Here is a 66,740-nt window from a genome sequence, read left to right on the forward strand (position 1 = left end):
TGAAGGTTTCGGACGTTTCGCCTCCTATCCAAGAGGCTTCGTCAGCGAACTAAAGTCTGACTGGTCGTATCGGCCCTATTTATATATCCCTAATGTCCAGACATGGTGGCGCCGGACACAGCTATGATAGGTCCCTACTCTCAGGTTGAGGGGGGCAGAGGACCCCTCCCTGTGGCCCCACTGATTGTTCCTACATTCCTGACTAACGACTGGCCTATTTGCCCCACTAGTATTCAATAGAAAACGTTGCTTAAAAACAACAGATTGACATCGTATACTATCTTGTTGTATAAACCTCGCGTCAGCCATTTTGAATGATTTTCGATTTACGACCGTTTGACTTATGACCGTTTTGCCAGAACGAAACCCGGTCGTAACTCGGATGTTACTTGTATTTAGTTTTATCGGCGAGCCAGATGCAAACATCAAAAGAGCCATATATGGCTCAAGGGCCATAGGTTGCTCACCCCTGACATAGATGCATGGCGCTGTGCTTTTTGTGTGCTTTGATAAAGACAATACATTTTTTTCCCTGCAACAACTGTTGAGCATCACACCCAAACCGCGAAGCATTTCGTCTTTCAAACAAATGTGTTTTGTTCTTGACGCGACTTCAGACGTCTAATTATGATCGGTTTGAACACACAAGACCCCCCCCCCCCCAGACCCTCCACCATGTCAAAGGCAGACTCTACAAATCACCCGGTCATTAGTGGGGAAAATATGCTCTTGCCATTCGGTTTGAAGGGGCTTGGCAATCCAACATAAAAGCCGCGGCAAATGAAAGCAATCAACTATTTATTGTTCCTGGGTACAATTGGTTTCATCGCGCCGCAAGGACAGGACGGGAATGGCAGTTACACAAAACCAATTGGCCGTAAACGCTTTTTATGTGAAAGTCGGGATATAATTAGAAACGTGTGGCTTTTCATGCCAGGGCGCGTGCGCCGACTTTTTTTGGGTGTGTAAAAAAAACGGGATGAGTCTGTGCGAGTGTAACCCAGGCTCCAGCCCCCCTCCACTTCTTTTCTTTACCTCATGAAGACACGAATCCACAAATGTTTTTTTTTCTTTCAGAAATCAAATTCTCACGAAGAATGTCACAGTGGGCTGTTGCAAACTTGTACAGGTAACATCCGAGTGACGACCGGCGCGAGTTACGACCACCTGTACTTACGACCATGACCGCCAGACCCTTATTTATTTTTTAATTCTACGCCTGACAACGCATACAACAATTCTGGCCAGCCAGCATGTCACACACTCGCACAGCAATCTAGTGCGTGGCTACACTCACTACAGTAGTTATACAGTGCAGATACCGTCTCGGCAACATCACCTGTAGTACTGTGCACTGCTTTTTTCCTTCGGCGTCCGAGAGCAATTTTTTCTTTCAACAGCGCGCATGCGTGGGAAGCCGTGCGTATTTGGGTAAACCGTTTTGTATACATTAAAGGTACAGTTATACAGTAATAAAAATTGATAATATGAAATATAAAATGATCAAAATGACATTAAAGGTTATCAAATTTATAAATGAGCTGTAAACAGTTTGGTATCTAATAGTATTCAATAGAAAATGTTGCTTAAAAACAACAGATTGACATCGTATACTATCCTGTCGTGTAAACGTCACGTCGGCCATTTTAAATGGATTTCGACTTAAGATCATTTGACTTATGACCGTTTGACTTACAACCGAATGGTGTCTTTTCAAACGTTTTCCATATACAGTAAAGTCTCGTTATATCGATATTCAAGGGAGTCAGAAAAATATCGATATAACCGGGACTATCGATATATCCGATCCTGCGCCGAACTGCATTAAACAAAAGCCGCCAAAAGAGGGCAGCCAAGCGCCATATAAAAAACGGAGCTGGCCATTAGCTCCCTTTTTTTTGGGTGAGAGATGTTCCTCCAATGTTGCCTCAAAATGGCACATATAATTCTTTAATGATTGTAAACATGTATGCTTTAATCTTCAGAACTACAGTGTATTTGAAACATATTCATAACTGGATGTGTAACAAGAAAGCATATTATCCGAATCTGAAGCCATTGTTTGGATTCACAAGCAATGCAAGACGTCTTGGCGTGAAGTCATTTTTATTTGCATTTGAATAAAAAGTGACATCGGCTGTCCTTTAATACACAGTATGGAATGTTAATAATTTTCAAAATCATCGCGCTTCAGCAGACAAAACAAGAAACATTGTTGCAAAAAACGATTGCATTCATATACAGTACAGTGGGCGTGTACATAACACAACAGGGAAACTGCAACGCTTACATCTTACTGTATTATGTATACAATTTAAAAAAGTCATCAATCTTCTTCTGCTTCCCATTTTTACCTTTTAACACAAACACTTCAATCTCGTCTGCTACACACGAGCTAGCGTCTGAAAATGAAAATGGCTCTGCTACACGGGTGCTGGGCACGTAACCAAGTCACCTGACCAAGTCGACCAATGGCGCGACTGATGGCGTGACACGTAACCAAGACACGTGACCGAGTTGACCAATGGCGCGACCGATGGCGGCTCATGTGACCAAGTCGACCAATGGCGCGACCGATGGCGGCTCACGTAACAAGACACGTGACCAAGTTGACCAATGGCGCGACGGATTTATCGAGATAAACAACAAAAATGGCCGGCGGGGGATGAAAAGGATCACCGTAATAACCGGATTATCGTAATAACCGGGTATCGTACTGAACGGTACTAATTATACATAAAAAGACTAGAAATGTGCAAGGGAAATGAAAATAGTATCGTAATAAGCGGTACTATCGATATAACCGATATCGATATAACGAGACTTTACTGTATATAAGGCGCCCCTTCAATGCATGAAAGTTTTCCAAATATATAAATACCGTATATTCAGGTGTACAAGGCGCACCCCCAACGAATGGTGTATTTTCAAACTTTTCCCATATATAAGGCGCACCTTACATGAATGAAAAAATATAATACATAAGTACCGTATTTTCAGGTGTATAAGATGTACCAGAGTCTAAAGTGCACCTCCAATGAATGGTGTATTTTCAAACTTTTTTCTATATACAGTAAAGTCTCGTTATATCGATATTCTCCGGAGTCGAAAAAAATATTGATATAACCGGACTATCGATGTATCCGATCCTGCGCCGAACTGCATTAAAAGTGGGCAATAAATGGGGGATCTTTGATATGGCATGTCATTTTCTCCTTGAGTTCATGGATTGCGTATCTAGCATGCTTTTGTACTGTCGTGAAGTGATGCATTAAATAAAAACGTCTTTACACTTTTTTAATGCATATTTTCCTTTCTAAATGCAATGCAAAATCCTCATGTTTTTCTATACACACACACACGAGAGAAACCACGAACGCCAGCATGTACATACGTATGAAAAACAGTGATTATTGCAAGCGATAAAAAGATATCTAAATACAACACAATACATGTATGGAAAACAAAAACTGCAACGTTTACATTACTTACGTTGATAAAGTATTCTGCGGCACGTCGAACTCTTTCGCGATGAAGGCTCCTTGTTGGATTGTCCTCCACAGCCATATTGCCTTGTACTTTGTTCCGATATAACAATTCTTACGTTTCCCCATGGTTGAAATTGGTGTTGAACAACTGTATATAAGAAGACTACAGTATGTTTCAGATGCTATTGCAGCAGTAAGGAAAGATGTGAGCCCTGCTACACGAAAGCTGGTCACTTGAACGACGGTGTTACAGATACAGATTTCACTAATGGTGGTACTATATTGAAATCCGTAAGAAAATATCGGTTCAGCTCTCACTGCTTTTGTATCGATATAAGGTGACCAAATTGGCTGAAAAGGGCATCGTGGGCAAATGAAAAGGGCATCGGAGTAACCGGATTATCGTAATAACCGGGAATCGTACTAAGCGGAACAAATTATATCATAAAAGACTAGAAATTTGCCGGGAAATGAAAATAGTATCGTAATAAGCAGTACTATCAATATAACCGATATCGATATAACGAGACTTTACTGTATAAAGCGCACCATACTTTCAAAATGAAGGCTTTTGAGTGTGCCTTATACACCAGAAAATACGGTACAGTGAGACCTCATCTTACGAACTTTATTGGTTCCCAGACAGAGTGGGTAAGCCAAAAAGTGTGTATCACAAAAAAAAATCCCATAGGAAACCATTAAAATGGCAATAATCTGTTCCCGGGTTTCCATAAAATATACTTTTCAACTAAGTAAGCCTTAAAACTCAGTGACGTGCAGTCAGTGGAGGCAGGTGAGGCAGTGCCTCACCTGTCATCATGGAAAGCTGTCATGGAAATATCAAATGAAAAAATAAATTAAACAGTTAAATGTATTTAGTGATTTGTACTTTAAAGTTCTTGTCCATTTAACTTCACCGTTTTAGGATTTTTTTCAAAATCGCTGAATTTTCACATTTACCGTTCAAATACTAAGTAGAGACGAGTGTTGACGTCATTGCCTCACCAGCCATGAACCTCACCGCACGTCACTGTTAAAACTACACACAACATACCTTATTCTATGTATAATAAATGTGCTATTGTATTGCAATGAAAGAAATACACTGCACTGTATAATAAAGTCACTTTATTTACATAAGTGATGGTCATTGATGGCTTGATGGAATGGCGTTGGAGGTCGAAGGTCAAAGGGAATTGCTGTTTGGAAAGAGAGGCACATTACATGAGGATTGTAATTCAAGAAATTAGCTGTGCTGTAAAATAAAGTTTTATTTACCTTTTTGATGGTCATTGATGGCTTATGGAAGGAGAGTCACCTTCCATAAGGACTGTTGGTAACTTAATCTCTGGTGTGGCTTCTCTTTGCTTCTTTGGAGACTCCTCATCACTTTCGCTGATTAAAAACCTCTTCATTCCACTTTGCCAACATTGCCTTGATGAGCTCACTTGATGCTGCAGCCATCTCCTCCTCCTCGCCCTCCGATGTTCTCGAACCATCCGTTGCTGGCTTTAAAATCCTCAATAAGCGCCGAACTTCCAGGTTGCCGCATGGCGATATCGGCGTGAATTAGCCATGCTTTCTTGCATAAAATAGCTTTACTCACGCTGTCGCCGGATAGCTGCTTTTCGTTAATCCAAATTAACAGAAGTTTTTCAACTTTGATTGCCCGAGACCTTCGCTTTGAGAGCACGGAAACACCTTTTGCAACAGACCCACGTTTGATGGCTTCTCTGTTCCGGAGAATGGTAGCAATGGTTGACTTAGCATAGCCGTGCTCTGCCTCTAAATCACACAAACGCACACATCGTTCGTTTTTTTTCTATTATCTCCTTCTTCTCAGCGACGGTAATTTTATTTTGTGTCTTCTTGGGCTGAACACAAGCCTGTGGTGGGGTGATTTTCGCTCCCAAAATAGTAAAAAAAATAGTAAAATTATCAGCAGAAAGCTCCAAGGAGGCGATCGACGTATGCATTCAATGAGAGGGGTTGTGGAAAGGTGGCCCGGCTGGAGCGCTGTTCGGTCATGTGCTTCCGCCGAAGATCACTCCGCCAGATCCGAAGGTTGTGTGCTTTGGTGTTCTTCCGCCGAAAATTACTCCACCAGCCATGGTGGGTGTGTATGATGAAAAGTAGTGCGTATTTCAAGGTTTAATTTTCATAAATTTGACGTTCGTAAGACAAAAAGTTCGTAAGATAAGGTGTTCGCAAGCTGAGGTCTCACTGTATTTAAAAAAATAAAATCTTAAGGTTTCTTGTAAAAGATAGAGGCTTTGGCGCATTCGCCCAAGCAATTTTTCTGAAATCACTCGCAGCGAGTCAAGATAATTATTGTGATGCGCATATGAATTTATGGCCCACAAAATAGAAAAAAAAAAAATTGGAGACGGATGCTTGGTCTCCTCCAAACTCCTTTTTCGCGTTGCCAAGCGTCCAATGTTTGAAATAACATTTTATGGCGTGCAGGCGCAAGCTACAAGTCAACTGCTTTTGTCAGATGAAATGTTCATCCATGCTTCGTTCAGGACCAAAAAAAATGATTTAGTTAAACTGCAAACCATTTTTATGATCTTTCCTTTATTGGAAATTACAAACAGGAAAGCAGATTGTTTTTTGTGAGGCCACGAAATTTCTTCCAGACGGCAAAATGTGTTTGTCATTTTGGGTGCTGGTGAACATTTTGCTTCTAAATCAATTCAGCAAGTCTTGCATATCTTCATGTGAACGTCTTTCACACACACGTCACTTTTCGCATCTTGTCCTGCTTTTTCCACTCCAAAAAATGCATTATGCCGTCTTCATAAAGCGTCCATACGTCATCTCTTATGTTAACGCAATCGCAGTGGCCGGCCATGGATTTTCATCGCTAGGCCTTCAGTAGTGCTATGTCTGAATCAATCCAGACCGAAACAAGTGTGGTGTGATTTACGACAAATCCACTAGAGGGTACCGTTAGCCAGGAAATAACAGACCGACCTTTCTTAATGATGTCCATTTTTTCTGGAAAAGTCCGTCTTGAAAATGGCTTTAACGGTAAATCTGCAACCAAATCCATTTCTACTTCTTCAGCCATTTTGTGTTGACAAAACTGCTATTAAATCAACACAATACACAGTGATACCTTTGCTTACGAACTTAATTGGTTACCAGAAAGTGTGTGTAAAGCGAAAAGTGTGTATTCCAAACATTCATTTCCCATAGGAAACCATTAAAATGAGAATAATCCGTTCCCAGGTCCCCATAAAACATAATTTTCAACTAAATAAGCCTTAAAACTACACACAATATACATTATTTTATGTATAATAAATGTGCTATGGTATTATAATTAAATAAATGAACTGTACTGGATAAAAAAAGTCGTTTTATTTAGCTTTGTGATGGTGGTTGATGGCTTGATGGAATGGAGTGGCCTGTTTCATCCGCATTAAACATTTGATGAAGAACATAGGCTTCTTCTTCCACCATCTTGAGGAATGATTCCTTGTAAGCTTCGGTAGCTTTATCGTTAGAACTGGCTGCCTTACCATGACGAATGACACCCTGTACACTCTGACACTCTGAATCCCTGTACGACGCTTAAAGTTCTCGAACCATCTGTGGCTAGCCTTGAAGTCATAAATGGATGACGAACTTCCAGCTTGCCTCTTGACGATATCCATCTAAACTAGTGCTCAGAAAATCATACTGGACCCTCCTCACCCTGCCCACCACCTTTTCCAGCTACTCCTCTCAGGCAGGCGCTACCGATACATGTGCACCAAATCCAGCAGGCATTTAATTAAACAGCTTCTTCCCCCAAGCCATTAACTCTTAACAACAACAATTACAATTACAACAACTTAACAAGAACCCAAATAGAACTGTATAGTGCCTCTTTGCAATTTTTTGTTGATGATACTAGTGCAGCGTGTTCTACCGGAAACAAATTCCTTGTGTGTTCTACATACTTGGCAATAAAGATGATTCTGATTCTGAAGTTGCCATGCTTTCTCTGCGATAATTTTACTAGTTTGTCATCAATTGTGTTCTGTTTAGCTGGGTTGATAGCTTTTTGCATTAAAGGACAACCGACGTCACTTTTTTGTTTTTTTAACTGACACCAGAAAAACGTTTTATATCATCTAAAATACCCAAAACACGCAGTATGATATTTTTATTGAAATGCAAAACACCAATAAAAATGACTTAAAGTGTCCAGAATCTGCAAAAAATTGAGCTGCAAATTGGGCATTTTCAGAAAGTCCCGCCCCCAGTTTGTGACGTCACGCCAAGACGTCTTGCCTTGCTCGTGAATCAAAACAATGGCTTCAGATTCGGAGAATATGCTTTCTTGTTACACATCCGGTTATGAATATGATTCAAATAGTTCTGAAGAGGAAAGCATACATGTTTGAAATTGATTAAAGAATTAATTTTTGCCATTTTGAGGCAACATTGGGGGAAAATCTCTCACCCAAAAAAAGAGGCACAAAATGACCTCCTGTGGCCACTTCCGTTTCCACAGGCTGATAAATTCCTTATATGGAGCTTGGACGCCCTCTTCTGGCCTCCTGGCAGCTTTTGGGTGCAACACGAGGTCCCCAGACCAAACAGGTACAGCAAAATACATTGACGTGATGGAAGGACCGCTACAATGCGTCTTTTTTACGGTGAAGGGCGGTCCTTTACTGACGTCACGTACGGACTCGTCACCAACTCAAAAACAAGACTTCCTGAATATTCAGCGCGAGTCTTAAAACGTAAAATATAGCTAGATGCGGTGGAATCTTTGTAGAATACGCTCAGTAGAAGTCATTTGAAGCCATTTTACAAATTATGGACACAATTTGTCCGGAGACGTCGGTTGTCCTTTAAGTGTCTCAAAGAGCTCTGGGTTATAAATATTGGAAGTTGTGATATTGCAACAGAAACAGATGAGGTCAGACACACTGTAAACTTCATTAATAGCTGGTTCCCTTACTTGTATGTTCTCGTCAAATTGTACAGATGTCTGTGTAAGCTCTCAGTCGTACAGGAGTGGTCCATCGATGAGAAGGTTTCTTCAGCCGTTTTCAGGTTTTCTTCAGCCGTCATCTGTACTTTCGCCTCCTTTCCAAGAGGCTTCGTCAGCGAACTAAAGTCTGACTGGTCGTATCGGTCCTATTTATATATCCCTAGCTATGATAGGTCCCTGGACATTAGGGATATATAAATAGGGCCGATACGACCAGTCAGACTTTAGTTCGCTGACGAAGCCTCTTGGAAAGGAGGCGAAATGTCCGACACCTTCAAAAAGTACAGATGACGGCTGAAGAAACCTTCTCATCAATTGTACAGATGGTTTGTGCTGGTTATTTGTGGAGACTGATTGATGGGATATTTTAACCTTGCAGTCTACACTCTGCCTTTGAACTATCAATAAAGTTGAAACAAGTCCAAATTTCACTGTGTTTTCCATCCATTTTCTCCCCATTTCACTTTTGTTTTTCGTTTTTTTTTCACTTTTGTTTTTTTGTTTAAAGCTCTGTTGTCTCCCTTTCGTGTGTGCGTGTGTGTGTTTCTGTAACCCCTCCTCATCTTGACCAATCACGTGCGGCTTTAACCGAAGACTGGGGGCTTTATTTAATAAAGCAAACGTTTGAACGAAGATTTCGAAATCAGAATAAATTATTCCGATTTCGAAATCTTCGTTCGGTTTGGAAATTTCTGAATTTTTGTTCGTTTGGCAATTTGCATACACGGCACGACAGCCAATCAGAAGCCTGCTTCGTGCTCCTGGACTTTCCCGAGCCTTATAAGGTCATGCATTTGCTTATCATTTTCCAAAGTAGATGCACAGAACCTAAGCCCCAGAAGAAAGATTCAAAAGACGCTAACACAATTTATGACGCTACAAAACGTAAACGTACATTATCCCGTGACTGTAAAGTGTCCTTGAGAGTTTTGAAAGGTGCTTAGAAATGAAATATATTGTTATTATTATTATTATTAAAAGCATCGTGGGAAGAGTTGTTCATGTGGCTTGTAGCAGATGACGCAACGCAAACATCGCACTGTGCAACATCCCGGACAGTGTATTGAAAAACGACAACTGAAGCAAAATCATCAGCAAGCGATATTTACACTAAATTAAGCAAGGGAGTCAAGTCAAAGTCAGCTTTATTGTCCAATATGCTAATATGCATGACATACAGCACAGATGAAATTAATGTCCTCTCGAACACAGCGTGCAAGGCACTTCCAACGTGGCTAAAAAAGACATACAATTGACAACAGACAATGCATGTCATTTCTGAATGTAAAGTGAGGTAGTGACGGATGTAAAGTGAGGTAGTGTCATATATAAAGTGACGTAATGTAGTAATGCAAAAACAAACAACAAAAAAGGGTTGAAGTGAGGTCTTGCCGAAAAAACGAGAAAGAACAAAAATAGAGTTCAGGATGATAGTACAGCGTGTGTCACGGTTTGCGAGGTGGTGATGGCGGGTGCGGATCCCAAGTGTCATGATCTGGTTGGCGACCGACGGGGGGCGCTGTCGGCCCCGCCTGCACCTGCACAGGTGCTGGTCATCCCGATCAGATTGGCAACCAGCGGGTAGCGACGTCAGCCCTGCCGGCAGCCTCGCAGGTGCTGGTCGTTAAAATCAATGTCATTTAAAAGGACACCTGGCACGATCATCCGGTGCCGATTCATTGTTTGTTTGCTGCTTGTTTGCTGCATGCATTGTGTACGTGTTTGTTTAACCTTGGCGGACTTTTACTTTTGGTCTTCTTTTGCTACTTGGTATTTTTTCCATTCAGATCATTTTGATGTTTTACATTTTGTTCCTGCTGACTTTATTTTAATACAATTTGTCAAACAACCTCCTGCTCCCTCCTGCCTGCTTTTTGGGATCCGAACCCGCCATCACCACCTCGCAAAAAACGTGACAGAATGAATCGGCCAACCATCGGATCCCGCAGGTACATCGGACCCGTCTCATTTCCACCCTGTGCCTGGCAATGCTACGTCCACGTTAGCGAAAGCCTCGTCGCGTTTGAATCTCGTCACTCGACGAGCCGCAACGTCCACGTAAACGTCCGGCCGAGACCTCCTTCCAGGTGGCCGTCCAGGGTGACACTGGGTGACTGGCATTGCACGCCCACGTCCAGCCACGCTGTCGTCGTGCATGACGAATTGAGTCTCATCCACGACGAGCCGTGCAACGTCCGCGTCAATGTCAGTCCGAGACCCCACTCACCGCTGGATCCCGGAGCGGCTCTGGACCCGTCTCGTTCCCCCGGAGCCGGGCAGTTCACGCCCACGTCGGCGTCCGGCCGAGACCTGGTCCCATACGGCCGTACGGGGTGCCATTCTGCGCCTGGCAGTCGACGTCCACGCAGAGCCATGCGCCGTCGCGTGAACGTGCGAGAGGGATCGCACTCACGCCCACGACGATCCGTGCCGCGTCTTCGTCCACCCCAGGCCGAGTCCCGTTCCCATCAGGCCGCCGCCCGTCGTATGCTGGAGAGGCCGCGGTCGCCCTCTCCACCGACCGTTCCCTGGCGAGTGGACCTTTTTGGGAGACTGTTGGGACTTCTGGAAGCAGCCCCTTGAAGGGGGGGTACTGTCATGATCTGGTTGGCGACCGACGGGGGGCGCTGTCGGCCCCGCCTGCACCTGCACAGGTGCTGGTCATCCCGATCAGATTGGCAACCAGCGGGTAGCGACGTCAGCCCTGCCGGCAGCCTCACAGGTGCTGGTCGTTAAAATCAATGTCATTTAAAAGGACACCTGGCACGATCATCCGGTGCCGATTCATTGTTTGTTTGCTGCTTGTTTGCTGCATGCATCGTGTACGTGTTTGTTTAACCTTGGCGGACTTTTACTTTTGGTCTTCTTTTGCTACTTGGTATTTTTTCCATTCAGATCATTTTGATGTTTTACATTTTGTTCCTGCTGACTTTATTTTAATACAATTTGTCAAACAACCTCCTGCTCCCTCCTGCCTGCTTTTTGGGATCCGAACCCGCCATCACCACCTCGCAAAAACGTGACACCAAGAAGCAGGCAGGAGTGAGTAGGAGGTTGTTTGACAAATTGTATTAAAATAAAGGTCAGCAGGAACAAAATGTAAAACATCAAAATCATCTGAATGGAAAAAATACAAAGTAGCAAAAGAAGACCAAAAGTAAGGTTAAACAAGCACATACACAATGCATGCAGCAAACAAGCAGCAAACAATGAACCGACACCGGATGGTCGTGCCGGGTGTCCTTTTAAGTGTCAGTGATTATAACGACCAGCACCTGCGAGGCTGCAGGCAGGGCTGACGTCGCTACCCGTTGGTCGCCAATCTGAACGGGACGACCAGCACCTGTGCAGGTGCAGGTCCCCCCATTGGTCGCCAACCAGATCATAACAGCGTGTAGTGTGTACTCAGAGTTCGGTGAGTGTGGCAGTGGGAAGGGGCAAGGGGGGGCAGGGCTAGGAGGGATTTGTGATTTTTTTTTTTTTTATTAAAAAAAAAATCCTTAATACTTTGCAACAATGGTTTTTTGGTGATTAGTCGTTTTATTATCTTGCAAATTGTGAAAAATGGGGCAGGCTACTTTATGTCCAGGCAGGCAACTTTTCAGAGTTGTCTGCGCACTGGTAAAATATAGCGATATGTGGTGGAATCTTTGTCAAATGCGCTTAGTAGAAGTCATTTGAAGTGATTTTACAAATGATGGATGCAACTTGTCCGGTGGTGTCGGTTGTCCTTTAAAGTAAACTCAGATAGGTGCTGAGTAACAATTTCTGACCCCCCCCCCTCCCCCCAGTACGTCCCTGAGTACATTTGGGCGAAGCTGTGTCTGACCACAGTGAGCTAAGACCCAGCGTAGGAACCAGATCCCCCTTCGCATCCAGGATTTGGCTCCTATTCAGGAAAATGTCACCTGAGTTGCTCAACCTGAGAAGCACGATATTGTCTTGTAATCTTCTTCCCACAGACGCCCATCGACCCCTCTCCCTGGCGCCCCTCCCCCTTCACTCTGGAGCTTCCCACACAACCTGCAATGAACTGCTGCCAGCTGACGAAGACGTCCAGCGGACTGCAAGCACGTAACTGCGATCTGTCCTCGGTATGTTACTCAGTAGGCCTGGAACTAGGTTCCAGGCAGCTCTATCTAGCTAGCTAGCTATTAGCTACATAGCTATCTAGCCAGCTATCTGAGTCAGGAAACATATTAGCTAGCTATCTATTACTTATATATTAGCTATCTAGCTATCTATTAGCTAGCTAGCTTTCTATCTTTTTGAGTTATTCCAGGTTGAGTGAACGCTGGAGCGTGTGGCGGCCACTGCTCACCCACAGAAAAACTTATCCTGTGACTGTAAAGACCTTGAGAGTTTTGAAAGGTGCTTATAAATGACATTTATTATTATTATTATTATCTATACGAGGTGCCACAAATTGTAAGCAAGTAACTGCGATCTGGCCTTGGTATGTTGCTAAGTCGGTCTGGAACGGGCCTCCAGTCAGCTCGATCTATCTAGCTAGCTATATAGCTAGCTAGACAGCTATTTGAGTCAAGAAACATAATAGCTAGCTATCTAGCTATCTATCTAGCTATCTATTAGCTATATATTAGCTAGCTAGCTTTCTCTCTTTTTGAGTTATTCCGGGTTGAATGAACGCTGGCGAGTGTGGCTGCCACTGCTCACCCACAAAAAAACATGTCCTGTGACTGTAAAGTGACCTTGAGAGTTTTGAAAGGCGCTTATCAATGACATTTATTATTATTATTATTATTATTATTATTATTATTATTATTATTATTATTATTATTATAATCACCAACCCAAGAACAAGACTTCCTGAATATTCAGCGCAAGTCTTTAAACGTAAAATATAGCTATATTCGGTGGAATCTTTGTAAAATACACTCAGTAGAAGTCATTTGAAGTAATTTTACAAATTATGGACACAACTTGTCCGGAGGCGTCGGTTGTCCTTTAAAACTACACAAAATATAACATAAATTATATATATATAAATTATATATAGATAGAAAGCTAGATAGTTCGCTAATCACTAGCTAATATATAGACAGCTAGATAAATATACAATGAGACCTCAACTTACGAACACCTTATATTACGAACTTTTCATCTTACGAACGTCAAATTTATGAAAATTCAAACTTATTATAAGCACTATTTTCATATTACACACCCACCACGGTTGGTCCATCAAGCACACGACCTTCAGCTCTGGCGGAGTGATCTTCGGCGGAAGCACACGACCGAACAGCACTCCAGCCGGCGCTACTTTCCACACCCCCTCTCATTGAATGCACACGTCGATCGCCTACTTGGAGGTTTTTGCTGATAATTTTACTATTTTTTTTACTATTTTGGGAGCAAAAAACACCCTACCACAGGCTTGTGTCCAGCCCAAGAAGACACAAAATAAAATCACCGTCGCTGAGAAGAAGGAGATAATTGAAAAACACGAACGAGCCATCATTTCTTGTCTTCGTCACTCAGGCGCCATCTTGGACTTCAATTTTGCACACGTTGGGAAAAATAAGCAGGAACATAAAAAAGTGACATCATGCTTCAGCAGGATTTCTTTTTTTTTTTCATGGACAAGGAGTCTTTCAGTTCCACATAAACGATCGGGATTTGCCTTTCCTTTCCTTTCCTTGGTGCGTTCGGACGACGTTCCCAATGTCGATAACTTGTAAAATTCTCTACCTGAATGGTTTTTATTTTATTTTGAAAGACCAAAAACGACATGTTCAATTCCTCTCTGGCACTTGGATCAATTTAACTTCTAAGTGCCTTTCAAAACTCTCAAGGTCACTTTACAGATACAGGATCAGTTTTTCTGCGGGTGAGCAGCGGCAGCCACATGCGCCAGCGTCTACTCATCCCAGAAGTAACTCAAATAGATATAAAGCTAGTTCGCTAGCTAACAGATAGCTAATAAATAGCCAGCTAGACAGTAAGCTAACTAGCTAGATAGCAATATAGCTAATAAATAACCATCTACCATCTACATAGCTAGCTAGCCAGATAGCTAATAGATAGCAAATAGATAGCAAATGGATAGCAAATAGATAGCAATTGGATAGCCAGCTAGATAGCTAGGTAGCTAGCTAGATAGCAAATGGATTACAAATAGATAGCCAGCTAGGTAGCTAACTAGATAGCATTTTTATAGTATAGTTATATCCTCTTTGGTCCATTTTGAGCCCATTAAATCCACGGCCGTGTTTGAATCACTCTTACATGAAGATGACAGTTTAACAGACTGTGTCTGTCATGATCTGATTGGCGAACAACGGGTGGCGCTGTCGGCCCCGACTGCACCTGCACAGGTGCTGGTCGTCCCGTTCAGATTGGCGACCAACGGGTAGCGACGTCAGCCCTGCCTGCAGCCTCGCAGGTGCTGGTCATTTTAATCAGTGACACTTAAAAGGACTCCCGGCACGACCATCCGGTGTCGGTTCATTGTTTGTTGCATGCTTTGTCTGCAATTGCATGCATTGTATGCTGTGCATGTGTTTGTTTAACCTTGGCAGACTTTTACACTTGGCTTTTTGGGTTCCGCACCCGCCATCACCACCTCGCAAAACGTGACAGTGTCTGTTCACCTCAGATTGACCCCAGATTTTCTGTGCTTCCATTGTGGGCCTTCTAAGCATGATTTTTTTAATATAATAACTTCTATTCTGTCTATTATTTATCACTCAGTTATTATGTATGTTTTTTTTCTACTTAGCTGTTTTTTTACTCACCAGTTTAACGGACAACCGACGCCCTCAGACAAGTTTGTAAAATCACTTGAAATAACTTCTACTGAGCATATTTGACAATGATTCCACCACATATAGCTATATTTGACCTTTTAAGACTCTCGCAGAATATTCAGGAAGTCTTGTTTTCGAGTTGATGACGAGTCCGTACGTGACGTCAGAAAAGGACCGCCTCCTCACCGAGAAAGCGACACACAATGCGGTACTTTGTTTGGTCTGAAAACTTCGTGTTGATCCGTGTTGATGGCGAAATTAGGAGGAAAACAAAAATAACGCAATGGTGAATCGTTGTGTGTTGCACCAAGACTACTATTTGATACTAGTTGACACAAATTCCCAGCAGACAAATCAGCCCATTTCCAACGGAGCTTGGGCACCATCTTGTGCATTTTCTGGGACGCCACATTGCAGTCCAGATGCCTCAAAATGACACGGAAGGACTTCTTTAATTGATTGCAAACATTTATGTTTTCCTCTTCAGAACTATTTGAATCATATTCATAACTGGATGAGTAACAAGAAAGCATCTTCTCCCAATCTGAAGCCATTGTTTTGATTCTAGAGCAAGGCAAGACGTCCTGGCGTGATGTCACGGACGAGGGCGCGGGACTTTCTGAAATTCGGCATCTCCGAGGTCATTTTGAAGTAGTTTTGGGACACTTTAATTCATTTTTCTTGGTGGTTTGCATTTAACTAAAAATACAATTTTGGGGGGTATTTTAGATGCTATAAAACACAGGTGTCAAAGTCAAGGCCCGCAGGCCAAATCCGGCCCGCCACATCATTTTTTTTTCGGCCCGCGAAAGCAAATCAAACTTGTTAAATTCCATGATGATTGCTAAAATCTGAGCCAAAATTTCATATTTTTGGATGTCATCCACAATAAAAGTCATTATTCTTGACTTCAGATTTGAAAACGAGTGATTCATTAATTTGCTGTGTGCTCTATATGTAATATTTGAAGGGATTTAAACATTCTAATGGGTTCCCCAAATTCATAACGGCCCTCGAGAGGAAACCATAACTACAATGTGGCCCGCGGCAAAAAAAATGACTTTGACACTCCTGCTATAAAACGTTTTTCTGATGTCAGTTAGTAACACAGAAAAATGGTGTCGGTCGTTCTTTAAGGCAAAAATTCAACTCCACTAAAATAGTGAAACCCACCCGGGCAGGCCCGACGACAATAAAACAAATGAAAGGGTCACGGGTTGAATTTTCAAAACGGGCAAAAGTGCAGCGAGTGGTGTGATACGAAAAGTAATCTTAGCCCGAGAAGTGTTTTTTTGCTATTCCGCCAGTGTTTCCTTCCACTTTGCTTGTTATTCGTGGTGGTAGTCTCAACACCTTTTCTGCTTCTGTGGTGGAAATCACACAATGACTGATACTGATTGCTTTATTTTCTCACTGTGTACCCAACTCGGGGCGTTTGTTATTGCAGAACAGGAGGGTATGCCGGAAGGCTGCGCCTGCACAATCCGAACCTCGCCTTTCTCAGAAATCCAAATCTTGTGGGGTCATTCGGCACGCAGGGGGTCCCGCCGCTTGGGGTGACGGTTCGGCGGTGGAGGAGAAAACGCTGCTGTTTGAACTACGGGAGGGGAGTGGGGGGGGGGGGGGCACGTTGGCCTACTTTGAACGGGAAAGGCAGTCCTTTTTTGGTTGCATGCTTGCTCACAGGTTCATACTATGCGTTGAAAAAAATATATATACAGTGATACCTTGGCTTACGAACTTAATTGGTTCCAGGACAGAGTGTGTAAGGCGAAAAGTGTGTATCCCAAAAATTAATTTCCCATAGGAAACCATTAAAATGAGAATAATCCGTTCCCAGCTCCCCATAAAACATAATTTTCTACTAAATAAGCCTTAAAACTACACAAAATATACCTTATTTTATGTATAATAAATGTGCTACGGTGTTGTAATGAAAGAAATAAACTGTACTGTATAATCAAGTCGTTTTATTATATAATAATAATAATAATAAATAATAATAATAATTCATTTCATTTATAAGCGCCTTTCAAAACTCTCACGGTCACTTTACAGTCACAGGATATTTTTTTCTGTGGGTGAGCAGCGGCAGCCACACGCGCCAGCGTTCACTCAAAATGTGATAACTAATTGCTCATTCATTTGTTGTGCCCTCTGTATGTCAGATGAAACATTGTATTGGTTCCCCAAATTCATAATCCCATTATTATTATTATTATTATTATTATTATTATTATTATTATTATTATGATAAGAGAAAACCTTAAACATTGTGCCCCCCTGCAGTGTAAAAAATGACTTTGACACTCCTGCTGTAATGGATTCCTGGCATCATTATTGGTTTCAATGGGGCGTGATGATTTGAGGTAACAATTAAAAAAAGTACATTTTCAATGTTTTTACATATATTTTCAGATGCAAAAAAAAAAGACAATTAAATTGTAAATTCCGTAATAGATAGCATATTTATTGATTGTATGTCAAAAGAAGTAAATCGATTTCTGTCAAATTTAAAAAAAGTACCGGTAATATTTCAAACATTTTTTACATATATTTTTAAAATGTAAAAAATAATTACATTTATTTTAAAATCAAATGGGAAATTCCTTAATAATTAACATATTTGTTACAATATTGGATTTAAAAAACATATATTTCAAAAACAAAGGACATGGACTTAATTCACTTTTAAAAAGTCAAAAATTTCAAGTAATGTCATTTATTTCAAAATAAGTGTGAATTTTTTTTCAGGAAAATGTCCTTTAAAAAAGTACCGTTAATTTTCTAAACATTTTTGAATAAAAAATAATTTATTCTAAAATCAAATGGTAAATTCCGTAATAATTAACATATTTATTAAATATTGGATATTAAAAAGTATTTCAAAAAGAAAGGACATGGACTTAATTCACTTTAAAAAAAAAAATCAAAAATTGAAAGTAATGTCATTTATTTCAAAATAAGTGCACATTTTTTCATGAAAATATCCTAAAGTAATTTTTCATTTTTTTTACATATATTTTCATATGCAAAAAAAACCTGGAAAATTAAATTGTAAATTCTGTAATAAATAACATCTATATTAAATACTGGATTTAAAAAAAGTATTTCATAAAGTGGTTTGAAATCAAATTCTGTAAAATTTAAAGTGATGTCATTGATTGTATTACTTCCGGGTTGAGTGAATCTTGGCGCGTGTGGCTGCCGCTGCTCACCCACAGAAAAAAATATCCTGTGACGGTAAAGTGTCCTTGAGAGTTTTGAAAGGATCTTAGAAATGAAATGTATTATTATTATTAAAACCGGAACTACAACGTGTCCCCCTCCCCCTCTGCAATGTAAGAAATGACTTTATCACCCCTGCTGTAACGGATTCCTGGCATCAGTATTGGATTCAATGGGGCGTGATGATTCGAGGTAAGAATTGTTTGGTTACATGTGAACAGGAACGATTTTCAAGCGAGGTGTCCCCCTCCCCCCTGACGGTTGAGAGGATGCGAGGAATCGCGGTCGTCTTCGCGGATGTGGCGGTCCGTTAGGTCCGGACTCTCCGTTTTTTTACATTCTTCATAGGGGGGTGGTGGGGGAGAAAGGGAGGAGGGGGGAGTGACTTCTTGGCCTTTGGCGCCGCCGTATAAAACGAGCAGTCCGCGTGGAGGAAAGTACAGATGGAGAAGGGCCGCCAACCGGCTGCGTCACCGAGAGCCGAGCCCGACCGCGACCACCCGTGACTACCGCCATCGCCCTCCCATGGCCGCCCTCCGCGCCTTTTGTCTGGCGGCCGCGTTGGCCTCTTCGGCGCGAGTCGGCTCGGGCGCCGCGGGTCCGCTGGTCCGCTGCGAGCCGTGCGACGCCGCGGCGCTGCTCCAGTGTAAGCCCCTTCCCAAGGACTGCGCCGAGCGGCTCAGGGAGCCCGGCTGCGGCTGCTGCGTCACCTGCGCCCTGGGACCAGGTCGAGCCTGCGGGGTGTACACGGCGCGCTGCGGCTCGGGCTTGACCTGCCGACAACGCGTCGGGGAGAGGCGACCCCTGCAAGCTCTCCTGGAGGGACGGGGGGTGTGCGCCAGCCCCGCCGCGCCGACCCAAGCGCTCGACGTCCCGCTTCCGCCGCCAAAAGCAGGTAGGCGTCGTCATCGCGGGGTTGTTTGATTTGCACCTTGACTGTCATTTCCTGGTTTGGGGGGGGGGGGGGGGGGTTCGACGAATTTCGAGCCCCCTTCGCCAACTTGCGGTCGCCGTGTTGACCCCCGCCCCCCTCGTCAAATGTTGACCATTGAAAAAAAATCGGGCTCCGACTTTGCGGCCGAGTGACGCGAAAGGGCGACGAAGGAATTTCGAGTTTCGAAGTGCACGATAGCGAATCTTTTTGGGCATTTTGACCGTCTTCCAAATTTGAGCCGCGGCTAAAAAAAGTCACCTCGCTAACCCCCCTCCCCCACTTCGTCTATTGTAGTGATGGGAATACCGGCAATTTTCAGAGATCCGGTTCCTTTGGCTCGGCTTAGTAAAATGATCCGGCTCTTATGGCTCCCAAACAGCTCCTCAGTTTTTTCAGTTTTGTTGTTGTTGTTGCTTACATTAATTAGCAACCAAAAATAATGTAAAATTATGTGATAAACGAATTCCTCGTGGAAAAAAAAATACACTAATTTGCTTTTCATATTAATAATGCCATCATGCCAACTAGTAAAATTGATAATAATTGAATAATAACAGCATAATGTGATAACATTTGTCCACCTGTCTACCCTACCCCCCCCTTCTAACTGCTGCGTGTTTCCTTCATTTTCCCCGCCCTCTTCTACCACGGATATCGACCAATCACGTGCGGCTTTAACCAAAGACTGGGGGCGGGGAATAAAGGCTCCCATTTCCGGCTCCTTGTTCGTAACCGGCTCTCCGTTCATTCAGAGATGCGTCTCCAAGTCACGGCTCGTTCGCGAACGACACATCACTCGTCTCTTGGCACGGTTTGACTTCTCGTGATAGTTGCTGTGAACGAAGACGGTGGCGAGATGTCACACACGCCACGGATGTGTGAATACACACACTTGTGTGTGTTGAAGCGGCGCAGACGTCACCAAGCCAAAATCTCTGTGTACCTTTTTCGCTTCTTTTTGGCTGACACCCGCTAGCCAAATTGTCGCAGCAACACATCCCGTGCACGCAGCCGCTAAAGTGTGTTTTCACACTTGCTCGACAACACTTCACGACCCCCCCCCCCTCCCTAAATGGGCTTCGATTTGCCCCCAGCTTGGTCTCTCTACTCTGTGCGAGATGTGTCGTCATTTGCAGCTGTTTGTTTTTTTTGGGCGAGAAAACAAATAGCACCAAAAACAGACATTATAATAATACATTTAATTTCTAAGCGCCTTTAAAAACTCTCAAGGTCACTTTCCAGTAAAAGGATACGCTTTTCTGTGGGCGAGTAGCGGCAGCCACACGCGGCAGCTAATAGCTAGCTAAGAGATAGCAACTAGGCCTTCACAAACAGATAGAAAGTAACTCTGATAGAAAGCTAGCTAGCTATTAGATAGCTAAGTTACTCGGATAGAAAGCTAGCTAGCTAATAGATAGCTAACAAATAGCTAGCTAGGCCTTCACTCAAACCGGAATTAACTCAGATAGAAAGCTAGCTAGCTAATAGACACCTAACAGATAGCTAGCTAGATAGCTAATTGATAATGGCCCCCATGAGGAATGATCCATTGCAGAAACCTGTTGGATAACCAGTTTGGTCCAAAACTGCCAAAAAAAACTTTATCCAACAAGACTAACGTGTCAGTCACAATGTGACGCAAAACAAGGAAGTAATAATAATAATAATAATAATAATAATAATAATAATAATAATAAAGGTCACTTTACAGTCACTGGATACATTTTTCTGTGGGTGAGAAGCGGCAGCCACATGCGCCAGCGTTCACTCAACCCGGAAGTAACGCATATAGATGTTAAGTTAGCTAGCTAGCTAATAGATAACTCAGATAGTTAGCTAGATAGTTGAATAACTCAAATAGGTAGAAAGTTAGCTAGCTAGCTAATAGATAACTAATAGATAGATAGCTAATAGATAACACATAGATAGTTGAATAACTCAAATAGGTAGAAAGTTAGCTAGCTCACTAATACAGTGATACCTTGGCTTACGAACTTAATTGGTAAGTAACGTAGAGGAAGTGCAGGGGAGTCGAGTGGTGCATTCAAGTGCGCTCAGTTTAGTCAAGAACCCATTTTCAGTTGTAAATAAAGGCATAAAAAATAATATAATAATAATTTGGTTGAAAATCGGAACTGACACATTCGAAAACCCCGGTTGAACTGTGTCTTTGTCTACCGTATTTTCCGATGTATAAGGCGCACCCAAAAGCCTTATATGTGAAGTCATTTTGAACCACAACAGGTGACAACTAATTCAATCCAAACCAGCTACTCGGACCTCAAAATCGATGTGCCTGTACCACAACCAAATCCCTCCAAATCGTCGACCTTCGGTCACCAAATTGTTAGCAGTGTCGCTAGCATGTCATGACGATTTCCGTCCGTTTCACTTCTGAGAAGCAATCAGTACAAATTGTCACATGCAACCATCCGTCTCCAGTGTCTGAAACTCATGACAAAAAGTTAGCGAACGCCAGGGCAGACAACACTGAAAAGTTGCCTGCCCGGCCATAAAGTTTCCTGCCCCATTTTTCACAACTTGAAACACAATAAGACGACTAATCGAAGAAAAAAAAAACATTGTTGCAAAGTAGAGTGATACCTTGGCTTTCGAACTTAATTGTTTCCCAGACAGAGTGTGTAAGGCGAAAAGTGTGTATCCCAAAAAATAATTTCCCATAGGAAACCATTAAAATGAGAATAATCCATATAACAAAATTTTCTACTTTCTAATTTTCTAAGCCTTAAAACTACACAAAATATACCTTACTGTTTGTATAATAAATGTGCTATGGTATTATAATTAAAGAAATAAACTGTACTGTATAATAAAGTAGTTTTATTGACCTTTGTGATGGTCGTTGATGGCTTGATGGAATGGAGTGACCGCTTTCATCAGCATTAAACACTTGATGAGGAACGTAGACTTCTTCTTTCACCAGCTTGAGGAATGATCCCTTGTAGGTGCTTTCTCTGCCATAATTGTACCTAGTTCCTCATCAATTGTGTTCTGTTTAGCTGGGTTGATAGCTTTTTGCATCAAGTGTACAGATGGCTTGTGCGGCTTATTTGTGGAGCTTGATTGATGGGAAGTTTAACCTTGCAGTCTACACTCTGCCTTTGAACTATCAGAGTTGAAATGAGTCCAAATTTCACTGTTTTCTATCCATTTTGTCACTCTCTCTGTGTCATCTGCCTGTCTCTTTATTGTGTAAACCACCTCCCCTCACTGCTGCGTTCTTGACCAATCACGTGGCTTTAACCGAAGACTGGGGGCGGGGAATAGAGGACAAAAAAAATGTCGGCAGCCATTTTCTTTTAGGAGAACGGGCTCGTTCGCGAACGACACATCACTCATTGTGGCAGCTCCATGTGCATCCCGAAAAATAGTTTGTAAACCGAAACGTTCGTAAGCCAAGGGGTTTGTAAACCGAGGTATCACTGTAATTTATTTTAATTTCGAAATCTTTTTTAAATAATTATTTAAATCTTTATTAAATAAAGCAAACGTTTGATTTGAAAAAAAATTGTTCTTTTTTTTTCCTTGAAGAAGTTGTCGGCCACCCAGGCGAAGACGTTTTTGTAAGTTGTACGCCCGACGTAAAATTTGCACTTCCCGGGCGGACGTTATTTCAGACAATGCGTCTCACGCTCTTGAGTTTTCGTCCGATTCCAATTTCCTGAAATCCATTTGTGACCCCCCCCCCCCCCCTTTTTGTTCCCATCCTGACGCAGAGCGCGAGCGAAACGTCGTGGAGGAAGGCCTCGCTAACAAAACCGCCCCAATCAGCGCGTTACCGCCTTTGTCCACCGTCAAAGGTGGGCAGGGCGGAGGCGTGATGGACGCCAGGCCTCCGTTACACAACAAGCTGATAAGGAAAGATCAGAACAGGAAGACTCACAGCTACAAGTTGGCCACCGTGGCCGAAGGAGCCGACGCCGACTTGCACAACTTCTCCCTGGAGAACAAAAGGGAGTCTGAGTATGTAAGTCAAAGCCAAGATGGCCGCTTTTCATCTTATTGTCTTCTTGAGATTACAAAATGGTGCTCCGAGATTTAAAACACTTTCATTTTATACAATGGTGATGGGAATTGTAATAGCAAAATACGACTTGTTTACTTTGGATCGGCAAGTATCGAACCGAGGGACCGTTCAAAGAAGGTGTCAAACTTTTTTTGTGAATATCGCTCAAACTGTCCGAGCCTTTATGAGACACTGAACGCACCATAATACATAATACAGTGAGACCTCAACTTACAAACTTAATTGGTTCCCAGACAGAGTGTGTAAGGCGAAAAGTGTGTATCTCAAAAAACATTTTCCCATAGGAAACCATTAAAATGGGAATAATCCGTTCCCGGGTTTCCATAAAATATACTTTTCAACTAAATAAGCCTTAAAACTACACACAACATACATTATTGTATGTATAATAAATGTGCTATTGTATTGTAATGAATTTCACATGTTTGATTTGCTTTCGCGGACCGAATAAAATGATGTGGCAGCCCAGATTTGCCCCCCGGGCCTTGACTTTGACACCCACCATTTTATAGGGGTGTGCCTTATAGTCCCATGCGCCTTATACACTTGAAAATACCACTTTTATATATTTGGAAAACCTTTTTTCATTCATTGATGGTGCGCCTTATACAGTATATGGAAAAAGTTTGAAAAGACAACATTCATTGGGGGTGCGCCCTATACTCCGGTGTGCCATATACACTGGAAAATATGGTATTTCTCTATTATAATTGGAAAACCCTTTTCAATCATTGAAGGTGCGCCTTATATATTTGAAAATACCCCATTCGTTGGGGGTGCGCCTTATACTCTGGTGTGACTTATGCAATGGAAAATACTGTATTTATATAGTACATTTGGAAAACCTGTTTTTCATTCATGTCAGGTGCGACTTAGATATGGACAAAATTTGAAAAGACAACATAAATCGGGGGTGCGCCCTATACTCCGGTGCGCCTTATTCAGTAGAAAATACCATATTTATATAGTATATTTGGAAAACTTTTTTTAAGTCATGTCAGGTGTGACTTATATATGGACAAAGTTTGAAAAGACAACATTCATTGGTGGTGCGCCTTATACGTACTCCAATGCTTCTTATACACTGGAAAATATGGTATTTATATATTATATTTGGAAACCCTTTTTTCATTCATTGAAGATGCGCCTTATATATGGATAATGTTTGAAAATACCCCATTCATTGGGGGTGCGCCTTATACTCCCATGCACATTATAAAGTGGAAAATACCGTATTTATATCGTATATTTGGAAAACCTTTTTTCATTCATGTCAGATGCAACTTATATATGGACAAAGTTTTAAAATACACCATTTGTTGGGGGTGCGCCTTATTCTCAGGTGCTACTTATACACTGGAAAATATAGTATTTATATATTATATTTGGAAAACCTTTTTTCATTCATTGAAGGTGCGCCTTTTATATGGAAACAGTTTAAAAATACACCATTTATTGGAGGTACGCCTTATATACTGGAAAAATACCGTATTTATATATTATGTTTGGAAAACATTTTTTCATTCATTGAAGGTGCGTCTTATATATGGAAATTGTTTTAAAGGACACCAATCGTTGGGGGTGCACCCGGTACTCCGGTGCTCCTTATACACTGGAAAATATGGTATTTATATATTTTATTTGGAAAACTTTTTCCACTCATTGAAGGTGCACCTTATATATGGAAACAGTTTTAATATACACCATTCATTGGTGGTGCGTCTTATTCTCCGGTGCGCCTTATACACTGGAAAATACGCTATTTACATATTTTATTTGGGAAACCTTTTTCACTCATTGAAGGTGCGCCTTATATACGGAAAATGTTTGAAAATATACCATTCATTGGTGGTGCGCCTTATACACCCGAAAATACGGTATTTATATATTATACTTGGAAACCCCTTTGTCATTCATTAAAGGTGTGCCTTATATATGGATAAAGTTTGAAAAGACACCATTCGTTGGGGGTGCGCCTTATACACCTGAAAATACGGTATTTCACGACATGTTATATGACAAGGAAACACTCAGAACAACATCTCGTGATATTTATTCCAAATGAGAATTTCACCAAAAGAATCATCCAAAATGTAACCAAAGATGATTTGAAAAATGCCCAAAAAACGCACCTCCATCAGTGCCGGTTTTCAACACGCGTGCAGCATGACATGTCAACACGTTTGTGGCGTGTGCGCAGGGCCCGTGTCGCCGGGAGATGGAAAGCATCCTGAATAGTCTGAAAATCAGCAATGTGCTCAACCCGAGAGGCTTCCGCATACCCAACTGTGACAGAAGAGGCTTCTATAAGAAAAGACAGGTGAGTAACAACTCCCCCTCACCCCCCCGAACCACATCCCACCCCCCTAACCACTTGCTCACACACTTGCAGACATCCAAACAGACCCACCGCATGCCTGAACACTTCTATGGAATCCACTCATTCATCTCACCCACCACACACGCTCAACCTTGCCGCCCCACCCTCATTTTGAAGGCCTAGCTAGCTATCTGTTAGCTGTCTATTAGCTAGCTAGCTTTCTATCTGAGTTACTACCAGGTTGAGTGAAGGCCTAGCTAGCTATCTGTTCGCTATCTATTAGCTGGCTAGCTTTCTATCCGAGTTATTTCACTATTATATATTAGTTGTCTATTAGCTGTCTAGCTTTCTATCTAAGTTACTTCCGGGTTGAGTGAAGGCATAGCTAGCTATCTGTTTGCTATCTATTAGCTGGCTAGCTTTTTATCTGAGTTACTTAGCTATCTATTAGCCGTCTATTAGCTAGCTAGCTTTCTATCTGAGTTACTTCCGGGTTGAGTGAAGGCCTAGCTTGCTATCTGTTTGCTATCTATTAGCCAGCTAGCTTTCTATCCAAGTAACTTAGCTATCTATTAGCTAGCTAGCTTTCTATCTGAGTTACTTCCGGGTTGAGTGAAGGCGTAGCTAGCTATCTCTTAGCTATCTATTAACTATCTATTACCTAGCTAGCTTTCTATCCAAGTTACTTGAAATCTGAGTTACTTCCGGGTTGAGTGAAGGCCTAGCTAGCTATCTGTTCGCTATCTATTAGCTAGCTAGCTTTCTATCCGAGTTACTTAGCTATCTATTAGCTAGCTAGCTTTCTATCTGAGTTACTTCCGGGTTGAGTGAAGGCATAGCTAGCTATCTGTTCGCTATCTATTAGCTGACTAGCTTTTTATCTGAGTTACTTAGCTATCTATTAGCTAACTAGCTTTCTATCTGAGTTACTTCCGGGTTGAGTGAAGGCCGAGCTTGCTATCTGTTTGCTATCTATTAGCCAGCTAGCTTTCTATCCAAGTAACTTAGCTATCTATTAGCTAGCTAGCTTTCTATCTGAATTACTTCCGGGTTGAGTGAAGGCGTAGCTAGCTATCTCTTAGCTATCTCTTAACTGGCTAGCTTTCTATCCCATTTACTTTGCTATCTATTAGCTATCTGTTAGCCAGCTAGCTTTCTATCCGAGTTACTTGAAATTTGAGTTGCTTCCGGGTTGAGTGAAGGCCTAGCTAGCTATCTGTTAGCAATATATTAGCTAGCTATCTTTCTATCCAAGTTACTTAGCTATCTATTAGCTGTCTCTTAGCTAGCCTTCTATCTAAGTTACTTCCGGGTTGAGTGAAGGCGTAGCTAGCTATCTTTTAGCTATCTATTAGCTGGCTAGCTTTCTATCCCATTTACTTTGCTATCTATTAGCTATCTGTTAGCCAGCTAGCTTTCTATCCGAGTTACTTAGCTATAAATTAGCTGTCAATTAGCTAGCTAGCTTTCAATCTGAATTACTTCCAGGTTGAGTGAAGGCCTTGCTAGCTATCTGTCAGCAATCTATTAGCTGGCTAGCTTTCGATCCAAGCTACTTAGCTATGTATTAGCTGTCTCTTAGCTAGCTTTCTATCTAAGTTACTTTCGAGTTGAGTGAAGGCCTAGCTGTTAGCTATCTATTAGCTGGCTATCTTTCTCGTCGAGTTATTTTCGGGTTGAGTGGACGCTGGTACGTGTGGCTGCCGCTGCTCACCCACAGAAAAACTTATCGTGTGACTGTAAAGCGACCTTGAGAGTTTTTAAAGGCGCTTAGAAATGAAATGTATTATTCTTCTTATTATTTTTATATTTTTTTTGCTGCTCCGGTTACCTTGACAACCACATCAACACGACATTATCCGAACGACCACAAGCACGTATGACCGCAGCCAGTGAAGCCGCCTGACTCACGGCTGACAGGAAACAAAGTCGGTCAGGTGTGTGTTGTGGGTGAACGTGGGGAGTAGGGTTGTAAGAATGCGGTTGGGGCAGCGCGTGTGTGGCACGGTGGCTGCGGCCGGCCGGGGAATGTTCGCATGGCGCGTGTTTGATGGCGGTCCTTTGGCTTGTCGGTGGCGCGGCGTTCTCTCGGTCAGCTGGAGAACAAATGGCGGTTGAGATTTTCTCGTCTGCGGTCTTTTGGCCAGGGCCACCCAAAGTCAAGCCGTTTGCGAGGCGGCTAGGACGTGTTTGGGGGGCGGGGGGGTGTCGGGCCCTTTTTCAGACGCAAATAGCAACATTTATGTCGCCCCCCCCCTTCCCACCCCTGGTCGCTTTATCAGTGCCAGCCTACATTTTTTGTCGTGGGTGGGCCACATTGTAGTTAGGGTTTACTCACTGGGGCCATTATGAATTAGCGATCTAGCTAGCTAGCTAGCTCGTTGTATTAAGTTCATCCTGTCTACTTGATATCTAATTTAAAACAGATTCTTTACTTACAGACAGTGTATTGTCGGTGTTCAAATACCTGACGAGGGCGGAAGTATACGCCGAAACATGTCAGGTATTTGAACACCTACAATACACTGTCTGTAAGTAAAGAATCTGTTTTAAATTAGCTAACTAGCTGTTAGCTATCTTTTAGGTGTCTATTAGCTAGCCGGTTTTCTATCTGAGATACTTGCGGGTTGAGTGAAGGCCTAGCTAGCTATCTGTTCAGTATCTATTAGCTAGCTAGCTTTCTATCCGAGTTACTTGGCTGTCTATTAGCTGCCTATTAGCTTGCTAGCTTTCTATCTGAGTTAGTTGAGTGAAGCACTAGCTTGCTATTTGTTAGCTATCTATTAGCTAGCTAGCTTTCTATCCAAGTTACTTTCTATCTGAGTTACTTCCGGGTTGAGTGAAGGATTAACTAGCTATCCGTTAGCTATCTATTAGCTAGCTAGCTTTCTATCCGAGTTACTTTCTATCTGAGTTACTTCCGGGCTGAGTGAAGTATTAACTAGCTATCTGTTAGCTATTTATTAGCTAGCTAGCTTTCTATCCGAGTTACTTTCTATCTGAGTTACTTCCGGGATGAGTGAAGCACTAGCTTGCTATCTGTTAGCTATCTATTAGCTAGCTAGCTTTCTATCTGAGTTACTTTCTATCTGAGTTACTTGCGGGTTGCGTGAAGGCATAATTAGCTATCTGTTAGCTATCTATTAGGTAGCTAGCTTTTCATCCGATTTACTTTCTATCTGAGTTACTTGCGGGTTGAGTGAAGGCCTAATTAGCTATCTGTTAGCTATCTATTAGCTAGCTATCTTTCTATCTGAATTACTTAGCTATCCATTAGCTGTCTATTAGCTAGCTATCCTTCTATCTGAGTTACATCCGGGTTGAATGAAGGCCTAGCTAGCTATCTGTTGGCTATCTATTAGCTAGCTAGCTTTCTATCCGAGTTACTTCTGGATTGAGTGAATGCTGGCGCATGTGGCTGCCGCTGCTCACCTATAGAAAAACATCCTGTGACTGTAAACTGACCTTGAGAATTTTGAAAGCCCCTCAGAAATTAAATGTTATAATTATAATAATAATAATAATAATAATAATAATAATAATAATAATAATAATAATAATAATAATTATTATTATTATTATTATTATTATTATTATTATTAGTACAGCTTTCTGGAACGGATTCGGTTCCCAGACAGAGTGTGTAAGGAAAAGTTTGAAAACTGTATCCCAAAAAATAATTTCCCATAGGAAACCATTAAAATGAGAATAATCCGTTCAAAGGTCCCCATAAAACCCAATTTTCTATACTTTCTATTTTTCTAAGCCTTAAAACTACACAAAATATACCTTATTTTATGTATAATGGTATGGTGCTATGGTATTGTAATGAAAGAAATAAACTGTACTATATAATAAAGTCGTTTTATGTACTTTTGTGATGGTCGTTAGTGGCTTGATGGAATGGAGTGGCTTCATGGTTTCATCAGCATTAAACCCTTGATGAGGAACGTATCCTTCTTCTTTCACCATTTTGAGGAATGATCCCTTGTAGGTGCTTTCCCTGCTATAATTTTACCTTGTTCCTCATCAATTGTGTTCTGTTTAGCTGGGTTGATAGCTTTTTGCATCAAGTGTACAGATGGCTCGTGCGGGTTCTTTGTGGAGCCTGATTGATGGGAAGTTTAACCTTGCAGTCTGCACTCTGCCTTTGAACTATCAAAGTTGAAACGAGTCCAAATTTCACTGTTTTCTATCCATTTTCTCACTCTCTCTCGCTGTGTCTTCTGCCTGTCTCCCCTCCCCTCACCGCTGCATTCTTGACCAATCGCGTGGCTTTAACTGAAGACTGGGGGCGGGGATATAAGTCGGCTGCCATTTTCTTGTTCGGAGAACGGGCTCGTTCGAGAATGACACATCACTCATTGTGGCGCTCCGTGTGTATCCCGAAAAATAGTTTGTATGCCAAGGTAAATTTGTCCTAAATTTAACGTTCGTACGCCAAGGAGTTCGTAAACCCAGGTATCACTGTATTGTTTTTGTTTTTTATACACATTTTAGTATGTTTTCTCGCTCATATTTGCATACTTAAGTCAAGGATGTTATTGTTTTTTCTTTGGGGTTGTTGTTGTTGTTGTTTTTTTTTGTTTTTGTTTTTGTTTTGAGAGAGAGCAAAGGAGTATTTCTTTGAAAAACCATCCCGGCCTGAAAAGGGAATGAGTCACGATTTGGAGAGCGGCGTGGTTCAGCCATCAAAACAAGCCGTAACAGAATCGCAACAGGCTCTCTTTCCCCCGTTTGTCCTTTGCCAAAAGCGTCGTTTCATTGGCGGTTGCAAAACAAAAGTCTTCCTTGTTCTTTAACTGGAGTCTGTCGACAAATATCCAGCGGGAATGTGTCGATCTGTGCAAGCGGGGTGGTGCTCCAAGCCTTATCTCACCCCCCCCCCCCCAACCGCCTCCCCCTTCCCCGTTTGCTTATTTCGAGAAGCGTCGGGGTGTGCGCTGCTGTAAAGTCCAATCCGAGGGAATGCGTCTTCACGGTGCGCTGCTGCTGATAACCGGAAACGGGCTGAAAAGGAGACCGTGTGAAGCGTCTAGGGGTGACGATATCGGTGAAAAGGAGATTGCACGGCTGAGGGAGGGGTGGCGAAGGGGGTGTGCGGAGTCATAGAAAAATAAAACTGACCAATCTGACACCAAGACTGACTCAAACTTGAAAATCTTCAAAATACAATTACATTTTTTTCCACTTCCCGAGCCACTTCTTCCCGCTCTTCATGGCGGATCCCAGGCTACCTGGGTGACATAGTCTCTCCAGGGTATCCTCGTTCTCCAGGGTATCCCACGTCACCAGGGAGGCGTCCAGGAGTCATCCTCATCTGATGCCCGAGCCACCTCACCTGGCTCCTTTCAATGTGGAGCATAAGTGGCTCCACTCTTAGCCCCTACCGTATGATCGAGCCTCTCACCTTTGCCAAAATTCACCTTGACCCACCCCCCCACCACCCACGCCCCCAAATCACAATCCCAAACTGTCTTTGGAGCCATCGTGAGGGCTAAACGTAGCGCATCGACGCTAGCGTGTGAAGCAATCTTATTTACATGAGTTAAAAGTCAGAATTCTGCGTTAAAAGTCAGAATTCAGAGTTAAAAAATCGGAATTCCGAGTTTAAAAAAATCGGTATTCTGAGTTAAAAAGTCAGACTTCTGAGTTAAAAAGTCGGAATTCTGAGATGAAAGTCAGAATTCTGAGTTAAAAGTCAAAATTCTGAGTTAAAAGTCGAAATTCTGCGTTAAAAGTCAAAATTCTTAGTTAAAAGTCAGAATTCTTTGTTATAAATCAAAATTCTGAGTTAAAAAGTTAGAATTCTCAGTTAAAAAGTCAGAATTCAGAGTTAAAAAGTTGGAATTCTGAGTTAAAATCAAAATTCTGAGTTAAAAGTCAGAATTCTGAGTTAAAAATTCGGAATTCTGATATAAGTCAGAATTCTGAGTTAAAAGTCAAACTTCTGAGTTATAAGTCGGAATTCTGAGTTTAAAAATCGGAATTCTGAGTTAAACATCAGAATTCTGCGTTAAAAGTCAGAATTCTTAGTTAAAAGTCAAAATTGTGAGTTAAAAAGTCAGAATTCTCAGTTAAAAAGTCGGAATTCGGAGTTAAAAAGTCGGAATTCTGAGTTATAAGTCGGAATTCTGAGTTATAAGTCGGAATTCTGAGTTAAAAAATCGGAATTCTGAGTTAAAAGTCAAAATTGTGAGTTAAACATCAGAATTCTGCGTTAAAAGTCAGAATTCTTAGTTAAAAGTCAAAATTGTGAGTTAAAAAGTCAGCATTCTCAGTTAAAAAGTCGGAATTCGGAGTTAAAAAGTCGGAATACTGAGTTCTGAGTTAAAATTCAAAATTCTGAGTTAAAAGTCGGAATTTTTAGTTAAAAAGTCGGAATTCTGAGTTAAAAGTCAGCGTGCCTGACTGCCGCTGCTCACCCGCAGAAAAACGTTCTTATCCTGAGACTGTAAAGTGTCCTTGAGAGTTTTGAAAGGAGCTTATGAATTGAATATATTATTATTATTATTATTATTATTATTATTATTATTATTATTATTATTATTATTATTATTATTATTATCCCTTCTTCAGGGTGTTCGCACCGCCGGAGCCGCACAGGTGGAAAAAGTGCCACCTCGGACGTGCTCCCTTTGCAGTTTTAAATAGGAGTTTGAATGAAGTGTCAATGTGTGTGTGTGTAGCGCATGCGGGCCGCCGGTAATTCGAACGCCTCAGGAGACGTCTGCGCTGCGCTGCGTGAGCGAGTCCACCTTTGGCTAAAGAACAAACTATTTTTAGCCGCCGTCAAATGAATTGCTTCAGTATCCCAGCGGAGGCCATGCATAGCCTGGCCTGACCCATTCATGACAGTTTCCGGAAGGACTTCCACATGCTTGGACGGTTTTTGTCCGCTATACAGTGATACCTCAGCTTACAAACTTAATTGGTTCCCAGAAAGTGTATGTAAGGCGAAAAGTTAGTCTGCCAAACATTTATTTCCCATAAGAAGCCGTTAAAATGAGAATAATCCGTTCTCAGGTCCACATAAAACAAAATTTTCTCCGAAATAAGCCTTAAAACTACACATGATACAGTGATACTTTGTCTTACGAACTTAATTGGTTCCCAGAAAGTGTGCGTAAGGCGAAGTGTGTCTTCCAAACCTTTATTTCGCATAAGAAACCATTAAAATGAGAATAATCCGTTCCCAGGTCCCCATAAAACATAGTTTTCTATAAAATAAGTCTTAAAATTACACATAATATACCTTATTTTATGTATATTAAATGTGCTCTTATAATTAAAGAAATAAACTGTACTCTATAATAAAGTGGTTTTATTTACCTTTGTGATTGTCGATGTAGTTGCCTCTTGATATCTGAGTGAAGTTGCCGTGCTTTCTGGGCGATAATACCCTCACTCACACGGTCCGTTGCTAGCTGCTTTTTGTGAATAAGAATAAGAATAAGAATAAGAATAAGAATAAGAATAAGAATAAGAATAAGAATAAGAATAAGAATAAGAATAAGAATAAGAATAAGAATAAGAATAAGAATAAGAATAAAAATACATTTAGTTTCTAAGCGACTTTCAAAACTCTCAAGGTCACTTTACAGTCAGAGGCTCTGTTTTTCTGCGGGTGAACAACGGCCACCACATGCGTCAGCTTTCACTCAACCCGGTATAACTCAAATAGATCGAAAAGCTAGCTAGATAGCTAATAGATAGCTATACAGCTGATGTTTCCTGACTCAAATAGCTAGTGAGCTAGCTAATAGCTACTTAAGTTTGAATGAGTGTCTGCGTTTTTTAGACATAGATAACTAGCTAGCTAGTTAGATAGTGAATAGATAGCAAATAGCTATATAGCTAGGTAGCCAGCTAGCTAGTTAGATCCTGAATAGATAGCAAAATCAACAAAATGATGATATCCGAGTGAAGTTGCCGTGCTTTCTCGGCGATAATACCCTCACTCACAGTCCCCTGCTAGCTGCTTTTCGTTAATCCAAATCAACAGAAGTTTTTCAACCTCTTCTATTGCCTATGACCGTTGCTTAGACAACATAGAAACACCCTTAGCCACACGTAGCAACGGTCGATTTAGCATACTGGTACAGGGACGCTAAGTCACACAAACGCACACCTTGTTGGTGTTTTTTGATGATTTCCTTCTTCTCCTCGACCGTCATTTTCTTTAATGTCTTCCTAGGCTTAACACTAGCCTGTGGTGGGGTCTTTTTCGGTCCCATAATAGCAAAAGTACTCCACTCAATAACAAACCACCTCTGCACTCAAAGAAAGGGGGTGATAAAAACTAGTCCGCCAGCCACTGTGGCGCCGTGTGGTTTAGTTTGTCCGCCGAAAAGTTGTTCGTATGCCAAGGTTATATTCTCGCGAATTAAATGTTCGTAAGGCGAAACGTTGGTGAGCTAAAGCGTTCGTAAACTGAGGTATCACTGTAGATTTGCACCGTCTTTTGAGACCCTGGTCGGTTCGTTGCATGATTGGGCTCATCCGGGGGGGGGGGGGGGGGGGGGTTCCGCCCATCTGGCTTTTCCTTCCTTGTTTGACCCAAGCGGGGGTGGCTAATGTGACACTAGTTTTACACTAGTAGTACACTTTCTGCATACTGTATTGTATTTTCCGGTGTATAATGCGGCGCACCAAAAGCCTTGAAGTTGACCCTATGCCTGAAACTCATAACAAAAAGTTAGCGGGCACCAGGGCAGACAACTCTGAAAAGTTGCCTGCCCGGCCATAAAGTTGCCTGCCCCATTTTTCACAACTTTGCATACTCGTCACGGCAGCCAATCAGAAGCCTGCTTCGTGCTTCGGACTTTCCCGAGCATTATAAGGTCGTGCATTTGCGTGTCATTTTCCAAAGTAATGCACAGAACTTCAGCCCCAGAAGAAAGATTCAAAAGAAGCTAACAAAATTTATGACGCTACAAACGGTAAACGTACATTATCCCGTGACTGTAAAGTGTAGTTTCGAAGGGTGCTTAGAAAAAGGAGGTCATGTGGCTTGTAGCAGTTTGCTTGTAGCGTTTGCTTTATTGAATAAAGTTTTATTTGAATGTTATTTTTTTTAAGAAGAAGAAGTTGTCAGCCCCCCGGGCGGAGACGTTTTGTAAGTTGTACGTCCAACGTAAAAGTTGCACGCCCCGGGCGTCCGGGCAGATGTTATTTCAGACACTGCTTATATACTGGTGCGCTTTATATGTAAAGGCATATCAGAATCATCTTTATTGGCCAAGTATGTAGAACACACAAGGAATTTGTCTCCGGTAGAACACGCTGCACTAGTATCATCATCAAAAAAATGCTATGAGGCACTATACAGTTCTATTTGGGTGACTGTTTACTGAGTTCATAGCGACGGGGGAAGAAGCTGTTGAAACGTCTGCTGGATTTGGTAGCACCTGGCCTGAGGGGAGTTGCTGGAAAAGGTGGTGGGCAGGGTGTGGAGGGTCCAGTCCGATTTTTCCGTGCCGTTGTCTTGGTTCTTGCAGGTGTGCAAGTCCTCGAGAGTGGCGAGGGCGGTGCCAATCCACCTTATTGGCCAAGTATGTAGAACACACAAGGAATTTGTTTCCGGTAGAACACGCTTCACTAGTATCATCATCAAAAAAAAAATGCTACGAGGCACTATATGACTATACAGTTCTATTTGGGTGACTGTTTTGAGAGTTCATAGCGACGGGGGAAGAAGCTGTTGAAACGTCTGCTGGATTTGGTAGCGCCTGCCTGAAGGGAGTCTCTGGAAAAGGTGGTGGGCAGGGTGCGGAGGGTCCAGTCCGATTTTTCCGTGCCGTTGTCTTGGTTCTTGCAGGTGTGCAAGTCCTCGAGAGTGGCGAGGGCGGTGCCAATCCACCTTATTGGCCAAGTATGTAGAACACACAAGGAATTTGTTTCCGGTGGAACACGCTTCACTAGTATCATCATCAAAAAAAATGCTACGAGGCACTATATGACTATACAGTTCTATTTGGGTGACTGTTTTGAGAGTTCATAGCGACGGGGGAAGAAGCTGTTGAAACGTCTGCTGGATTTGGTAGCGCCTGCCTGAAGGGAGTCTCTGGAAAAGGTGGTGGGCAGGGTGCGGAGGGTCCAGTCCGATTTTTCCGTGCCGTTGTCTTGGTTCTTGCAGGTGTGCAAGTCCTCGAGAGTGGCGAGGGCGGTGCCAATCCACCTTATTGGCCAAGTATGTAGAACACACAAGGAATTTGTTTCCGGTAGAACACGCTTCACTAGTATCATCATCAAAAAAAAATGCTACGAGGCACTATATGACTATACAGTTCTATTTGGGTGACTGTTTTGAGAGTTCATAACGACGGGGGAAGAAGCTGATGAAACGTCTGCTGGATTTGGTAGCACCTGGGGAGTTGCTGGAAAAGGTGGTGGGCAGGGTGTGGAGGGTCCAGTCGGATTTTTCCGTGCCGTTGTCTTGGTTCTTGCAGGTGTGCAAGTCCTCCAGAGTTGCTAGGCCGTGCCAATGATTTTTTTGAGCATGTCTACACGGGTCGAGGGTACGCTAGAACCGAACCCCGGATGCCGACGGTTGACTCGTTCCAAACAGAGGTCACCACTTGGTCGTATTTCTCGATACGAATTTGCTTTTTGGACCCCTGAATTATCGCTTGTATGTTTCCCAGCTGGAAGAGTGAAATCAACAGGTGGCGGGGGGCTTCCAGCTGTCACCAACGGCGAACGGAAATTGGCCAAGAGGATTTTGAGCCATCTGGAGAAAAGCCAGGCCCAAATCATTGTGTAATTCTTCGCCGGCATCATGTGGAGCTCATAAAGTTGACACTCTACAAAAAACTGGGTCCCCGTGGGCCCTTTTAAATGAGTGCCGAGGCGTGTGTGCGCGCGCTAGTGTTTTATTTTTATTTTTTCCATGCTCATCTATCGAGCTAGCAAGCGAGCTAGCGAGCAAGAGATCGAGCTAGCAAGTGAGCTAGCGTGCTAGCAAGTGAGCTAGCGAGCAATCGAGCAAGTAGCAGGCGAGCTAGCGACCAATCGAGCGAGGGAGCTAGCAAGCTAGCGAAGGAGCAAGCGGACAAGCAATCAAGTGAGATAGCTCGATCTTTATCTAGATAGCAGGCGAGCAAGCTAGCGAGGGAGCTAGCAAGCTAGCGAGGGAGCTACTTCCATCACAAAGGTAAATAAAACCACTTTATTATATAGTGCAGTTTATTTTTTTAATTACAATAAAATAGCACATTTATTATACATAAAATAAGGTATATTTTGTGTAATTCTAAGGCTTATTTCGCAGGTTATTTCGCTTATTTCGCAATAGAAGAGTTTGAAAAACTTCTATTGATTTGGATTAACGAAAAGTAGCTAGCAAGGGACAGTGTGTGTGAGGGTATTATCGCCGAGAAAGCATGTTTTTACTTTACGGTTTATTTCTTTCGTTACAATACAATAGCACATTTATTATACATACAATAAGGTATATTTTGTGTAGTTTTTAGGCATATTTAGTTGAAAATTATGTTTTATGGGGACCCGGGAACGGATTATTCTCATTTTAATGGTTTCTTATGGGAAATAAATGTTTGGAAAAGTAACATTTGGCCTTACACACACTTTCTGGGAACTAATTAAGTTCGTAAGCTGAGGTATCACTCTAAGTATTTTTGAAGTCATATTTGAAAACTAGTTATTCATTCATTTGTTGTGCGCTATAGATGTAATATGTGGAAACGGGATGAAACATTCCAATGGCTTCCCCAAATTCGTAACGTCCCCCGAAAGGAATTGTGCATACGTGTTGTTTTTGTTTGTGTTTTTTTTTCTGGCAACAACATGTTTGTTGACGTGTTTTTAGGAAAGCGGGCGTGCACAAGCCCTGGTGCACTCTCAGGCCGGCCATAATCATTTCCAGATGATTTTGAGTGTCAGCCAGACTCCCAGAATAGCAACACTGCTTTTTCAAGCCTCCGACTGGCCTTGGCAAATATTTTAGTAGCACCGTGTTTACCTTTGCCTGTTTTTTTTACTCATTCCGAGGCCTCAATTTCAAAAATAGAAAAAAAAGGGAGGGGTGTGATGTTGCGCGTGCTGGTCAAAGGCCGATTTGGAAACCGTTCAATGTTAATTCATTCCCTGCTAGACAAAAAATGGGAAAATGTCTCCATTCCAGTGCCAGGGTTTTTGTCATTGTCACTCAAATTCCTGGTCCCAAAAAATATTGAATTTAAAGACTACATAAACATTCAAGACAGCGTTAGACACCTTAGACCACAGGTGTCAAAGTCAAGGCCCGCGGGCCAAATCCGGGCCACCACATCATTTTTTTTCGGCCCACGAAAGCAAATCAAACTTGTTAAATTCCATGATGATTGCTAAAATCTGAGCCAAAATTTCATATTTTTGGATGTCAACCACAATAAAAGTCATTATTTTTTACTTCAGATTTGAAAACGAGTTATTCATTAATTTGCTGTGTGCTCTATATGTAATATTTGAAGGGATTTAAACATTCTAATGGGTTCCCCAAATTCATAACGGCCCTCGAGAGGAAACCATAACTACAATGTGGCCCGCGGCAAAAAATGACTTTGACACCCCTGCCTTAGACTCTTTTCTTACATCAGAAAAAAAATGTTTAATTCCTAAGTTATATGAGTCTGGAGTTATATGAGCTTGAAAGGAGGGTAGCTGCCCAAAATACAATACCTCAGCTTACGAATTTAACTGCTTCCCAGTAAGTGTGTGCAAGGTGAAAAGTGTGTCTTCCAAACATTAATTTCCCATAGGAAACCATTAAAAATGAGAATAATCCATTCCCAGGTCGCCATAAAATTTTTCCACTTTCTAATTTTCTGAGCCTACACAAAATAGACCTTATTTTATGTATAATAAATGCACGATTGGATTGTAATTAAAGAAATAAAATGTACTGTATAATCAAGTCGTTTTATTTACCTTTGTGATGGTCGCTTTGGGAGTTTCCACTCCATAACAAACCACATCTGCACTGAGTGCACTCAAAAAGGTAGTACTGCAGCTGATCGGCCGTGTGGTTTGGTGTTCTTCTGACGAAAACTAGTTAGCCATAGCGAGATAGCTAGCTAGATAGCTGGATAGCTAGATAAATAAATCAGAAGGTTTTGAAAAAAATTGACGGCTTTTCGGTCCACTCGCAGTGGAGAAATTTACATTCATTATTATTATTATTATTATTATTATTATTATTGTTATTATTATTATTATTATTATTATTAATATAATAATATTAATATTAATATTGGATTGGATTTAACTTTATTAGTCTCGTAGTGGATACATTTATTATTATTATTATTATTATTATTATTATTATTATTATTATTATTATTATTATTATTATTATTATTATTGGATTTACGTTTATTAGTCTCGCAGTGGAGAAATTTACATTTATTATTATAATTATTATTATTATTATTATTATTATTATTATTGGATTAACGTTTATTAGTCTCGCAGTGGAGAAATTCACATTTATTATTATTATTATTATTATTATTATTATTATTATTGATTCGATTGGATTTAACTTTATTAGTCTCGTAGTGGATACATTTATTATTATTATTATTATTATTATTATTATTATTATTATTATTATTATTGTTATTATTATTGATTGGATTGGATTTAACTTTATTAGTCTCGTAGTGGATACATTTATTATTATTATTATTATTATTATTATTATTATTATTATTGGATTTACGTTTATTAGTCTCGCAGTGGAGAAATTTACATTTATTATTATTATTATTATTATTATTATTATTATTATTGGATTAACGTTTATTAGTCTCGCAGTGGAGAAATTCACATTTATTATTATTATTATTATTATTATTATTATTATTGATTCGATTGGATTTAACTTTATTAGTCTCGTAGTGGATACATTTATTATTATTATTATTATTATTATTATTATTATTATTATTATTATTATTATTGATTGGATTGGATTTAACTTTATTAGTCTCGTAGTGGATACATTTATTATTATTATTATTATTATTATTATTATTATTATTATTGGATTTACGTTTATTAGTCTCGCAGTGGAGAAATTTACATTTATTATTATTATTATTATTATTATTATTATTATTATTATTATTATTATTATTGGATTTACGTTTATTAGTCTCGCAGTGGAGAAATTTACATTTATTATTATTATTATTATTATTATTATTATTATTATTATTATTGGATTTACGTTTATTAGTCTCGCAGTGGAGAAATTTACATTTATTATTATTATTATTATTATTATTATTATTATTATTGATTTGATTGGATTTAACTTTATTAGTCTCGTAGTGGATACATTTATTATTATTATTATTATTATTATTATTATTATTATTATTATTATTATTATTATTATTGTTGGATTTACCTTTATTATTCTCGCAGTGAAGAAATTTACATTTATTATTATTATTATTATTATTATTACTAGTTCCCTGTCAACAAGCACCACCATCTTCTTCTAAAGGTGCCATCAGAATCAAACCTCATGGAGGACATTGAACATTTTTCCACTTTTCTTTTCAGTGCCGTCCATCCAAAGGCAGGAGGCGGGGCTACTGCTGGTGCGTGGACAAGTACGGACAACCCCTTCCCGGCTACGACGGCGGAGACGACAAACAGTGTCACCAACGCCAAAGTCAATGAGGGATGGGGTCGCGCCACTGGACCGGATGGGAAGCCCTAAGGCAGGAACGCCAAAGAAGAGGGGGGGATGAGAAGGGGGCGGAGCAACCTACGCGGACGCCCGTCCATCACCACCGCCTGTTCGGCGCTACGGGTACCTAATCAAGCTTAAAAAAATGGCAAGAAATCGGTCATCTGCACTATTTTGCTAGCGAAATGAGGGAATTTCCCACTCACTTTGAAAAGACCTTCTTTATGACGATGAATCCCCGACCCCCCATACATATGCGCCGTGTGTCTGCAAAAGTGCCACCGTGCCTCTGCCAGCGCTCGCCTTGCATTATGATTGCGCAACATGCTTGTTCCCGTCTCCCCCCCCCCCCCCCCCCCCCCCCCAAAAAAAAAAAAAAGTGTTTGTGTACAGTAAATACCCCCACCAAGCATAGAGACCCCAAGTCCAGGTCCCGGAACCTTCAACCAAACCCACAAAAAAACAGTCTCAGGGTCCTGACCTCTGCATGCCTTACATCCGACGGAAAACCCATTTTTGGCGTATCAAATGTGTCCTGCGCAACCATCATTAGCGGCCATCAAAAAAAGGAACCCTGCCCACCCCCCCCCAAAAAATGGAGAAGATTTGGAAAAGAAATCGACTTCTTTCAGATTTGGACACGGTCATCATTTGACCTGTTCTATCTTTGATCCAAAACGTTAGGAAGGATTATGATCGAAAACATTGATCATAGTGGAAATTGTCATTTCGGTTTTCCAACAGGTTGCTTGAACGGATTATGATCGAAAACATTGATTATAATGGGAAATGTTGTTTCGGTTTTCAAACAGATTTCTGGAACGGATTATGGTGGAAAACATTGATTATAATGGGAAATGTCGTTTCGGGTTTTGAATGGGTTTCTTTAACGGATTATGGTCGAAAACATTTATTATAATGGGAAATGTCATTTCGGTTTTCGAACCGGTTTCTTTAAAGTATTATGTTCGAAAACATTGATTATAATGGGAAATGTCGTTTCGGTATTTGAACAGGTTTCTTTAACGGATTATGGTCGAAAACATTGATTATAATGGGCAATGCTGTTTCGGTTTTCGAACAGCTTTCTGGAACGGATTATGGTCAAAAACATCGATTAAAATGGGAAATATTTCGGTTTGTGAACAGGTTTCTGGGACAGATTATGGTCGAAAACATTGATTATAATGGAAAATGCTGTTTTGGTTTTCGAACTGGTTTCTGGAACGGATTATGGTCGAAAACATTAATTATAATGGGAAATGTCATATTGGTTTTTGAACAGGTTTCTTTAGCGGATTATGGTCGAAAACATTGATTATAATGGGGAATGCTGTTTCGGTTTTCGAACAGGTTTCTGGAACGGATTATGGTCAAAAACTTTGATTATAATGGGAAATGGTGTTTTGGTTTTAGAACACGTTTTTGGAATGGATTATGGTCAAAAACATTGATTGTAATGGGAAATGTTTCGGTTTTCGAACAGGTTTTTGGAACTGATTATGGTCAAAAACATTGATTAGAATGGGAAATGTCGTTTCGGTTTTTGAACAGATTTCTTTATGGTTGAAAACATTGATTATAATTGGCAATGCTATTTCGGTTTTCGTTCAACTTTCTGGAACGGATTATGGTCTGAAAACCCAGATTTGACTGGATCTCCATTTTGTTGCCCTCACCTCGTCCAGGACAGTCCCCTTCTCTTAACCTGGTGGAGGCTTGGTGAAACGTGCCTAGGCCCGGTTTGCCCCTCCCTCAATGGTGCCAACGACCCCCTATGCTACAAGCACAAGCACTTAAAGCACTTTAGCCGCACCCGCGCAAAAGAAAAGAAAATGGGGGCCTATTTGTATCTGCGTACTTTTGCTTCCGGGTCATGTCAGTGCGACATGCTATACTGTAAATAATAATGGCGGGGGGAGGGGGGGTCGAAGTTCAACCGGGAACCAGGAACTCGACGGCGAAATTAATGAAAAAAAAAAAAATTCAACGTGATTGTTGTCGGGGTTTCTTACCTTTGATCAACGCTTTTGTCCACGGTGGAGGGGGGGGGGGGGGGGGGGTGTTAGCTCAATGGCGCCACGGCGGCTAACGCCTGTTGGTGCCAAGTGTACGTTCAAAGACTTGACGATATTTGCGACTGTGTTGTTTTTTCCCTTTTTTTATATACAGTGACACCTCGGTTTACGAACCCTTTGGCTTACGAACTTTTCGGTTTAATAACGTTAAATTTATGAAAATTTTACCTTGGCATACAAACTATTTTTCGGGATACACACAGAGCTGCCACAATGAGTGATGTGTCGTTAGCGAAGGAGCCCATTCCCCTCACAAGAAAATGGCAGCCGACTCATTTTTGTCTTCTTTTCCCCGCCCCCAGTCTTCGGTTAAAGCCACGTGATTGGTCAAGAACGCAGCAGTGAGGGGAGGTGGTTTAAACATTAAAGAGACAGGCAGACCACAGTGAGAGAGTGAGAAAATGGATAGAAAACAATGAAATTTGGACTCGTTTCAACTTTGATAGTTCAAAGGCAGAGTGTAGACTGAAAGGTTAAACTTCCCATCAATCAGGCACCACAAATAACCGGCACAAGCCATCTGTACACTTGATGCAAAAAGCTATCAACCCAGCTAAACAGAACACAATTGATGAGGAACAAGGCAAAATTATGGCAGAGAAAGCACCTACAAGGGATCATTCCTCAAGATGGTGAAATAAGAAGGCTATGTTCCTCATTAAGTGTTTAATGCCCGATGAAAGCGGCCACTCCATTCCATCAAGCCATCAACAACCATCACGAAGGTAAATAAAATGACTTTATTATACAGTACAGTGTATTTATTTCATTCCAATACAATAGCACATTTATTATACATAAAATAAGGTATATTCTGTGTAGTTTTATGGCTTATTTAGTTAAAAAAAATCATGTTTTATGGGGACCTGGGAACGGATTATTCTCATTTTAATGGTTTCCTATGGGAAAATAATTTTTGGGATGCACACTTTTCGCCATACACACTCTGTCTGAGAAACAATTAAATTCGTAAGCCAAGGTATCACTGTATTTGGGACTGTGTTGTTGTTTTTCTTCTTTTTTTATATATACGCAGTGATCCCCCCCGCTACTTCGCAGTTCACTTCACGCGGAAAGTGGGGGAATACTGTATATGCAGTAGATATTATTTCCTGGCCACTCTGTGTACAGTTCTTTCAAAAATGACTTGAAAAAAGAATCATAAGCTGATCCAAAGTGGGCTTTTCGTCGAATGGTCGCATCGAGAAACTCATCAATTGCACAACAAACATACGCTAGTTGTGTTTCGGGGAACTGAATCACTACTCGGAGTCGTATTTGTTATCGCCCATTTTGTTTCGTTAACTTGACTGCCTTTTAAAAATGGGGCGGGACTTCCTCCTCCGAAAAGTCGCCGCCCCCTTTTGCCCGTGCCGCCATATCGTCTCAAAGCCGAGTTCGCACTCCTGAAAATTCACCTGTTTACTATTTTGGACCTTTTTATTCGCTTGCTGGCCATGTTACGGATCTCTCGGTTCACGTTTTCAACCTTCATCTTTCCTCATTTTTTTCCCGCAAGCATTTGTTTATATTATAATAATAATAATAATAATAATAATAATAATAATAATAATAATAATAATAATAATAATAATAATCATACATTTCATTTCTAAGCGCCTTTCAAAACTCTCAAGGTCACTTTACAGTCACAGAATACAGTTTTTTTGTGGGTGAGCAGCGGCCGCTACACGCGCCAGTGTTCACTCAATTCGGAAGTAACTCAAATAGATAGAAAGCAAGCTAGCTAATAGATAGTTAATAAGAATAATCATCATACATTTCATTTATAAGCGACTTTCAAAACTCTCAAGATCTACAGTCACAGCATGAGTTTGTGAGTGAGGTGCGGCAGCCACACGCGCTAGTGGTCACTCAACTCGGAAGTCACTCAAATAGATAGAAAGCTAGCTAGCTATCCAATAGATAGCTAGTAGCTAGATAGCTAGCCAGCCAGCAAAATAACTATATAGCTAATAGATACAGTAGCTAGCTAAATAGCCGGCGAGGTAGCTAGATAGCAAACAGATATCAAAAGGCTAGCTAGCTAGTTTAGCATGTAAGGCCACAGACAACTTAGCTCACGGTGTTAGTGGGATGCGCAGAGCTCTGCATCACAGAAGAAAATAGCCAAAACTGATGGTTTGAACTAGCATTAGCCGCTAACACTCAAACAGCCGCACATCGCTCGTTTATTTTCCTTTTGTGCCTATCTGAGAATAGAACCGTTCCGCTTTGAAATATCATTTGTATTTAATTATCTTTTTTTAAATAAAATGAATACATCTGAAAGCCTGCGTTTGTCATTTTATAATAATAATACATTTCATTTACCTTTCAAAACTCTCAAGGTCACTTTACAGTCACAGGATAAAGTTTTTCTGTGGGTGAGCAGCGGCAGCCACACGCGCCAGCATTCACTCAACCCGGAAGTAACTATGATAAAAACCTAGCTAGCTAATAGCTAGGTCACAGATGGCTAGCTAGGCCTTCACTCAACCCGGAAGTAACTCAGGTAGAAAGCTAGCTAGCTAATAGATAGCTAACAGATAGATATTTAGGCCTTCACTCAACCCGGAAGTAAATCAGATAGAAAGCTAGCTAACAGATAGCTAGCAAGACCTTCACTCAACCCGGAAATTTTGTCAACTACTTTTTTGTTTCCTCAGCGTTTTTCCACAAATCCACCCGTTTTTCCAAAAATCAGCCCTCCCTCAGTCTCAGAATGTGTCAATAAAAGGATAACGCAAGGGTAGAATTTGTAAAAGAATAAAAATAAATCTACTGGTGCCAGGCAGGCTGGCAGCGGGCACCCGAGGTTGAGGCAAATTCCAAAGCCCCACCAGGACAAACACAGCAGGTCAAAAGGTAGCGCGCCGGCGGGCGGACGGATCAACGTCCTCGGACCAAATGTCTAAACTTAGACGCCCCCCACCCCCTAATAATAATAATACATTTGATTTATAAGCGCCTTTCAAAACTCTCAAGGTCACTTTACAGGCACAGGATCAGTTTTTCTGTGGGTGAGCAGCGGCAGCCACACGCTTTAGCGTTCAATCAACCGGGAAGTAACTCGGATAGAAAGCTAGCTAGCTAACAGATAGCTAGCCAGGCCTTTACTCAACCCAGAAGTAACTCAGATAGAAAGCTAGCTAGCTAATAGACAGTTAATAGATAACTAAGTAACTCAGATAGAAAGCTAGCTAGGTAATAGAGAGCTAACAGATAGCTAGCTAGGCCTTCACTCAAACCGGAAGTAACTCAGATAGAAAGCTAGCTAGCTAATAGACAGCTAATAGATAGCTAAGTAACTCGGATAGAAAGCTATCTAGCTGATAAATAGCTAACACATAGCTAGCGAGGCCTTCACTCAGCCCGGAAGTATTTCCAATAGAAAGCTAGCTAATAGACAGCTTATAGATAGCTGAGTAACTCGGATAGAAAGCTATCTTGCTAATAGATGGCTAACAGATACCTAGCTAGGCCTCCACTCAACCCGGAAGTAACTCAGATAGAAAGCTAGCTAGCTAATAGACCGCTAATAGATATCTAAGTAACTCGGATAGAATGGTAGCTAGCTAACAGATAGCTAACTAGGCCGTCACTGAACCCGGAAGTAACTCAGATAGAAAGCTAGCTAGATAATAGACAGCTAATAGATATCTAAGTAACTCAGATAGAATGGTAGCTAGCTAATAGATAGCTAACAGATAGCTAACTAGGCCTTCACTAAACCCGGAAGTAACTCAGATAGAAAGCTAGTGAGCTAATAGACAGTTTATAGATAGCTAAGTAACTCGGATAGAAATCTAGCTAGCTAATAGATAGCTAACAGATAGCTAGCTACGCCTTCACTCAACCCAGACATAACTCTGATAGAAAGCAAGCTAGCTAATAGACAGCTAATAGATAGTTAAGTAACTCGGATAGAAATTTAGCTAGGTAATAGATAGCTAATAAATAGCTAGCTAGGCAATCACTCAACCTGAAAGTAACTCAGATAGAAAGCTAGCTAGCTAATAGACAGCTGATAGATAACTCGGATAAAAAGCTTTCTCACTAATAGATAGCTAACAACATATAGCTAGCTAGCTAGGCCTTCACTCAACCCGGAAGTAACTCAGATAGAAAGCTAGCTAGCTAATGTAAGTAACTCTGATAGAAACCTAGCTAGCTAATAGATAGCTAACAGATATCTAGCTAATAACAAGACCCAAAAAAACACACCCAATCTCAAAAATGGGGTTACATCTTGTTTTTATTAAATATATCACTTTTTTTTCTTTTTCCAAGACATACATTTCAATTACAAAAAAACGTTGAGCGAGCATTTTTTTAGTCTCTTTGGGATCGACATGAACAATCCTCTCCAACAGCAGCGTGTCGATTAGGAGCAAACGATGGCTTGAAACGGCGGCGCGGGGGGGGGGGGGGGGTGTTCCTTCGATGTGGTCGTGTGTTCGTCACAGACAGCAACGACATACAAGGTAGAATCGCCATTTTGGGTCACAAGACACATTGGAGAGAGGAGACGTAAGTACTTGGAGGTAGGTCAATGTTGAGAATACCCGTCTGAGCGGAATTGTGTGACTCGCGGAACTGTGGGATTTTTTTTTTCTGGGAGCAGGGGAAAGAGGGGGGTCAAAGTTCAGATCCATCGGACAAGAGCTGATGGGAGATTCACATCCAAAAAGACGAAAATGAAAAAAAAGGATGTGTTTGTGTATACATATAAAAACACAAACGACAACAGACATTTGGACACTCAGTGCTTTTTTTCATTCCTGCTTGGCTTTTCAAAATAAAACAAAACTAAAAAAAACCCTGACAACTTATAATAATAATAATACATTTGATTTCTAAGCGCATTTCAAAACTCTCAAGGTCACTTTACAGTCACAGGATAAGTTTTTTTCTGTGGGTGAGCAGCAGCAGCCACACGCGCCAGCGTTCACTGAACCCTGAAGTAACTCAAATAGATATCAATCTAGCTAGAAAATAGAGAGCTAATAGCTAGCGAATAGATAGCTATTAGCTAGCGAATAGGTAGCTAATAGCTAGCGAATAGATATCTAAAAGCTAGCGAATAGACAGCTAATAGCTACCGAATAGATAGCTAATAGCTAGCGAATAGATAGCTAATAGCCAGCTAATAGATAGCTAATATCCAGTGAATAGAGAGCCATTAGCCAGCGAATACATAGCCATTGGCCAGCGAATAGATATCCATCAGCCAGTGAATAGACAGCCATTAGCTAGCGAATAGATAGCCATTAGCCAGCAAATAGATATCCATCAGCCAGTGTATAGATAGCCATTAGCTAGCCAATAGATAGCCATTAGCAAGCGAACAGATAGCCATTAATCAGCGATTAGATAGCTATGAGCGAGCATATAGATAGCTAAGAGCTAGCAAATAGATAACTAATAGCTAGCGAATAGATAGCTAATAGCCAGCAAATAGATATCCATCAGCCAGTGTATAGATAGCCATTAGCTAGCGAACAGATAACAATTAACCAGTGAATAGATAGCCATTAGCTAACGAATAAATAGCTATTAGCCAGCGAATAGATAGCTATTAGCTAGCGAATAGATAGCCATCAGCCAGCGAATAAGGTACAACGAATTCAACTCTGCAATGGAGTTAGTCAGGGGCAAGATAAATAAATGCACATAAAACAGCTTTTAAAAAAAACCACAGTAACACAAAATTATAAATACCAATAATAATAATAATAATAATAACACAAAATCAACAGCACAAATTCAACCCAGTAGAAATAAATAAGAGTGAAAAGTAAATGTATCGATATTTTAAAATCTCCATTCAGAAATAAAATAGATTATTTTTCTCTTCTCTTTGGGACAGACGTCGGAGAAGGAACGAGAGGGAGGGGGGGGGGGGTCAAGGGTCGTCCCATAATGACAGTGTACCTGATTAAAACACCACCAAGGACCAGGTCAATAAATAAAACCGCTATCAAAAATGGAACGTCAGTGGCTCGCTTCTTTTTTCTTTTTTCTTTGGGAGACGCGCTCCTTCCTCCTTTTTTTAAGAGCACTCGGAATCCGCCGCCAATTCGGCGGAGCTCAGAATCTTCTTGCCGTTCCATGAGTTCACGCACCAACATCGTCCCCTCGAACCATCCAGAGACGATTCGCACTAAAACAAAGAAACAAACAAGCAACGACATTGTTCTTGAGAATCGTTTAACCTGGCAGGTGAAATCACGACACATTCCGCGTTCAAATAATGTTTTCGTCGTGTGACGTGTCATCAAACCTGCGACGGCATCAACCACGGTTAATCGCCGTTTCGCGTGTTTTTAACGATTCGAGCAACAAAACGACGACGCTGTTTCGTGAATTTAACAAACACAGTCATTAGCTACCACCCGAGCTTCTTAAAACGCTGAAAGTGTTTGTATTTACTTTATTTGAATGTGTATATAAATTATTATATTATTTTTTGTGTGTCACTTCCGGGTTTATTGAACGCTGGCATGTCAGGCTGCCGCTGCTTAACCGCAGGAAAAAAATCTTATTCTGTGACTTTCTGCGTTTTTTAAAGACGCTGATGAATAAAATGTATTGTTATTATTATTATTATTATTATTATTATTATTATTATTATTATTATTATTATTATTATTATTATTGGATTGGATTGGATTTGCCTTTATTAGTCTCGCAGTGGAGAAATTTACATTTCACAGCAGCAAAGTTGCTGGAAAGGCAGCCACTCTCGCGGCGCCGTCTTGAAGTCAAAAGAACAAAAAAAAACTAAATAACAAATAACATGACAACATAAAAACACAGAGAGTCATTCATTCTTAAGCACTTTCTGTACCCTCTTTGTATCATAAAACCCTCTTTGTTACATAAAGCAGTTCCAGATGAAAGAGGAGAGGATCAAAGCGTCTCTTCACCAGTGGATTATTATTATTATTATTATTATTATTATTATTATTATTATTATTATTATTATTATTATTATTATTATTATTATTATATGATGATGATGATGATGATTCTTATTATTATTATCATTAGTCGTAGTAGTAGCAGTAATGTATTTTTCATTTTTTTTGTAATCGCTCGCAGATGAATTGCGTCATATCGAGGTCTTGGTGATCTTCTATTTTCCCCTGGTCACGCGCACACGCACGTCCTTACCTGTTTGGGTTTGTAAAGGCCGTGCTTGTCGCAGTTCGGGAGGTAGAATCTGGTCATCCTGTCTCCGAGTTTTTGTTGGGATTTGGCAATCTTCTCCAAGGCTCTTTGTAGCTCGATGTGACAAGGACCCTGTGGGGGGAGCGTGGGGGGACAAAAAAACTTCCATCAAAAACCTTCCGCAAATCGAGACGGCGTGTCGGTTTTTCATATCCGCGGGCTCCACTTAGCGGTCGTCAAGTGCTCGTGCTCGCTTCAAACTTTTAGCAACGTAATCCGGACGGATGACATACTGTAATAATAATAATGATAATACATAATAATAATACATTTTATTTCAAAGCGCATTTCAAAGCTCTCAAGGACACTTTACAGTGACAGAGTGATTGAAATTTACCCCCCGCTACGCCCCCCCCCCCCCCCCCCAAAAAAAAAAAAAAAGAAGAATCCCACCGAGTGCTCCTCTCACCTGCTCGACTAATTTCTTGTGAATGGCGACGAGTTTGGCTTTCATGCTCTCCTGGGCGTCCGCAGCCGCCCTCGGGTCGTACGGCCTATTCTGGCCGGGGAGGTAGTAACTCAAGCCGGGTTCCGACACCACGGCGACGTTTTCCATCTGCGCCTCTTGCTCGCCTTGATCTGGAGGAAGGACGTCGGGTTAAAGCGACGCCGAAAAAAAAGGCGATATCGGGGAAAAAAGGGATTAAAAGAACCGCCACGCGCGTGCGTGCGCGTTACCTCGAGTCTCCGGCACGGCGGTCGCTTTCGCCGCGCACACGCCCTGCCCCCTCGTGAGCGAGTGCAGCGGCCGGGGGTCTCCGGGTCTCGGGGAGCAACGCAGCCCCGAGCCGCAGGGCGCCGTGTAGATGCCGCACGGCTGCTGGGCCGCCAGGGCGCAGGCGGGGCAGCATCCGCAGCCGGGTTCCCGGAGCACCTCCGGGCAGCCGGGATCCAGCGGCGGGCATTGGCTCACCTTCTCCGGGGTGCACTGGGAGCATCGGATGGGCTCCGGAGCCGCCGCCACCGGGGACCCCGACGTCCCCGCGGCCAGCACGGAGCACGCCGCCGCCACTACCACCACCACGACGCGTTTCATGTCAAATCCAGCCGGAGCCATGTCCGTCCGTCCGTCCAAGTCTTTCTTTCTTTCTTTCTTTCTTTTTTTTCTTTCACCCGCAACGCCGTCAAAAAAAAACGCGATAGTGAGAATTGTCGCCAGGCGTGATCTCGTCCACTCGATTTTTTGCTTTGATTTTTTTGAAGCCGGGGAAGGCGGAAATGTATGAAAGTGTGTGTAGCTTTCACGGAGCCTTCCCTATTTATAGTCGTGCGGCGTTTGACGCATCGGCGTTGTGAATGATTTGAGAAAAGAAGGTGTAGCGAGAGCCCCGCGTTCCTATTGGCCCGCCGGCGTCCAGCAGGGGGGGTCTCCGAGGGCGGCTCATTTGAATACAACACGTCACGTCAATATTGATTTAGGAAGCGCGTCTCGCGGGGAAGGGGGGGGGGGGGGTGTCGCGGCCGCTGTTTCGAGTTACGAGCAAGGAAGTATGCAATATAATAATAATAATAATAATACATTTCATTTTTAAGCGCCTTTCAAAACTCTCAAGGTCATTTTACAGTCACATGATAAAGTTTTTCTATGGGTGACCAGCAGCACCCACATGCGCCAGCGTTCACTCAACCCGGAAGTAACTCAAATAGATAGAAAGCTAAAGGATAGCTAATAGATAGTTAGCCATATAGCTAACTAGATAGCCAGCCAGCTAATAGCCAGCTAACTAGATAGCCAGCCAACTAGCCAGTTTGCTAATAGATATAATAATAATAATAATAATAATGATACGTTTCATTTTTAAGCGCCTTTCAAAACTCTCAAGGTCACTGTACAGTCACAGGATAAAGTTTTTCTGTGGGTGTGCAGTGGCAGCCACACCCGCCAGCGTTCACTCAACCCGGAAGTAACTCAAGTTAGCTAGCTAGCTAATAGTTAGCTAATACATAGTTAGCCAGATAGCTAACTAGATATCCAGCCAGCTAATAGTTAACTAACTAGATAGCCAGCCAGCCAGTTAGCTAATAGATAGCAACTAGATATAATAATAATAATACATTTGATTTATAAGCGCATTTCAAAACTGTCAAGGTCACTTTCCAGTCAGAGGATTGGATTGGATTTGATTGGATTTGCCTTTATTAGTCTCACAGTGGAGAAATTTACATTTCACAGCAGCAAAGTTATGAAAGGAATGAAAGTAGAAAAACAAAATACATGAGCTGCTGGAAAGGCAGCCACTCTTAGGCGCCGTCTTGAAGTCAAAAGAACAAAAAAAACTAAATAACAAATAACATGACAGCATAGAGACAATATGACAAAACAAAGACACAGAGAGACATTAATTCTTCAGGACTTGCTGTACCCTCTTTGTGATGACATGAAGCAGTTCTAGATGAAAGAGGAGAGGATCAAAGCGTCTTTCCACCAGTGGATCAGGGACATCATGGTGGAATGTGTGTTCTAGGATAACGTTTTTCTGTGGGTGAGCAGCGGCAGCCACACGCGCCAGCGTTAACTCAATCCTGAAGTAACTCAAGCTAATAGATAATAGCTAATAGATAGTTAGCCACATAGCTAACTGGATAGCCAGGCAGCTAGCTAATAGATAGCAAATAGAAAGCTATCTAGCATATGAGCATAATTGATACACTTTGACTTGAATGGGGGGAGAGGGGGTCGCTCGGATGAATGAGCCCCCTTTGTTTCGAGCAACCCCCCCCCCTCCTCCTCCCCCTCGTTCATTGAGTTCTCCGCCAACTTGAATGTCCCGTTCGGGGAAACTCGTCACGGTAATGAGCGAAAATGCGGTCGCGCACGTTTGCCCCCCCCCCCCCCTCGACACCCCCCCCCCAATACGACATTGTCGAAATCGCGTCCGTGCGAGGGAGACCCCGATTGTGTCCAAATTGTTGCGTCATTGACGCTTCCTGTCCCCCTCTATTGAAATCCGGTCTGTAGCGCCAGAGGGAGGTGGGGGGGGGATAGACACCCCCCTCCCCTCACCCCAGCAAGTCAAATCCGGTTGAAATGTCTTGTTTCCTCGTTTAAAAAGGACTTTGGGGAGGGGGCTGCTGACCTTATATACGTGTCGGCAGGCACGTCCCTCGCACTCTTTGAGGGGGTTCTCGGAGGGGGGGGGGGGTCTCTGCCACCTAAAGCGAGTCACGTCCGCCGTGTAACTTCCTCACAAGCATGTTATTATTTTGGCTCCACCCACCACGTGCGTATCACTCCTTCGTGTCAAGGCGTTTTTCGCCCCCCCCCCCCCCTTCACAACCCCGAGACTCCCCCCCCCTGCAAACCCCCTCGGGCAATTGGCTCATGCAACCGCTTTCCCGGATTGCATCATCTGTCAACTGTTGTGGTCACGTGAGCTGCAAGTTTTATGGGGTCTCCCCAACGAGTCAAGAGCAATTTGGAATACCTAAGGAAATACATTTGGACATTGGTCTACATTTATATATTATATTTGGAATAGTAAAAAAAAATATATGTACAGTGATACCTCAGTTTTCGACCATAATCCGTTTCAGAAAACTGTTCGAAAACCGATTTGTTCAAAAACCGAAACAGCACTTTCCATTAAAATCAATGTAAAAAATCTTAATCCGTTCAAAATCCAGAAAACAACTTTTTAACTATTTCATCGCATAAACCGGATAAAAACTTAATAATAGAGCAGGTCATGTGTAAAATTCTATAAAAACAAACTTTTATTTTCACCAATTTTCTTTCTGACACGGGACGTGTTGGCACCTATCCCAGCTGTCTTTGGGCAACACAGGGCACACTAACTTTTCAAACCATCCTCTGCTTGCTTTAAAATCATACTATTCAGGAGATCTTAACCAAATATGTCTGCGTTTTCGCCAAAATTAAACAACAACAATATTAATGCGTCGGTCACAATGAGGAAGATGTGACATAAGGAAGCGGAGGGTAGTCGAGTGATGCATTCAGATGCACTCAGTTTGGTTGAGAACCAAATTTCGGTTGTATTCCGGGGCATAAAAAATATGACATTTTTGGTTGAAAACCGAATGGGATGAGAACCAAGACGTTTGAAAACCGAGGTTTGACTGTATATGGAAACGTTTTATTCGTTTATAGCCTGTATATTATATTTACATTATCTTACATTGGGCCTTATACTGCGGTCGGTGAGGCCTTACACAATGACAATACAGTGAGACCTCAATTTACGAACTTAATTGGTTCCCAGACAGAGTGTGTAAGGTGAAAAGTGTGTATCTCAAAAAACATTGTCCCATAGGAAACCATTAAAATGGGAATAATCCATTCCCGGGTTTCCATAAAATATACTTTTCAACTAAATAAGTCGTAAAACTACACACAACATACCTTATTCTATGTATAATACATGTGCTATTGTATTGCAATGAAAGAAATAAACTGCATTGTCTCATAAAGTCGCTTTATTTACATTTGTGATGGTCATTTATGGATTAATGGAATGGCGTTGGAGGTCAAAGGTCAAAGGGAATTGCATGAGGACTGTAATTAAAGAAATAAAATGTCCTGTAAAATTAAGTTTTATTTACTTTTTTGACGGTCGTTGACGCCTTATGGAAGGAGAGTCACCTTCCATAAGGACTGTTGGTGCTGTTCGGTCGTGTGCTTCCGCCGAAGATCACTCTGGCAACCGTGGTGGGTGTGTATGATGAAAATAGTGCTTATTATAAGGTTTAATTTTCATAAATTTGACGTTTGTAAGACGAAAAGTTTGTAAATTAAGGTGTTCGTAAATTGAGGTCTCACTGTACAGTTCTTTTTTTTAATCTTCTGTTTGCAAGCCTCCTCCAATCGACGTTAAATTTGTGTCAGCGAGTCCTCAGATGAACCAGCATTTAAGAATGAGCCCCCCCCACCCCCCATATGCTTTGTGCGAGTTTCTGCGCTGCCAGTAGCCGCCGGAACATAAATTAGATGATGCACGCATAGCCCACATGCGCAACTCCCAAACCGCAAAAGTTCTCCAACAAGTTTGTGCTTGACGCACCGTTTGTAAAACTCCGCTGCCTTAGATTAGATGGATTTTCTTTCAGTGGGGGGGGGGGATTAAAAAAGGGAGCGTTGTCGTCCACCGAACGAGCAACTCAGAGGGGCTTTTAAGGAGAAACTGGAGTTTGTTGACAGCATTTTTTTGAGCAAACGCCAATCCCGGCCCGGAATGTTTGGATGGCGACGGGCGCCCGGGAGCAAAAACGAAGTTATCTCAGGTCAAGTGACACAGCGACGATGTACGCCGCTGGATGGCGGCCCGAGCCCAAAACCGCAGAGCCGAGCCCGCGTGTCATCTGTTGGCTATCTATTAGCTATCTCATAGCTGGCTGGCGAGCTTTCTCTCTGTATTTTCTATTGACATTCAGTGTATGACGCAAATAACTATCTAGCCAGCTAGCTAGCTATTAGCTATAGAACTATCTAGGTGGATAGCTATCTAGCTAGCTATCTATTAGCTATTTACTAGATGGCCGGCTAGCTTTCTATCTGTATTTTATAGTGACATTCAGTGTGTTACCCAACTAACTATCTAGCTAGCTAGCTATTAGCTATAGAGCTATCTAGATGGCTAGCTATCTAGCTAGCTATCTTTTGGCTATCTATTAGCAGTCTACTAGCTGGCTGGCTAGCTTTCTATCTGTATTTTATAGTGACATTCAGTGTATTACCCAACTAACATCTAGCTAGCTATTAGCTATAGAGCTATATAGGTTGCTAGCTATCTAGCTAGCTATCTATTAGCTATCTACTAGCTTGCTGGCTAGTTTTCTATCTGTATTTTATAGTGACATTCAGTGTATTACCCAACTAACTATCTAGCTAGCTAGCTATTAGCTATAGAGCTATATAGGTGGCTAGCTATCTAGCTAGCTATCTGTCGGCTATCTATTAGCCATCTACTAGCTGGCTGGCTAGCTTTCTATCTGTATTGTATCATGACATTGAGTGTATTACCCAACTAACTAGCTAGAAAGATATTAGCTATAGCGCTATCTAGGTGGCTAGCTATATTTTGGCTATCTATTAGCAGTCTACTAGCTGGCTGGCTAGCTTTCTATCTGTATTTTATAGTGACATTCAGTGTATTACCCAACTAACATCTAGCTAGCTATTAGCTATAGAGCTATATAGGTTGCTAGCTATCTAGCTAGCTATCTGTCGGCTATCTATTAGCTATCTACTAGCTTGCTGGCTAGTTTTCTATCTGTATTTTATAGTGACATTCAGTGTATTACCCAACTAACTATCTAGCTAGCTAGCTATTAGCTATAGAGCTATATAGGTGGCTAGCTATCTAGCTAGCTATCTGTCGGCTATCTATTAGCCATCTACTAGCTGGCTGGCTAGCTTTCTATCAGTATTTTATCATGACATTGAGTGTATTACCCAACTAACTATCTAGCTAGAAATATATTAGCTATAGCGCTATCTAGGTGGCTAGCTATCTTTTGGCTATCTATTAGCAGTCTACTAGCTGGCTGGCTAGCTTTCTATCTGTATTTTATAGTGACATTCAGTGTATTACCCAACTAACTATCTAGCTAGCTAGCTAACTATCTATGAAAACTTATCCTGTTACTGTAAAGTGACCTTGAGAGTTTTGAAAGGCACTTATAAAAAATGGATTATTATTATTATTATTATTATTATTATTATTATTATTATTATTATTATTATTATTATTATTATTATTATTTTGCCCATGTTCGCGCTTTGTTACAACTTCTGTTGTTGTTAAAGCGCTCTATAAACCAATATGTAGGTATTGTATTTTGGATAGCCGTCCCCATTTCAGGCTCATATAACTCCAGAACCACATAACTTACAAAATTAATTTGGGAATAAATCAGTTTTTTCTTGCTTCGGTGCCTATAAGACGCTGGTCAGACCTCTGTCATGTTTTTCCCCTTCCACCTGGGGGCAGCATTTCCTTTTTTCCATGTTAGCGCTTTATTCCAGCTTCAGTTGTTGGTCAAGCGCCATATAAACCAATATGGATGGATTGCATTGTATTTTGTACATTTCAAGCTCAGATAACTCCAGACCCATATCCTTTAGGAATTAACTGTTTTTTTCTGAGGAAAGAAGACGGTCTAAGGTTTCTTACGCCGCATTGAATGTGTATGTAGTCCTAAAACTCAATAATTTATGGGTCCTGGAATTTGAGTGACAATGACAAAAACCCTGGCACTGGAGTGGACACTTTTTTGCACATTGTCTGGCAGTTAATCTGGAAATAAATGTCATCCAGTTTGGGGTCAAAATGGCGGATCTCGGGCAAAATGGCCGACTGGTCACACGGCGCAGGATGTTTAAATGCGAGCTTTCGCGTTTGGGAAGGCCGCACGTGTTTGCGCACCTCGTGGATGTGGGAAACCCAGGAAATCAGCGCTCCCATGTGCCAGCCTCCATTGTCTCGGGCTTCCTTCGCCGCGTGGCTTTTCTCCGGGCGACTCGATGTTTAGCCGCGTTTGTTTCCTTCTCTCATTGTGCCGCTAATGAGAAGCCGGAGGAAGTCTGCGCCGCAGACTCGCGCTGGCCTCAATCCACCTCGTTCTCATGAACGGCTCCGGGAAAAACTGAAATCCGGGTTTCTTATCCAGACCCGAAATGTGGGTGCGCGACACTCTGATCATTTTGATTCCTTCTGGGCAACACCATCATAAAGTGACCTTGAGAGTTTTGACAGGCGCTTAGAAATTAAATGCAAATTATAGCCCCCTGCCACCCCCCCAAAAAAGTAATCAAGAAAAACACATTAGAGTGAACGCTGGTGCGAATGGCTGCCGCTGCTCACCCACACAAAAAAAAAATCCAGTGACTGTAAAGTGTCCTTGAGAGTTTTGAAAGGTGCTTAGAAATTAAATGTATTATTATTATTATTATTATTAGTAGTAGTAGTAGTAGTAGTAGTAGTAGTATTAATATGAGGATATTCACACTGTTTAATGCGTATGAAATGATAGCTAGCTATCTATTAGCTATATTGCTATCTAGCTAGCTATCTAGTAGGCAAATAGCTATCTATCTAATTTGTAACAGTAACTTTTTAGATAATAATAATAATAATAATAATAATAATAATAATAATAATAATAATAATAATAATAATAATACATTTCATGTATAAGCGCCTTTCAAAACTCTCAAGGTCACTTTACAGTCACAGGATAAAGTATTTCTGTGGGAAAGCAGCGGCAGCCACATGCGCCAGCGTTCACTCAACCCCGAATTAACTCAAATAGATAGAAAGCCAGCTAGCTATTTAATGGATAGCAAATAAATAGCTAATAGATAGCTAGTTATGAGGATGTGTGAAATCATATTTATATTTTTGGCTATGTGGCTGGCAAGCTATTAGCTATCTAGCTGGCATCATATTAGCTGTCTATCTGGCTGGCTGTTAGCTGTTGGCTATCTGGCTATCTATTAGCTATTTATTAGTTATCCATTAGCTAGCTGGCTGGCTATTAGCTCTTTAGCTGGCTGGCTGTTAGCTGGCTAGCTGTTGGCTATCTGGCTATCTATTAGCTATCCATTAGCTAGCCTCCGTTGTTTCTTTAAAAAAAAACGAAAATAGAAGAGTCGCAGTAGTCGTAGCTTTTGCTGCAGTCAAGGTTGTATCATCATAAAGTCGTTCTTAATTTTTGGATGGATTTAGACATAGCACTACTGAAGGCCTAGATGTCAAATGCACTCAACCCGGAAGTAACTTAAATAGAACAGTAAGACAAATAGATAGAAAGCTAGCTAGAAAGCCAATAGATAGCTAATAGCTATCTATTGGCTATCTTTCAACGTCGCCAATGATTTTGTAGTTGTGAAAGAAACGTTGTGAATTTATTCGCCGTTAGCAAAAATCAGTGAATGGAAAAAAACAAATGACCTGAAATCGCGAATTTGAAACGTGAACGTTCACGAAACGAAAATGTCGTCCGCCGAAACAAAGAAGAAAGGAACCACACCCTCAATGGGAATGCACACCCGCGTGAATCCGACACTGGCCGGCTCTCAAAGACCAACATATATTTCATGTGAGTGTCATGATCTGGTTGGCGACCAACGGGGGGCGCTGTCGGCCCCGCCCGCACCTGCACAGGTGCTGGTCATCCCGATCAGACTGGCGACCAGCGGGTAGCGACGTCAGCCCTGCTTGCAGCCTCGCAGGTGCTGGTCGTTTAATCACTGACACTTAAAAGGACACCCGGCACGACCATCCGGTGTCGGTTCATTGTTTGCTGCTTGTTTGCTGCATGCATTGTGTATGTGTTTGTTTAACCTTGGCGGACTTTTACTTTTGGTCTTCTTTTGCTACTTTGTATTTTTTCCGTTCAGATGATTTTGATGTTTTACATTTTGTTCCTGCTGACTTTATTTTAATACAATTTGTCAAACAACCTCCTGCTCCCTCCTGCCTGCTTTTTGGGATCCGCACCCGCCATCACCACCTTGCCAACCGTGACAGTGAGCGGCCATATTTGTTTTCCGACGACAGTCCAACCTGGGTTTTTAAATGTCTCGGTTCTCGTTCAATTGGGTTTTTGAACAAAAAAATCGGATTTTAATGCCTTAGTTTACGACCGATGAATAATTTTTACATTGATTATAATGAGAAATGTTGTTTTGGTTTTTCAACTTCTTAGTTCTCGACCAATTCAGTTTTCGACCAAAATTGCAGTTTTTTTTTATGTCTGGGTTTACAACCAAAAATCGGTTCTGGAGCAAACTGACCTACCTGAACCATTTCTTTTCTATTGCTATCTATTAGCTATCTGGCTAGCTAGCTAGTTATGTAGCTGGCTATTTATTAGCTATATGGCTATATAGCTAGTTAGCCAAATGTCTGGCTGGCTATCTATTAGCTATCTAGCTGGCTGCCTGGCTGGCTATCTATTAACTACCTGTTAGCTAGCTAGCTTTCTATCTATTTGAGTTACTTGAGTGAACGCTGGCGCATGTGGCTGCCGCTGCTCACCCGTAGAAAAATCGATCATGTGACTGTAAAGTGACCTTGAGTTTTGAAAGGTGCTTACAAATGATGTGTTATTATTATTATTATTATTATTATTATATATTATATATTATTATAACATTATTATATTTTCTATCTGAGCTGCCATATTTGTTTTCCGACGACAGTCCAAATCTCAAACTTCAAACGTCTCGGTTCTCGTCCAATTTGGTTTCCGCCCAAAAATGTCGGGGTTTTAATGCCGCAGTTTACGACCGAAATTCAGGTAAACGGATTAACAATTTTTACATTGATTCTAATGAGAAATGTTGTTTTGGTGTTTGAATTTCTCAGTTCTCGACCAATTCAGTTTACCATCAAAAATTGACATTTTTTTATGTTGTTTAACTCATTCACTGCCATTCACGAATTTATTCGGGAATTGAAAAGCAAAGAGCGCCATGACCGGATTTGTTCGGGTTTTGTTTGGGTGCCGATAAAGCGGCACCCAGTCAGAAGTCGGACTACGTGTTGATGTTTTGAAGCCAAAACAAAACCCCCCAAAAATTGTTGGTGTTTGGATCTGGATGTCAAATTCCTTGTTGGAGGCCAAAGCAACGCGGGGGAGGAGTGGGACAACGAACGCTCAGCTGTGTTCTTTCCACAACGCCGAGTTCGTTGACCCCGTCGTGTTTTTTTGCACCCGTACGTTTGCCGGGAACACAACACGTTCGGCGCAGAGAACAACACGGGGGGGGGGGGGGGGGGGGGGTTTAAGGGCGGTGAGGGGGGGTCCTTGATTAGAAAGTCGTTCGTCCAAGGATGTTTTGTGTTTTTTTGTCGCGCTGCTAATCAAAGATGGAGTGTTTGTGTTTTTTTGGGAGTCGTATTCAAGTTCGTGGAAAGCAGGCTGAGAAACAAGTTTGTTGACTTTTTTTTTTTTTGGGGGGGGGGGGGGGGGGGGTGGTTGTGTTACATCATAGCTGCCCACCCCCACAGAACAATTTATGGTGTACGGGGAAAAATGATGGATGGATTATATTATTCACTCCCTCGCTACACCTGGGATTGATTGACTCAATAAGCAGCATGAAATCAGAATCACCACCTGTACACCCGCATTTTTTCTGTAAACGGGCACCCAACAACTTTCATTGACTCAACTCCTGCTGTCTGTTATGAAAAAAAACTTGTGTTAACTTGAAGATTTGTTTCATTGAACGGCCGAGTAGTGCCCATGTGCCAGGGTGCACCTTGTGGTTTTTTTCCGGGTACTCCGATTTCATCTTGTGTTTAAAAATGTTGTGTAGTTTTAAGGCTTATTTAGTAGAAAATGATGTTTTATGGGGACCTGGGAACAGATTATTCTCATTTTAATGGTTTCCTATGGGAAATTAATGTTTGGAATACACACTTTTCGCCTTACACGTACTTTCTGGAAACCAATTAAGTTCGTAAGCCAAGGTATCACTGTATTTCATTTGTATTGTTTTTTTTCTTGCCTTAAACTGCCGTTGTTATCAATTTTGCTCATATGCTACCTAGCTAGCTATTTGCTATCTATTAGATATCTGGCTGGCTGGGTGGCTATCTCGCTAGCTATCTCACTAGCTATCCATTAGCTGTCTTGCTATCTAGCTAGCATCTGGCTAGCTATCTATTAGCTCTCAATTAGCTAGCTAGCTAGCTTTCTATCTATATGAGTTACTTCCGGGTTGAGTGAATGCTGGCGCGTGTGGCTGCCGCTGCTCAGAAAAACTGATCCTGTGACTGTAAAGTGACCTTGAGAGTTTTTAAAGGTGCTTGAAAATGAAATGTATTATTATTATTATTATTATTATTATTATTATTATTATTATTATTATTATTATTATTATTATTATTATTAAAAAACACATGGCACGTACATGAAACACGAAAAAAATGCTTAATTGAGTGGCCAATTTGTGTTTGTGCCCCATGGTGCGCTTTGTGGCTTTTCTCTGGGTACTCCAATTTCCTCTCATGTTCAAAAAAGGTGTGAGGCAGGTTCATGGAACTATAAAAAAGGGCTTAATTGAGTGGCCGATTAGTGACCCCGTCCCACGTTGAGCCCTGTGGCTTTTTTTCTGGGTACTCCGATTTCATCTCGTGTTTCCAAAACACACATGGCAGGTTCACAGAAGACTCTAAAAAATTTGCTTAATTGAGTGGCCAATTAAGCGCTTGTGCGCCACGGTGTGCCTTGTGGCTTTTCTCCGGGTACTCCGATTTCATCTCGTTTCCAAAACACACACGGCAGGTTCACGGAAGACTAAAAAAAATTGCTTTATTGAGCAGCCAATTCGCGCTTGCGCCCCACGGTGCACCTTGTGGCTTTTTTTCCGGGTACTCCGATTTTATCTCGTGTTTCCAAAACACACATTGGCAGGTTCACGAAAGACACTAAAAAATGTGCTTCTTTAAGTGGCCAATTAGCGCTTTGCACTCCACGTTGCGCCTTGTGGTTTTTTTCCGGGTACTCCAATTTCCTCCCATGTTCTAAAAACCGCCCAAGGTACGTTCACAAAACACTGTAAAAAAATTGCTTTGTTGAGAGACTGATAAGCGCCTCCACCCCACGGTGCGCCTTGTGGCTTTTATTCGGGTATTCCGATTTCCCTCCGTGTTCCAAACACACGCTCGGCAGCTTCCCGGAAATAACAATGTCCGTATTTTACCATTTCAAATTGAGTCTTGCATAACACTAAGCTGCACAAACGTTGTTCCCAGATGGAGCCGGTGACGTGAAAACCCGCAAAAGCACACCCGCACGGCATCGCCTCGCAACAAGGTGTCAAAACACGTCCGGGTTTCCCCCTCCCCCGTCCCCCTCCTGTACTTGATGTCCATATCTAGCGACATTTCCAGTCAAGGATGTGAGGAAACTTTGCGTGGTGGCATCCTGGTCACACTTTGGCCTGCTGACGAACCCGCTGCTTCTCCGCAGCTGTCGACGAACTCGAAAAAAAACCAATAAAACAAAAACATTTGCACTCTTATCACGGATGCCGTGAATATTTTCTTTGGCGCTCCCGCGTTTGGGCAGTCAACATCCGCGCAGGAAACCCACAGCCGTAATGCGGGTTGTTATTCTCGATTTATATGTCAACTGATGTATTCAAGGAATGAGTAGCGTTGCCCAATAATAAACTTTTTCGGCCAAAAGTAGTACAAATAACTAACTACGATCAAGTCACCCAAAAAGAAAAATCTATTAAATTAATAATAATAATAATAATAATAATAATAATAATAATAATACATTTCATTCCTCAGCGCCTTTCAAAACTCTCAAGGTCACTTTACAGTCACAGGATAAAGTTTTTCTGTGGGTGAGCAGCGGCAGCCACACGCACCAGCGTTCACTCAACCCAGAAGTAACTCTAATAGCTAGAAAGCTAGCTAGCTAGCTAGCTAATGGATAGCTAATAAATAGGTAATAGATAGTCAGACAACCAACAGCTAGCCAGCTAGTTTACAGCCAGCCAGCTAGACAGCTAATAGCTAGCCAGCTAGCTAATGGATAGCTAATAAATAGCTAATAGATAGCCAACAGCTCGCCGGCTCACAGCCAGCCAGCTAGACAGCTAACAGCTAGCTAGCTAGCATGCATATAAATAATTTGCTGTAATTAATAATTCATGATAACTTTTAACATTTGAAAAATGATAACCAACTCTAGAAAAATAAAGTATTTGTGAGGTCGGTTCGCACCCAAAACAATCTTTCATCTGTGAGCTATCTTTTAGCTGTCTATTAGCTAGCTAGCTTTCTATCTGAGTTACTTGCGGGTTAAGTGAAGGCCTAGCTAGAGATCTGTTAGCTATCTATTAGCTAGCTAGCTTTCTCTCCGAGTTACTTAGCTGTCTATTAGCCATCTATTAGCTACCTAGCTTTCTACCTGAGTTACTTGCAGGTTGAGTGAAGCTATTAGCTAGCTAGCTAGCTTTCTATCCGAGTTACTTAGCTATATTATATTAGCTGTCTATTAGCTAGCTAGCTTTCTATCCGAGTTACACAACTATCTATTAGCTGTCTATTCAGAATCAGAATCAGAATCAGAATACCTTTATTCGTCCCGCAATGGGGAAATTTGCAGTCCACAGCAGCAATTGAAGAGGGATGGGGTTGGGGTGGGAGTGAAAGGATAGAAAACAAGATATTCTAAGCATAACTATGTCAACTGTATACTGTGCAAATGTAGATGTGCAAAAACCGTTCTATAAACAAGACTGTACATAGTGCAGAATCAAGAGATGCATTTAGATATATTGCAACAACCCATATTTACAAGTGTCCAGTTTTTTTTTCTCACATGTTAGATAGCTAGCTTTGTATCTGAGTTACTTCTGGGTTGAGTGAAGGCCTAGCTAGCTATCTATTAGCTATATATTAGCGAGATAGCTTTCTATCCGAGTGACCTAGCTATCTATTAGCCCTCTATTAGCTACCTAGCATTTTATCTGAGTTACTTCCGGGTTGAGTGAACGCTGGCGCGTGTGGCTGCCGCTGCTCACCCACAGAAAAACTTATCCTGTGACTAAAAAGTGATATATATACATCAGTCGTAATTCTATTTGTGAGCAGCGGGTGGCGCTGTTTGGGTCCACGCGGGGGGGGCACATTGGAGTTACAACCTTGACTTTGACACGTGTGAAATAATGGATTCGCGAGCTATCTGAATAGAAAGAGGGCTAGCTAGCTTGATCGCTTGTCAGCTAGCTCATTCGATTGCTCGCTAGCTCGGCCGCAATCTTGCTCTATTGCTTGCTAGCTCACCCGTTAGCTTGCTTGCTTCTTGCTTGCTCGCTGGATCGCTCGCTAGCTCGTTTGTAAATTTCGATTACTCGCTAGCTCGCCCGGTAGCTCGCTTGCTACTCACCTCCTAGCTCGATCGCTCGCTATCTCGCTTGCAAGATTCAATCGCTCGCTAGCTCTCCGGGTAGCTCACTTGCTACTCGCCTGCTAGCTCAATCGATCGCTCGCTAGCTCGCTTGGTAGTTTCAATCGCTTGGTAGCTCACTTGCTACTCGCTTGCTAGCTCGATAACTCGCTAGCTGGCTTGCTAGTTTTAATCGCTTGCTAGCTCGCCCAGTAGCTCGCTTGCTACTTGCTTGCTAGCTCGATTACTCACTAGCTAGTTTCAATCGCTCACGAGCTCGCACGGTAGCTCGCTAGCTACTTCCTTGCTAGCTCGCTTGCTAGCTTCGATCGCTCTTTAAAATATAAAATTCCATTTTCTGTGTAGCTCTCATTCTTGTTTCTATTTGTAATTGTATTTTATTTATTGCATTGTATTTGTGATTATATTTTATTTATTATAGTACTTATGCTTGCCTGTGACTGTAAAGTGTCCGGGCTATCTATCTATCTATCTATCTATCTATCTATCTATCTATCTATCTATCTATCTATCTATCTATCTATCTATCTATCTATCTATCTATCTATCTATCTATCTATCTATCTATCTATTATTATTATTATTAGTAGTAGTAGTAGTAGTAGTATTAATATGAGGATATTCACACTGTTTAATGTGTATGAAATGATATCTATCTATCTATCTATCTATCTATCTATCTATCTATCTATCTATCTATCTATCTATCTATCTATCTATCTATCTATGTATCTATCTATCTATTATCTATCTATTATCTATCTATCTATCTATTATTATTATTAGTAGTAGTAGTAGTAGTGTATTAATATGAGGATATTCACACTGTTTAATGTGTATGAAATGCTATCTATCTATCTATCTTATTATTATTATCTATCTATAGTAGTAGTAGTATAGTATAGTAGTAGTGTATCTATCTAATATATCTATCTATCTATCTATCTATCTATCTATCTATCTATCTATCTATCTATCTATCTATCTATCTATCTATCTATCTATCTATCTATCTATTATTATTATTATTATTATTAGTTAGTAGTAGTAGTAGTAGTAGTAGTAGTAGTATTAATATGAGGATATTCACAATGTTTGTGTATGAAATGCTATCTATCTATCTATCTATCTATCTATCTATCTATCTATCTATCTATCTATCTATCTATCTATCTATCTATCTATCTATCTATCTATCTATCTATCTATCTATCTATCTATCTATCTATCTATCTTATTATTATTATTATTATTTAGCTCGCTTGCTAGTTTGATAGATCACTAGGTTCGATCCCTCGCAAGATCAATCGCTAGCTTGCTAGCTCAATAGATGAGCATGGAATTTCACAAGTTTGCCTTGCTTCCGTGGGCCGAGTAAAATGAGGTGGCGGGCCAGATTTGGCCCCCGGGCCTTGACTTGGCCACCGGTGACTTACATGGTCTGTTTGATTTCACGTAAATCGCGACTGCTGTCAGGTCAGTATGCCTTGACGTCACAGAAACAATTTGAGCCCAACCGCAAATCAAATGAAGCAACTGGAAAACATACGGCGGCGGTGGCCATGGCGGCGGGACATGAGATTTAGAATGATGTATGTTGATTCGGGGGGGGTGAGGCGCTCAGCGTTGACACGGCGATGACGGATTGCTCTTTTCAAGACGATTCTTGGCGGCCAATCATGTGATTGTTTGTTTGGTGTTCCGTCAAATGATTGCGGTGAGTCACGTCGTCCAATGGCGTTGGAATACAAAACAAAACAAAACAAAATGCTACCGTCATACTCTGGCGTCATGATTGAGTTTATGTTGCCTTGACAACCTGTCACTCAGGATGTTCAGCGGGTCATTTGGACTTCCAGTTCCAGGACACACATATACACACAAGTAGACAGACACACACACGCGCATACACACACACACACATGCATACACAAACACACATGTGCGCGCACACACACACACACACATACACACTCAAACAACATTACATGTGGGGACTCTGCTGAAACCAATGATATACGCATATACACGCCAATA

At 41.5% G+C, this 66,740-nt stretch overlaps 2 protein-coding genes across 2 annotated transcripts; one reads left to right on the forward strand and one right to left on the reverse strand.

The window, feature by feature from the left end:
• Positions 1 to 18,657: 18,657 nt before the first annotated feature.
• On the forward strand, positions 18,658 to 44,343 carry LOC148895294 (insulin-like growth factor-binding protein 3). Its single transcript, XM_089000870.1, has 4 exons — positions 18,658 to 19,377; positions 23,154 to 23,404; positions 25,665 to 25,784; positions 40,359 to 44,343. The coding sequence occupies exons 1-4, from the start codon at positions 19,008 to 19,010 to the stop codon at positions 40,476 to 40,478; spliced, it is 861 nt and encodes a 286-aa protein (XP_088856996.1). The 5' UTR covers positions 18,658 to 19,007; the 3' UTR covers positions 40,479 to 44,343.
• A 2,463-nt stretch (positions 44,344 to 46,806) lies between these two features.
• igfbp1a (insulin-like growth factor binding protein 1a) lies at positions 46,807 to 51,053 on the reverse strand. Its single transcript, XM_089001058.1, has 4 exons — positions 50,481 to 51,053; positions 50,212 to 50,381; positions 49,746 to 49,874; positions 46,807 to 48,732 (listed from the first exon to the last, which is right to left on the reverse strand). Exons 1-4 carry the CDS (start codon positions 50,857 to 50,859, stop codon positions 48,622 to 48,624), a joined length of 789 nt encoding a protein of 262 aa, XP_088857184.1. The 5' UTR covers positions 50,860 to 51,053; the 3' UTR covers positions 46,807 to 48,621.
• Between the last annotated feature and the right edge of the window lie 15,687 nt (positions 51,054 to 66,740).

Source organism: Hippocampus bargibanti, linkage group LG07 (genome assembly GCF_051943395.1).
Source record: "Hippocampus bargibanti isolate YZ-2025 linkage group LG07, ASM5194339v1, whole genome shotgun sequence".
Classification (NCBI taxonomy): domain Eukaryota; kingdom Metazoa; phylum Chordata; class Actinopteri; order Syngnathiformes; family Syngnathidae; genus Hippocampus; species Hippocampus bargibanti.

Excerpts from the sequence above, each read along its gene's own strand:
- LOC148895294 (XM_089000870.1), top strand. The coding sequence starts at position 19,008 with ATGGCCGCCCTCCGCGCCTTTTGTCTGGCGGCCGCGTTGGCCTCTTCG. Across the intron at positions 19,378-23,153 it reads GCTTCCGCCGCCAAAAGCAG|AGCGCGAGCGAAACGTCGTG; the intron begins GTAGGCGTCGTC and ends ATCCTGACGCAG. Across the intron at positions 23,405-25,664 it reads ACAAAAGGGAGTCTGAGTAT|GGCCCGTGTCGCCGGGAGAT; the intron begins GTAAGTCAAAGC and ends GCGTGTGCGCAG.
- igfbp1a (XM_089001058.1), bottom strand. The coding sequence starts at position 50,859 with ATGGCTCCGGCTGGATTTGACATGAAACGCGTCGTGGTGGTGGTAGTG. Across the intron at positions 50,382-50,480 it reads CGCCGTGCCGGAGACTCGAG|ATCAAGGCGAGCAAGAGGCG; the intron begins GTAACGCGCACG and ends TCCTTCCTCCAG. Across the intron at positions 49,875-50,211 it reads ACAAGAAATTAGTCGAGCAG|GGTCCTTGTCACATCGAGCT; the intron begins GTGAGAGGAGCA and ends CTCCCCCCACAG.